Source organism: Nicotiana attenuata, unplaced genomic scaffold (genome assembly GCF_001879085.1).
Source record: "Nicotiana attenuata strain UT unplaced genomic scaffold, NIATTr2, whole genome shotgun sequence".
Lineage (NCBI taxonomy): Eukaryota > Viridiplantae > Streptophyta > Magnoliopsida > Solanales > Solanaceae > Nicotiana > Nicotiana attenuata.
The window spans coordinates 40,239-111,030 of NW_017671129.1; the positions used below are offsets into that span (position 1 = coordinate 40,239).

At 39.2% G+C, this 70,792-nt stretch overlaps 4 protein-coding genes and 1 long non-coding RNA gene across 7 annotated transcripts; 3 read left to right on the plus strand and 2 right to left on the minus strand.

The window, feature by feature from the left end:
- Positions 1-16,363: 16,363 nt before the first annotated feature.
- Positions 16,364-21,815, plus strand: LOC109206121. Its single transcript, XM_019368895.1, has 6 exons — positions 16,364-16,803; positions 17,538-18,322; positions 18,686-18,744; positions 19,196-19,324; positions 19,629-19,764; positions 21,164-21,815. The coding sequence occupies exons 2-6, from the start codon at positions 17,615-17,617 to the stop codon at positions 21,482-21,484; spliced, it is 1,353 nt and encodes a 450-aa protein (XP_019224440.1). The 5' UTR covers positions 16,364-16,803; positions 17,538-17,614; the 3' UTR covers positions 21,485-21,815.
- A 1,077-nt stretch (positions 21,816-22,892) lies between these two features.
- On the plus strand, positions 22,893-25,799 carry LOC109206122 (probable prolyl 4-hydroxylase 12). Of its 2 annotated transcripts, XM_019368896.1 has the most exons (7): positions 22,895-23,067; positions 23,717-23,827; positions 24,194-24,251; positions 24,346-24,435; positions 24,850-24,907; positions 25,032-25,204; positions 25,296-25,799. In XM_019368896.1, exons 1-7 carry the CDS (start codon positions 22,997-22,999, stop codon positions 25,644-25,646), a joined length of 912 nt encoding a protein of 303 aa, XP_019224441.1. In that variant the 5' UTR covers positions 22,895-22,996; the 3' UTR covers positions 25,647-25,799. The 2 variants fall into 2 exon arrangements, with proteins under 2 accessions (XP_019224442.1, XP_019224441.1); XM_019368897.1 differs by lacking the exon at positions 23,717-23,827 and having other exon boundaries at positions 22,893-23,067.
- Positions 25,800-27,579: 1,780 nt separating this feature from the next.
- Positions 27,580-29,243, minus strand: LOC109206120 (gibberellin 2-beta-dioxygenase 7-like). Its single transcript, XM_019368894.1, has 2 exons — positions 28,777-29,243; positions 27,580-28,352 (listed from the first exon to the last, which is right to left on the minus strand). The coding sequence occupies exons 1-2, from the start codon at positions 29,130-29,132 to the stop codon at positions 27,749-27,751; spliced, it is 960 nt and encodes a 319-aa protein (XP_019224439.1). The 5' UTR covers positions 29,133-29,243; the 3' UTR covers positions 27,580-27,748.
- A 1,456-nt stretch (positions 29,244-30,699) lies between these two features.
- LOC109206123 lies at positions 30,700-34,414 on the minus strand. Its single transcript, XR_002064788.1, has 2 exons — positions 34,106-34,414; positions 30,700-31,071 (listed from the first exon to the last, which is right to left on the minus strand). It is a non-coding gene; the product is annotated as an uncharacterized LOC109206123 (long non-coding RNA).
- Positions 34,415-36,035: 1,621 nt separating this feature from the next.
- On the plus strand, positions 36,036-42,401 carry LOC109206124 (kinesin-like protein KIN-10C). Of its 2 annotated transcripts, XR_002064789.1 has the most exons (18): positions 36,036-36,418; positions 37,148-37,313; positions 37,438-37,638; positions 37,735-37,924; positions 38,020-38,225; positions 38,324-38,508; positions 38,598-38,637; positions 38,956-39,033; positions 39,138-39,197; positions 39,294-39,344; positions 39,457-39,547; positions 39,633-39,934; positions 40,025-40,071; positions 40,733-40,754; positions 40,837-40,905; positions 41,004-41,042; positions 41,532-41,925; positions 42,071-42,401. XR_002064789.1 is itself a non-coding variant. In XM_019368898.1 (17 exons), the coding sequence occupies exons 1-17, from the start codon at positions 36,198-36,200 to the stop codon at positions 41,574-41,576; spliced, it is 2,013 nt and encodes a 670-aa protein (XP_019224443.1). In that variant the 5' UTR covers positions 36,036-36,197; the 3' UTR covers positions 41,577-42,013. The 2 variants fall into 2 exon arrangements, 1 of the variants encoding a protein (XP_019224443.1); XM_019368898.1 differs by lacking the exon at positions 42,071-42,401 and having other exon boundaries at positions 41,532-42,013.
- Positions 42,402-70,792: the final 28,391 nt, after the last annotated feature.

Here is a 70,792-nt window from a genome sequence, read left to right on the forward strand (position 1 = left end):
CGCATCGTTCAACAGTCTAAGAACCACGAGCAGCTTCATTTTAGGTATTATGACTTGTACGGTGGCCGGAATTGAATTTCGGGAAGTTCGGAGTTGATTTGGAAAGAGAATTCTCATTTTGGAAGCTTAAAGTTGAAAGAGTTACCTAGGATTGGATTTTTTTGAAGTAAACGACTCCGGAATCGGGATCTGAAGGTTCCAGCAGTTCTCTAATGATAATTTCGGACATGGGCTTATGCCCGGATCGGGTTTTGGATAACCCGAGAGCGTTTTGGCGCATATATTGTGGAAGCTAGTATTTTTGGAAGAAATTTCATAAAGTTTGGCTTGAAGTGCATATCAGTGTTATCGATGTCCGTTTGGGATTCCGAGTCTGGGAATAGCTCCGTATGGTGATTCTGGAGTTGGAAGCGCGATCGGAAGTGAATTCGGAGGTCCGTGGGTCATTTTGGAATCATTTGGCTAAAGATAGAAATTTGAAGGTTTTTGAGGAGTTTGAACCGGAAAGTAAATTTTTGATAACGGGGTCAGGAATCTAATTCCTAAAGTTGGAGTAGGTTCCGTAATGTTTGAATGTGACTTGTGTGCAAAATTTGAGATAAATCGGACGTGTTTTGATAGGTTTTCGACATCTAATGTAAGAAATTTGAAAGTTCTAAAGTTCATTAAGCTTGAATTGGGGTGCAATTCATGATTTTGATGTTGTTTGATGTGATATAAGGCCTCAAGCAGGTCCGTGTTATGTTTATAGGATTGGTTTGTGTGATTGGAACGGGGCCCCGGGGGCCTCGGGTGTGTTTCGGGTGATATTTCGGATCATTTCGGGCTGTTTTTGGAATAGCTTGATGCTGGTATCTGTGTTGTTCTTCGCTGTTCTAAGAGGATCCTCTCGCGTTCGCGAAGAAGGATTTGGCCTCAGGGACTCTGTTCTTCGCGTTGCGAGAAGGTTCTCGCATGTCGCGTAGAAGGAAATCTCTGCTGCACAGGTTTGACTTTGGAGGCTCAGATCTCACAATCTATAAGGAATTTGGAGATGATCCAAAAATGAAAGTTTGTAGCCCCTTTGTGTCTAGTTTTCACCAAAAATGTAAACCGTTTGGAATTTGGATTTGTGTATCAAAGTTATGGCTGGTACACTATAGGCTGTCCGGAAAGATAAAGAGAAGAAATTTGTAATTGCACGGGCTGACTTTGGCAGTTTATATCTCAAAATGGTATAGAGGAATTGGGAGATGACCAAACACTAGTGTTGTAGATCTTTGGTTTCCTAGTTTCAAAACATTAAACTGTTTGGAGTTATGTACAAAATTTATAGCCATTATTACTAGAGGCTGTCTGAGAAAGACTAATGAAAAATGATTTTTGGGAATTTTCTTCTTCGCAAAACGCGGTGGGGTTCTCCGAACGGCGAAGAAGACTTGTCTGGGCAGTGTATAAGTGTGAAGAAATGGTTTGGCTCATTTTATCTCATTTTTCTCCATGGGAGCGACCTAGGAGCGATTTTGGAGCTCTATTTTCATGATCTATGTCAAGGTAAGTGATTCCCACCTATTGCAAGTTAATTACTTGGATTATATCTAGATTTTTAATATGGAAAAATCATGTAAATTTAGTAGTAATTTTGGATTTTTGAAGAAAAACCTAGAAAATTAGTATTCTAAGGATTTTGAAACACGATTTTGGGTAATGGAATTAGGAGAAAATCATATATTTGAGTTCGTGAGTTCATGGGTAAACCTTATCTTCGAGAAATTTCGAATTCCGGGCACGTGGGCCGCCGAGGGTTTTTTTGTCAACTTTTCGATCGGGATAGGAATTGCTATAAATTGGATTGTACTGAGTAATTGAGCATATATTAATGGATTTGTATAATCCTTGGCTAGTTTTTGGAGCATTTGTGCGTCGATTTAAGTCTTCGGAAGGGCGTGGAATGCCAGTTTATGACCTTCAGAGCGAAGGTGAGTCTCCTTTCTAACCTTGTAAGATGTAATTGTCCCCATAGGTGAGTAAATTGGTTATGTGCTCCTATTTGTGGGGGCTACGTACGCCACGAGGTGATGAGAAGTCCGTGCGTAGCTACTATTAAGCTATTGTCCGGGTAAGTCTAGGACCCAAAAGCATGCTATACTTGAATATTGCCATATCTAATTGACAGCTTGTATTGCTTAAATCACATCGAATTAGTAAACGAATTCCTATAAAGATTTAAACTTCATTTTGTTAAACTACTAAAGAGAATTGGCTTTTCCTTGGATAATTGCTCCATGTTGACTTCTTGATTGACTGTCTGTCTGTGTGTGTTTATATTTTGGAACGGGCCGAACGCCTCGGTAGATTAAATAGATGCATCTATAGGCGCGCCGTCGACCCTCGGCAAGTGCACAGTTTACATTTCTATTGGAGCGGGCCGTCGACCTCGGCATAATATGCGCATGCTTGCATTGCTTACCTTGAAACTTATTGAAGTTGATATTGTCTTTTACGGCCGCTATAAAGATAATGAAAAGTGAATCATGGAAGTTTCCTTATTATTTGAGAAGGTGTTACCTGTTTCCCTGCTTTATGAGTTAAAATTGCTAGATAAATCCATGTTTCCTCACATCTTTACCATATTATTATTTCCACTAGCAAGTGTTGAAGTCGACCTCTCGTCTCTACTTCTTCGAGATTAGACGGGATACTTGCTGAGTACACGTTGTTTTCGTACTCATACTACACTTGCTGTGCATTTTTGTTGCACAGGTTTATGTGTGGCTAGTGGCTTAGTGGCATAGCGGCATGGTTGATACGGAGACTTAGGTGAGTTGCATTTATTGAGACGATCGCAGTCAGCAGAGTCTCCTTCAGAGTATTGTATTGTATTTCCATTTATGTCCACTTGTATACCGGACAGTTATTGTACTTTATTCGATTCCTTAGTAATTGCTCATGTACTTGTGACACCGGGTTTTGGGATGTATTTGGGTTTATTCATAAATTTTAAAGGTTGTTAAATGTTTCATTATTTATACGGGGGAACTTACTATGTATTGTTTTAAATGTATAAAAGAAGTGTTTTCGAAAATATTTAAATGAGAATTTGATTAAGTAGTTTGATTGGCTTGCCTGACAGCGATGTCCGGCGCCACCACGACCCTTAGTGGATTTGGGTCGTGACAACATGGTATCAGAGCACTAGATTCCTAGGGTCTCACGAGTCATGAGACCCTAGTCTAGTAGAGTCTCGCGGATCGGTACGGAGACGTCTGTACTTATCCTAGGGAGACTGCAGGACTGTTAAGAGTACTTCCCTTCTTGATTCCTTATCGTGCGACTTGATCCTTGGAGGCGTATGCCATTAATTCATTCCTACTCAATCTTACGCGACGCGAACAGCTTGTTATAAATCAAAAATTGAAGAACCGTAATGGTACTACAGATGTGATACGGGATGTTTCTCACGGTATAGCTGATCGGATTATTATCGTCGTTTTACGGAAGAATATTTTATTGTTTCAGCCCAGTAGCGGTACTTCTGAGGGCTCTGAGGCTAGGCACAAGTTGCCATGATGCCTATGAACTATTGTTCCGCAGTATTGATATGATGGTAGGACATTTGCCTACGTGTCGGGGTGGTGAATGACTTGAAGGGAGCTTGACTCAGTGCATAATCTAGAGATTCAGTATTTTATTCACGGCAAGGGAAAGACAATCGGACTAAGAATGGTCAGATATGGGCTGGTGGAGTAACAAGACTCGGTATTTGCGAGCGTGGCGGAGTTTTCTTCTATAATGAGGTGTCGCTGTCCTTATTGAATGTACTAACTTCGCCGGCGTTATGATCTTCTACAATTGCCCTTGGATCAGGATATTGCGGGTCACTATCAAAGAAGCGACGGTTAGAGATCGCGGGGTGCGGCGGTTCAAGATGGAACCGGTGTTTCTAAGGATGACGGCTCGAGAAAGATGATCTTCAGAAAGGTTTAAAGTTAGTAGCGAGTTGTGGATTCAAGTGCTACAAAGTTAGATTTCATCTAAGGCAACAATTTAGCAGCAAAGAATGAGGAAAGACGTTTGGGAAATGTAAGGCGGTGGCTAAAATTTCTAGAAGGCCAAGTATAAGGAGCAAAGGGCGAGTAGTCGATAAAAGGGATGAGTTCCGCCAAAGTGGGAGAGTGGCGGAGTTGCATATGGGCATTGTGGTAGGATGACTACGCACCTTAAGGAGAGTTTGGATCGATTTGGGAATTTTAGTGATTTGGTGATTGAGGTCTACAGATTTAATTTCGAGCATGGGCTATTATGCGGCAGGAGATTTGATATAACAGGAAGGAACTGCCGGAGAAGAAGAAGGATACAGCATAGCTTTGAATTGGGAGGATGTTGCCGCAAATTTAATTGATGTCCACGAGGGGTGAATGGACTTGTGCAGCTAGAGAGTGAGCTCGGACTCAGGTGGGTTATTCCCGGAGAGCAGGTTAGAGATCGCCTAGTTGGCGAAGCTTCTGCGAAGAATTCTATTGGTTATGCAGCAAAAAGATCGCTTGTGCGAATGTGGTTGATGATTCAGAGTATAAAAATGGGTTTTACAGCAAGATTCCGAGAATTTTGGTGGTTGATTGCACAAGGTTACGTGAATAAGAGATAAAGAGTCCTGGTGAATGCCAGAGTTGTGTATTAATGGCTTCAAGCTAAGTGGGAGAGTCCCACCGCCTATGATTGGGTTGCATGGTTAACTACTTGCGAGGTTTCTGGTTATTAGCATATTGACGGGTTATTACAGCTACGGGAAAAGACCATAAGTGGTAATTTGAGCGAATGAATTATTGAATGCATGTTATGGTTGGCCCTATTGGCTCATGTTCAGACTTGGGGAAGGATTCAGAATTTATGCCTTGTATGGATGCAGGTTTCAAAGGAAGTGATTCTGCTGGGTGCTTCGTTGAGAGGGCATTCTTGTGTTAAAAGATTCAGGTAGTTGGTTATATTCGGGGCCAAGTCGGAGCGGGTGGCTCTCAGTAACGGTCCTAGTGAACTCAAAAGATAAAGTGTGATGCCTAATGATTTCGAGCCTATAGGTACAGTTAAGAATCAAGCTTAATAGCAGTCTATGAGAAGAGGCACAGAATGTTCTATGATGTTTTGACTTGCGATATAAAAATTGGGAGGTACGAAATGGTGCGTGGGATTTGAGACAGCATGGTCTCGTGATTTAGGGTCACTCAGGAAGAGTGCGTATGGAGTGTATTAAGTGTTGAATGGGGTTATCATTGTTACTATGGCAATCAAGGACAAATTAGAAGAAGAGGGATTGGTTAGCCATAGTCGAATTGGCATGTTGCTGGTAATGATCAGTTCTTTCAATGTGATCAAGTTATGCAAGTGAATTGTGACGGTGCGTGCGAGGCTTGTCGGCCGCCGTAGTTAGTGTTATTCAGAAGGTATTCTACCGTTGTGGCCTGTTATGTGGAGGTGGATCCCGGAAGGGTTATGGTGGTTTAGACCACTACTTAGAGATTTGCATATTCTACGATCATAAAAATTCACATGTGTGGTTCTATGGTCCTCTTGAAGTGAGTTACGTGGAAAGTTTTATATGATGAAGTGTTAATCTAACAGTGGTTCCGAAGCTATGATGAAAAACGAGTTCTATCGTATATTGGCATGTTGGGTGCAGTGAGTGGTATGGAATTTGAAGTGAAGATCAAGGTAGCAGTTCGGTGTCGACAAGGATGTCACGAGCTCGGATGAGCAGGAAAGAAGTTTCGATATTTAAGGTAAGTTGGTATTTTCTTCAGCGTCACCTGAGATCGATGTTTTGTAAAAAGGGCCTTGCATCCTGGTTAATGATTCTTGATCGCTTTTCAGCGTTAGTGCGGCTGGTGGTTTGGAGATACGACCCAGTTATTTGTTATGGTAGGTTGTGGGAGTGTGTCCCACAGGAAGATGGTATTAGCATGGCAGGTGGTCACTGGATTGATTAAAGACTTAAACCAAGTATGAAGGTTGTGATGATATCGTTGATTTGAGAATAAATGCCTGGAGGGCACTCAGTTTATTGGGTTGTGGACTGCGGAGGATTTCTCCTGTTGTGACAATTGTTCTTGTGTGTTATAAGAAAAGGGAAGTTAGTATGGACCTTTGAAGGGTCATTTGCCTAGTTTGGTACGATCAGGGTTGAATTGAGGTCGGTGGATGGATTTAAATGTAAATATGGGCTCTATATCAGGCCAGATGTGTTCCTTTCAACACAGCGCTCCTTAATGGAGGAGTAGTCGGGGTGTTATTTTGTCATCAGCTATTTCATGTGATGACGTATTGCGCCGTGCGAGTTGTGAGACGGCTTGGTGAATTCCTTGTGTATTAAGGCTCCCAAGTTTGACTTCGGTCAACATTTTGAGTAAACGACCTTGGAATCGGGATTTGACGGTTCCAATAGGTTTGTATGATGATTTCGGACTTGGGCGCATGTTCGGATTGGATTTTGGACGACCCGAGAGCATTTTAGCGCCTAATAGTGAAAATTGGTTCGTGAAGAACTTTGAAGTTCTTTAAATTTGGTTTAGAGCAGGTTTTGGTGATATCGAGGTCCAAACGGAATTCCAAGACCGGGACTAGTTCCATAATGTCATTTAATACTTGCACACAAAATTTGGTATCATTCTGAGTAGTATAAGTACGTTTCGGCACATTGGAAGTAGATTGAAGAACTTGAAGTTCATAAGTTTGATTCAATTGGTTTTAGGGTGTGATTCTTAGTTTTAATGTTGTTTCGGGTGTTCCGAGGGTTCGAGCGAGTCCATTTTATGATTCCAAACGTGTTGGTATGTTTAGGCGGGGCCCCGGGAGCCCCAAGCGTCAATCGGACGAGGCTCGGACTAAGTTGAAAATTTGAGCAAGAGCTGAAGCTCCAGCTGCTGTCATAACTGCACCTGCGGTTGGTCAGCTGCAGGTGCGAGCTCGCAGGTGCGGTTGGAGCCTCGCAGATGCGGCCCAAGGAGAGGAGCCCAGGTTCCGTAGATACGACTCTTTTTTCGCAGAAACGGGTATCCATCCGCAGGTGCGGCCCCAGCTGGCCCAGCCCAACTCCGCAGAAGCGGACCCTCACCCGCAGAAGCGGGACAGCAGGTGCAGTCCACGCACCGCAGGTGCGAAAATCGCTGGGGTAGTGAGTTCATTTAATACGGGACTTAAGCCTTTTTCACTCATTTTCTCTCACTCTTTGGACGATTATTGGAGCGTTTTTAGAGGGATTTCCACCTAGCTTTTGGAGGTAAGTAATTTCTACATATTGTGAGTTCAATACACAAATGTTGGGTAGATTCCAACATGAAAATTGGTAGAAATCATGGGTTAGATGAAAAACCTAGGGCTTGACAAGAATGAGATTTTTACCACGAAATTGACCATGAAATTTAGTGATAATCATATATTTATGTTCCTTAGGTTATGGGTAACAACTTCCTTCGAAAATTTCTGGAATCCAGGCACGAGGGCCCGGGGGTGAATTTTAGGAATCTTGCCGTTGGGGTTGGGTAATCACTTTTATAGTTAGAATATAAACTTTTAAACCTATAATGATTGGTTTTTACACTATTTGAATAGTTTTGGATTGTTCAGCTCCGATTTGAGGGTGTGAGCGCATTCTTGAGTTTGGAAGTAGGCTTTGAAGCAAGGTAAGTCTCTTTTCTAACCTTGTAAGAGGGAAATTTCCCCATAGGTGAACTTAATTAATATGTGGTTATTTGTGAGGGCTACGTACACACGAAGTGACGAGGGTCCGTACGTAGCTACTATTTCTGTTATGTCCTGGTAGTTTTAGGTTTACACCATGCTTTGTGGACACCATTATTTGATTATATGTGCTAATTGTAATGAAAGGAATTAAGTTGAGGATTTATAAGGATTTAAAGGCTTCAAGTTGGATTGTCTTCATTTTTAAAAAAGAATCAAGAAAGGGTCATGATTTAAATGATAAATTTATGTTTGACTGCATCGCACGTATGATTCGCGAGCATGGATTATGCTTTGACCGCGTCGCATGTATGATTCACAAGCGTGGCGAATAGATGCATCTATGGTTCACGTCGTTCGACCCTCGAAAGTGCCCAGTTTACTTTTATGTTGGAGCGGGCCGAACGTCCTCGGTGGTATTTGTGTGTGATAATAGAGCTAGAACTCTTTATAGTTTGTATGATTTGTTCTTGAAAGGTCACTTGTTTTAAATAAAGAAAGTGCCTTACTTTCTTAAATATGATGGAAGGATTTTCTAGTTATTATTCTTGTTTGAGCTTGTTGTTATCTACATACATTATGATTTAAGAATTGGAATTTCATATTATTATATTGTTGGCCCTAGTAAGTGTCGGAGTCGACCCCTCGTCACTACTTCTTCGAGGTTAGATGAGATACTTACTGGAACATATTTTATGTACTAAAGTACTCATGCTACACTTCTGTACTTGATTGTACAGGATTTGAGGCAGGTGCATCTGGCCATCAGTCCGGCGCATAGACTTGACTCCCCAACTTGAGACTTCCCGGTGAGCTGCCCTTTTGAGCCGTTCTGCAGCAGCTGGAATCTCTCTTATGTCTTTATTTTCCTGTCTATTCCTTTCCAGACAGTAGGATAGTATGGTTTTGTATATTCTACTAGATTGCCCACATACTTGTGACACCAGGTCTTGGCACACACACTAGTAGACTTATGATTTTAGTTTACTTACATGATTATGATTCGTATTTATTGCTTCCATTTATTTATGCTTAAAGTTTAACTCCTAAATTTTTATCAAATAAGGAGAAGTCATCACTTACTAATTATTTAAACGGGAATTCACTAGTTGATTAGTGTTGGCTTGCCTAACAACGGTATTGGGTGCCATCACGGCCTAATATGGAATTTGGGTCGTGACACTAAGAACTAATAATTCTTATTATAAGTCAGAGATTTTGTCAATCACATTTTGACCCCGGTAATTTTGTTGTTCAATGCGATTTTGCGCCAAATAGGCCATGCGCGTGCCTGGTTATTCATGAGAGCTCTAGAGACTAGGTCAAAATCTCATAGGAACGGCCCACTCCACTCTTATATAGGTGAATTCATCAAGTGTATATTGCTTTTAAATACACCATCCATAAGGACTATGAATTTCATTAAGAGTTATAACTCATCCTCTCAATTGGTAGTAGTCAAGCACTCTCTTATAGTGCTTCAGTGCCAATATCGACCTGTTATTACCCATATGAACCTACTTCATGGGATCTCCAATTACATAGGTTGGGTTACCATCTCTATTGACAACATGTCGGCTGTAACCTCATCTCTTTTGAGGTTTGAAGAATTAATTTTCTTCCCACAGTTTTAGTCAGAGGATCGGCCAAAATTATCTCTGACTTCACATAGTTAATGGAAATTATTCCATCTCTCAACAGTTGTTTTATGACACCATGTCTCAATTTCACATGTCTACTTTTATAATTATAAGATTTATTCTTTTCTATAGCTATTGCCGCTTGACAATCATAGTGTATAGACACAGGAAGCAATACGTCCTTTGTTAAAGGGATATTAGCTAAGAAGTTTCTTAGTCACTCAACCTCAGAACCTGCTAACTCCAGAGCTACAAACTCTGATTCCATAGTCGATCTAGCAATGATCGTCTGTTTAGTTGATTTCCACGATATTGCACCAACCACTAGTGAATTTTGTCTCATTTGAAGCAGAGATCCAGTTTGCATCACAGTACCCTTCTAAGGTAGAAGAAAATCCACTATATAGGATACCATAATTCATGGTTCCTCTCAAATATTTTATTAGTCTATCTAATGCAGGCCAATGCTCTCTGTTGGGATTATGAGTATATCTACTCAGTCTACACACAACATAGGCTATATCAGGCCTTGTAAAATTCATTAAATGCATCAGACTCCCAATAATCTGCGCATATTTAGACTGAGTAACTGGGTCACCATTATTCTTTTTCAACTGAGAGTTAGCATCAAAAGGAGTGCTCACAGATGTGACATTAAAATATTCAAACTTCTTAAGAAGGCTCTCAACATAACGTTCTTGTGACAACATTATTCCATCTTCACTCTTTATAACTTTGACTCCTAATATTGTATATACTTCACCCAGATCTTTCATATCAAAATTAAGACAAAAATAATTTAGTACTTTGCAATATTTAAACTTGTACCAAATATAAATATGTCATCAACATATAGACATATTATTACATAATCATTGTCTACCACTTTGGTATAAACACATTTATCCACTTCAACTGAAGAAAAATACTCTCTCAGTAAGACTTGTTCAAATTTCTCATACCACAACTTAGGAGCTTGTTTAAGGCCATAAAGGAGATTTATTAATTTACAAATTTTCTTTTCCAGGAATGACACAACCTTCAGTTTGAATCATATAAATTTCTTCTTCTGAATCACTATTTAGAAAAACAGTTTTGACATCCATTTGGTGGATACAAAGCTTACGGATTGAAGCTAAGACAATTAAAACTCGAATAGAAGAAATTCTAGTCACTGGTGCAAATGTATCAAAATAATCTATATTTTGTTTTTGAGAAAATCCTTTTGCTACTAACCGAGCTTTATATTTATCTAAAGATCCATCAAGATTAAATTCCTTTTTGAAAATCCATTTACAACCAATAGGCTTTGCACCAGGAGGTAGATCTGTTAAAATCCATGTATTATTTTTCATGATAGAATCAATTTCAACTTTTATTGCCTCTTTCCAATAATTAGCTTCTGAAGAAGACATAGCTTCAAAATAATTTGATGGTTCATTATCGACAAGAAAAGTTTGAAAATTATTTTCATAAGAAAAATATTCTTTCCTAGGCCTTTTGCTCCTCCTCAGTTCCTCGTTAGAGGTATTTTTATTTATTTCAACAGGTGGATGAAATTTTTTATCAGATAGTGGATAGATATATTCAAAGAACTCAACATTCTTTGTCTCAATTATAGTATTGCAATCAAGCACATCACTTTTTAAAATAAGAAATCTATATGCAGCACTGTGTTCAACATATCCAATAAGCATGCAATCAATTTAGAACCTATTTTTCTCTTTTTAGGTTCAGGCAAAAGAACTTTAGCAAGACACCCCCCCCCCCCACATTTTTAAATATTTCAAGTTAGGTTTATAACCCTTCGACAATTCATAAGGAGTTCTGCCAGTTCTTCTATATGGTATTCTATTTTGTAAGTGACAAGCAGATAAAATAGCTTCACCACACAAATTATCATGAGCATTAGAACTAACTAAAATAGAGTTCATTATCTCTTTCAATGTTCTATTTTTCCTTTCAGCTTCTCCATTTGACTCAGGTGAATAAGGCGGAGTTACTTCATGAATTATTCCATTCTTTTCACAAAATTCATTCAAAGATAAATATTCTCCACCTATATCAGATCTAATTCTCTTGATTTTTCTACTAAGTTGATTTTGAACCTCAGTTTTATAAGAAATATAAGCTTTAAAAGCATCATCTTTATTTCTAAGCAAATACAACTTAGTATATCTAGAAAAATCATCAATAAAAGTCACATAATATCTTTTACCACCTCTAGTCATAGTCTGCTTTAAATCGCCTAAATTAGTGTGAATCAAGGATAACAATTCAGTTTCTCTATTTACAGAAAAACAAGTCTTTCTAGTACTTTTAGCTTCAACACATATTTCACACTTGTTAATATTATTTGAGTCTAAACTAGATATTAAGCCTAGTGACTGCATTTTCTTTATATACACGACATTAACATGTCCTAGTCTAGCATGCCACAAAGAAATTGACTCAACCATTGTCACGACCCAAAACTAACCCTATCGTGATGGCGCCTACCGTGGTACTAGGCAAGCCGAAACATTACCAAAACAAATCGATATTTTCATTTCAAAGATAATTCCGAAGCTATTTAATATAAAACCTTCATAAAAGAGTTCAAATCAAAACAAAAGTGCGAAAAGGAAAGCCCGACATCGGGGTGTCACTAGTCATGAGCATCCGCTATAACCGTTTGACAATATCAAGACCATCATAGTCTGGAAATAACTGAATACAACTAAGGGGAGATAAAGAGGGAGGAAAGCAGAGCTGCGATCGTCGGGCAGCTACCTTGCTAACTCTTATGGATCTGCAACAGAATAATCGACACCCGCTATCGTGTCCAGAAATGCCTGGATCTGCACATAAGGTGCAGGGAGTAACGTGAGTACGCCAACTCAGTAAGTAAGAACAGTAAATAAAGACTGAGAAGTAGTGACGAGAAATAACCCAAGTAAAGTTCATATCCCAGAAACTCAATAAAATACGACACGCTTTTGAAACCATAGTTTGAATCAAGTCACCTTGTTTAAATCTAGTTCCGGTAAAATCATTTGAAAACATTTTTCAACAGTTTACGATCAAAGGTTCAATGCAAAAGTGAGCAAAATGATAAAATCATAAACAGCCCCTCGGGCAAACATCACTCATATACAGCCCCTCGGGCAAACCTCACTATCACTCATATACCGCCCCTCGGGCAAACCTCACCATCACTCATATACAGCCCCTCGGGCAATCCTCACCATCACTCAACACTCGGCACTCGACACTCGCACTCAGTAGGTACCTGCTCTCACTGGGTGTGCAGACTCCAGAGGGGCTCCTTCAGCCCAAACGCTATAACAAACCAAATCATGGCATAAATCAATCAGGCCCTCGGCCTCACTCAGTCATAAATCAATAAAACATACTGCGACGTGTAGTCCGATCCTATAAATATCTTCACAATCAGTCCCTCGGCCTCACTCAGACATCAATCTCTCCAGCCTCTCGGGCTCTCAGAAAGAAAACAAAGTACTCAGCCCAAACAACATTTATATGATGCATCAAAATAGAGTAATAGAGACAGAGTTATGCAGTAAATAAGTATAAACATGACTGAGTATAGATTTCCAATCGAAAACAATGAGAGGATAGCAAGAAAAAACCTCTAAGGGTCCAAACAACACTAGCATAAGGCCTAAACATGGCATCCAGCCTGATTTACAGAAATTCTTTCTAAAACACGTAAGAAGCATGTGGTTTCAACAAAATATTCAACTTTACAATAGATACGGGACGGACCAAGTCACAATCCCCAATGGTGCACGCCCGCACGCCCGTCACCTAGCATGTGCGTCACCTCAAGATAGTCACATGATACAAAATTCGGGGTTTTATACCCTTAGGACTAGATATACAATCGGTACTTACCTCAAACCGCTCAAGTCTCTACTCCGCGATGCTCTTGCCCCTCGACTCGACCTCCAAATGCTCCGAATCTATTCACAACCAGTACAATACCATCAATATACGCTAATGGAATGAATTCCACAAGAAAAACTATCAAATTAGACCCCAAACACGAAATCGACTCAAACTCGGCCCCCGATACCACGTCTCGAAATCTGACAAAAATTACAAAACTTGAAAGCCCATTCACTCACAAGTCCATACATACGAAATTTATCAAAATCCGACTCCATTTGGTCCCTCAAATCCTCAAATCAAACACTCCAAAATCCTAAGCCCTAACCCCTCATTTTCACCCCTAATTTCCACTATTAATTGATAAAACAATGGGAAAACACCGTAGATATGAGTATTGGAGCTCAAGCAACTTACCTCACCGAAAACCCCTTGAATCACCCCTCAAAATCACTCCAAAAGCTCCAAAAACCGACTTGAAAATGGTGGAAATGAACCAAAAATCGCAAAGTGTTCTATTTATACTTTCTACCCAGGCCTTTCGCACCTGCGGCTAAATATGCGCACCTGCGGTGCCGTATCTGCGCAAGAAACTCCGCACCTGCGAAAAATCATTAAATCCCTCAACTTTGCACCCGCGCTCCATATTTGCATCTGCGACTACGCAGGTGCAGAAAAGACCTCGCACATGCGGCCACTGCCTGACCTCCTCACTTCTGCTTCTGCGAGCACCTATCCGTATCTGCGGACTCGCAGGTGAGGCCTCTCCTACGCACCTGCGGACCCAGCCTATCTTAACTCCGTTCGCACCTGCGAACGCGCGCCTGCGGCCTCACACCAGCAACTCCCCTTCCGCAGGTGCGGAAAACACCAGCAACTTCAGAAACTAGCAAATCATCTATCTCCCAACACCAACAATTGATCCGTTAACCACCCGAAACTCACCCGAGGCCCCCGGGACCTCAACCAATCATACCAACAAGTCATATATCAATATACGAACTTAGTCGAACCTTTGAATCACTCAAAAAAATATCAAAACACCAAATTACACTCGGATTCAAGCCTAAGAACTGCTAAACTTCCAAATTCCACGAACGATGCCAGAACCTATCAAATCACACCCGAATGACCTCAAATTTTGCACATAAGTCAAAAATGACACCATGAACCTACTTCAACTTCTGAAATTCCATTCCAATCCCGATATCAAAATTTCCACTGCCGACCAAAATCGCCAAAATTCTAACTTTCGCCAATTCACGCCTAATTCTACCATGGGCCTCCAAATCACATTTCAGACGTGCTCCTACGTCTAAAATCACCTAACGGAGCTAACGGAACCATAAAAATTCAAATCCGAGGTTGTTTACACATAAGTCAACATCCGGTCAACTTTTCCAATTTAAACCTTCTAGTTGGGAATCATTCTTCTAAATAAATTTCGAATATCCTGAAAAACCAAAACCGACGATTCACATAAGTCATAATATATACGGATCTACTCACGCCCTCAACAACCGAGCGAAGTGCAAATGCTTAAAATGATCGGTCGGGTCGTTACAACCATATAAGCAGAAGAAGATGCATTTTTACTGCCGGTACCGGAAATATTAAGCACAAATAAACCATGGTTACAATATCCATTGCCCATAAAATTATTATTTTTGGTCAGTACGATCTCATCATTCTCAAAAGAAACCTTCACTCCAATTTTTCCTAATAATCTCACAGAAACCAAATTGGTTTGGATACTAGGAACATGCAATATATCACTCAATGCTAGAGTTTTACCAGATGTGAGTTTGAGAAGAATTTTTCCTTTCCCAAGAACGTGAATTGTTCTTGAGTCACCAAGATAAATAGTTTCTTCTCCTTCCTCAATTTGGGTGTAAGCACAAATGTGCCTAGTAGCACCAGAGTCTATCACCTAATTTCTCACATTGACAATATTATTTATTTGGAAAATAACCGCAACAATTATATTATCCGCTTTAGTCAAATTTAATTTTGACTTAGCGAGATTGTCATTTATCCCAACTTCTCTTGCATTGAAGTGTATTTTTCTGAAGGTTTTAGTATTAGCATTGGATATGTAACCATGTCTATTTACATACCTGTATTTTGATATCATTGTCTGTCAATGTTGTGGATGCAATAATGCATTTGCAACACCATGGATATCTGGCGGAATAACTGGAACAGTAGCAGCGGGAACAACACCAAAATTGGTAGCATCATCAAAAATTCCATAGTAGTATTACTTGCAATAGTTTCTTAGATTGTAGGAAATGACACCGGAAAATAACGATGATAATACTGCAATAATATTATTTGTAAGCAGATACATGAATTGGCTTGAGTCGTGCTGGGCACTGTCCTAAGAAACTATTTCAGCAATGTAAAATATTTCCCCAGGATTAAACAAGCTCATCTCTATTTATTTAGAGGATACATGAATCAGCAAAATTAAATAATAAATCCAGGTTCAGAAAATTGGAGAGAAGAAATAATAATAATAATAATAATAATAATATTAATAATAATAATAATATATTATAATAGGTAATGATTGTTGGAAGAAAGTGATGATTAGCTAAAGAAGATTCTTGGTTAAGAATTGAGTGAATATGATGGCTAATGACCATCCTATTTATAACATGAAAATGAGTTTAGTTTCATGACAAGTGTCTTACTTACTTGTCAATTTTCTTTCATGCAAGATGACAACACATCTCATGCAAAATGACACTTGGCTTAGCAAGGCCATTAATTTGTCAAACAATCTTTTTAAAACAATGCCACAGGTAAAAACTCTTGCCATGTAATAATTATCTAAGAGTATTTGGCCACAAGGCTTTATGGAAGAAGACACTTAGAAATAGATAGAACACGTGTAAAATAAAAAGACCGATTGCTATTTAAAATATTGAAAATACTCCCACATATTTTTCTTTTCCTATTTGTTTTCATCTCCTTTTAAATTGGAATTAAATCGAAAAGGAGAAGCGGACACTATAAAAATTCTACACTATATATTAGAGTTTTTTCTTTTTCTCCTTTTCCCTTTTCAATCTTTTTCCAGTTTCCCTTTTTCCCACTTCCGGAGAACAGGGAAAAAACACAGGAGTGAAAAAGGACAATGAAAACACCGAACACGTGATAAACGATTATAACTAGGGTTGGTGAAGGAGCAAAAGTACAGATTAATTTAAGAAGACAACATCTGGGCCTTAAAAATACTCTCTACTTTATTAGCCGAGTCCAAATTTTGACTTTCAGCTAGCTCAACGGCCAGTACCATACTACAACTCGGCAATGATTGGTACACGTATGTCCTGATAACAAGGTTATGTTTGTGCAATTTCATTGATTATTATTCTGGCCAAAAAAAAAAAAAAAAGAAGCAGGGGAGGGTGCTGAATGCTGAGAACTGAGAATTCACGGCGTTGACTCCAGAATTCTCCCTCCTTTGATTCTCAGTTTGTTCGTTTTCTTGATCATTACCTGAATCTGCTACTTGGGCGTGTCAATTCTATGCCAATTCTGCGTTCTTTAGGTATTGCAACTTTTTCAATTGCCCACTAGCCCTAAGGTAGATGGACTAATTCAGCTAATGTTTAATGTTGCAGAGCTAAATCTGTTGATCTTTTTACTGTTCTTTCCGTATTCTCCTCTCCCTTTTCCCCTAATCATAGTTCATGTTACTGGGTACCAATGAAATGTGAAAAAGGCTCTATATAGAATCAAATTCTTTTATTTTCAACATTTTTGGGCTTGGTGTAACTGTTAAAGTTGCTGCAGCGTGGGAGGTCATGGGTTCGAGCCGGGGAAACAGTCTCTTGCAGAAATGCAGCGTAATGCTGCATACAATAGACCTTTATGGTCCGGCCTTCCCCGGTTTATTCTTGATGCATGTAGGACTTGCATAGTTTTAAATTTGTTTAGTTTGAGATAATTGTAAGATTCTCTAGTTTTAGCACCAATTTACCTCTAAATAAGATACAAGGCATCTCTAGTTTTAGCAAACTCCCAATTTAACTCTAAAGACAATTTGGTAATGCTGGAATGAAATGAGCTTGTAATTGGAGTGGATATAAAAACTTCATATAGCCAACCCTAACTAGCTTTCTCAGTTTTTCTTTTAAAAAAGAAAAAAGGACCCAACTTTTAACCAAGTTGATTGATTGATATTTGTTTATATGATTGTGAACTACTCATCTAAGTTGTGGGCCTTGTGGCATTTATGCCAAGACATCTTTGAACTGATAATCTGCTATCTTGACATTGCAGATTTTTCCTTGCCTATGCTGGTTATATACTCAAGGACATTCTTTCTCAATGGTCTGATGCATAGGCTCTAAGCAATAATGTCGGTTCTCTGTGGTTTACCCCCTCTCCTTGAATGTGTATACTGTGTAGGATGTGCCCGCTGGGCATGGAAGCGATGCCTCCACAGTGCAGGATATGACAGCGAAACTTGGGGCCTTGCCACAGCTGAAGAATTTGAACCTGTCCCTAGGCTCTGCCGATACATATTGGCCGTATACGAAGATGATCTTAGACAACCTCAGTGGGAACCACCTGAAGGATATGGTATTAATCCAGATTGCTTAATTGTGAAGAAAAACTATTCAGATACCGGTGGCCGATTACCACCATATCTCTTATATCTGGATCATGAACATGCTGACATAGTTCTCGCTATTAGAGGTCTTGATTTGGCAAAGCACAGTGATTATGCAGTCTTGTTGGACAATAAGCTGGGTAAAAGGAAATTTGATGGTGGGTATGTTCACAATGGGTTATTAAAAGCGGCTGGATTGGTGTTAAATACAGAATGTGAGATCTTGAGGCAATTGCTGGAGAAACATCCAAACTATACCTTGACTTTTACTGGACATTCACTAGGGTCAGGTGTAGCAGCATTATTGACCTTGGTAGTAGCACAAAATCGTGACAGGCTGGGCAATATTGACAGGAAAAGAATCAGATGCTTTGCTATTGCACCAGCTAGATGTATGTCATTGAATCTGGCTGTGAGATATGCAGATGTCATCAACTCCATTGTGCTTCAGGCAAGTTCCTGGATATTGTTCTCTTAATCATCACTTTGAACATTCTTAATATGTAGTTTCAAGGCATTGTTAATTTCATCCTCTCTGCATAAATAAGCAGATCATGTCCTTTCTTCTGCCTGTGTACTCTCCATCCTTCTTAGAAGGGGAAGTTGATTTATTGGCTTTGGAATCCGCACCTAGAAAGCAAGGAGCTTGATTTGTTATAGATAATTGTTGCAGATGTTTGCATTATTTCCCTTTCTCTATTTTGATGTCAATCATCGATATGTCGCCTGGCCTTTTGGACTTCCTTTGATGTTTTCTCCAATCGTGCTGGTTGCAATTCTCTCAATCTAACTCCATCTTCTTTTTCTTAAATAGGATGATTTCTTGCCACGAACAGCAACCCCCTTGGAAGACATATTCAAGTCACTGTTCTGGTAAAAGATTGTTGAATTTGATCTTGTACTTGCTTTCAAGAGTCCATTCCCTCATTTAGAAAAAGAACGTCTGGTTCCTCACTTAGCAACTCCTGTAAGAGGCATTTGATGGGTGGTGTCCCATCAACTAGGAAGCTTGAGTTCTTCTCTTTTTGTTTCTGCTTTCAGGTCTTGTCCATCTCCTCTTCATTGTGTTTAACCCCAATGATATTAGTAAAACTTTCTGTTTGTGTGAAAATCCAATTTACTATTAAAAAGAGACAGAATCATGTTTTTGTAATAGATAGGAAGGCACTACATAGTAGGGATGTGATTGTTCCTACATTAAGATGAAATTCGTACGGGAGTCATTAAGTGGAGGGTCCAATAATATAAATCCTCTTTTAGATGGTGATGTTTACTATTCATGAGTAACCACATTTATTTTCTTTTGCTTATTTATTTTTTGCAGTTTGCCATGCCTATTATGTCTGAGGTGCATGAGAGATACGTGCATCTCAGAAGAGAAGATGCTCAAAGATCCACGCAGACTTTACGCCCCAGGTCGCCTTTACCACATTGTTGAGAGGAAACCTTTTAGGTATTTTCAGACTTAAGGATGTGCTACATGAAATTGTCTTAAGTCGTTTAAACACAACTCCATCAATTAAACAAGTTCTATGATGGTGGTTCTGTATAATAAGCCAATATTGTTATGTTTCTGTTTTGAGTAAAAGCATCTAGTGCGGCAGGTTTGCCATAAAACCCACAATACCGGTTTACATACTGCATAGTACATGCAATCTATAAGGATACCATTTAGTCTGCAGTATTTTTCTAGTCTACTATTAGGCACATGATTTGAACTCTGATTCCTATACTACCATGATTCTGTGTTAAAACAGATGTGGACGATTTCCCCCTATTGTGAGGACTGCAGTTCCAGTGGATGGGAGATTTGAGCACATCGTTCTCTCTTGTAATGCTACTTCTGATCATGCAATTATCTGGATAGAGAGAGAAGCACGGAGGGCCCTCGAAGTAAGTTGTGTGCACTTTTGTCTATGACGATTGATGGATTCTGATATAATACCAAACAAATTGTCTTTGCACTTTACATCGTTGTAGCCGTAGCTTTACTTCTAATGTGCCTCCTATCTGGAATGAATTTTCAATAAATTCATGTTTTTTTTTGCGTATGCCGGCTGCTCTATGCAGTAGACACAATCACAGAAATAGAAATTTTACTGCTGCACTTACTTTGAATGGTGATGGTTCAAAGTTAAAACTAGCACGAACATGTTTTCACTCATGGGCTCTCCACCTTATTTCATTGATGGCGTTGTCTGTATCCAGTCCACCCTTGTGAGGCACTTATGATCTACTTTCATTGTCAGTTAAGATAGTTTCAGTGGTAATCCTTCTCGTCACAAGTTCATCACTCTTAAGGGTGGTTGAATACGAATTTCAGCTCTATTGATAAAGAGTGGGTAAACTTTTTTATTGCACAAGTCGTCCATGCCTTTCACTTTATTAGTTGTTTCAGCATCAAATAGAGAAACTTAAAGCAGAAAAGTGTGGTTGTGTCCATTGGTTCCTGTAGTCTGTGGATTGATGCATTCTTACAAGAAAAAGGTTCAAATGTGTCCCTGCAGTATCCGTAATTGCTCAACTTTTTCTGCGGCTAAAGTTTTGGTCCATACATACCCTTGCTTTGCTGTTAGCAAGTATTTGCCCTTGCCATTAGTAGAGCTCCAGTGTGAAATGGGTGGACTCCATGTGTACAAATTCTTCGAGCAAAAATGTCCAAATTTACCCCTCAACTTTTGACTATGGTTTAATGCCCTCAGGTTGGAGCTTTCTTAGGGGGTTAAGGCAAAAACGAGACTTTGACTTAACACCGGGAAAGTCTAGTGGAGGGCAAAGCTGCTCAATTCGGACAATATAGGGGCAAATTTGACCCTTATCCCTTCTATAATATGTATTGTTAATGTAGGTGCATTGAAGAATTTTTGCAACTTATATGCCCTTTGGAAATGTATAGAGGATTCATATTGTCAAACCGAGTAGCTTGGCATTGATGCATAGCTTATTGATTGATTTATAACATATTTAAATATTTATGGGGAGCTTTGCCTTTGGTAGTCATTCATTTAGCTTATGCAAATATTGTTGAATTCACTTATGGCTAGTTGTTCGGGCTTGAAATATGAGGGTAATTTGGCTTGAACATACTTTAAATGAATGACCTGTATCTTTTGATGCCCCTATTTGTCAGTTGGGAATTGGGATTCAATTTAATTGTAAAATGGATCTGCAACTCTATTCTATTGATGTCGTCCAAAAGAGTTCTTCTATGTATCCTCGTTACATACTTACATTGTAAGTATTTAAGCTTAAATTGGTTCTGACAACATTCATATTTATTTTATGCATCCAGTTGATGGAAGAGAGAGATCATGTGATGGAAATTCCAGCTAAGCAAAAGATGGAGCGTCAACAGACGTTAACTAGAGAGCACGGCGAGGAGCATAAAGCTGCTCTACAGAGAGCTGTCACCTTGGCTGTTCCACATGCATTTTCACCTTCTCATTATGGAACTTTTGATGAAAAAGCGGATGAACAGTCTGATAAATCAGTTGGTGATTCATCCACAGGGTCGTCGACCAAAAGCAAGAACAAAGATAACTGGGAAGAACTTATTGAGCGTCTATTTGAGAAGGATGAGTCAGGTCATATGATTCTGAAGAAACCACAGTGATAAGCAAGAAATGTTGTAACTTAAGCATCTTATATGAGTAGTGATACCTGGATCATCATTCTTTAACTAAACCTACAATTCTTTTTCCTCAACTTACACTCTTTTTTTTGTGTGTGCGTCAGCCAGTGGCTTGTATCAATGTATTTAGAGAAACTTCGAGAATATATGCTAAAATGGATGTATTTATTGGTCCTTTTTTATGTAAGATTAATGTGTTAAAGATTCTTTTCAGGGGTCTGCTAAGTAGGAGTAATAGAGAGCATAAGGTGTTAGATTGTTTGTCATCCAGTGTTACACCAGCTTCAAACAAAAGATACATCATTTCAGGGTTTTTGAGATGCATCCTTTTTCTTTAAGAGAGGATATATAAGTTCTGCAAAGAAATTCTCCAGACTATATTGGCCATTTATTATATTATAAAAAATAATATTAAGAAAAGTATTTCGTAATGTTACTGAAATTCTCTCGTAAAAGTAAGTTATAAAGAAGCTAAATGAAATTATATGTAGCTTAGAAGAAGAAAAAATCCGTTTGCAAAGGTGATGATATTATGCAATGACCCCATGTGACGTTAGTGGTTGTGAACTGAATTGAGAATTACGAAGTCTTAAAGTTCAAATTTCAGCAAAGGCAAAAACATTAGTTAACTTGTTCTTATATGTTTGAGTCTAGGTAGACAAGTTACTCGGTATTGGTGCTAGTGAAAGGTAACAAATACATCATGAAATTAGCTGAGATAGGGCATACGTTTGCAACAAAACGCTCTACCAACAACAACAACAAAAAACCCAACATAATTTTACAAGTGGGGTTTGGAGAGGGTAGTAAGTATGCAAACCTTACCCCTACAGTGAATGTAGAGGGGCTAGCAACACTCTACCAGCTCCAATAATTCAGATCAAAGCCTATTTGCGGTGCGGTGTGTATCTTAAACTAAAGTATTTAGGGCAAATAAAAAATTAGCCGAAATTAATTGCATTCGTTAGCCAAAGAGCATATAAAATATGAATATTTTTTTTGTATATATGTGTATTATATTAAAACTATATATTTCATCGGCTATTATATTTAGGAGCTGTTAAAAATATACATTTCTCAAGTATATTATTTACATTCATTAATCATAACATTATGACATGCGTTATTTTTATGAAATTGCAATTTGTTTTAAACTATTTGAGAAAATTACAAACCAAAACAAAACAGAGGAGACATTATAGTTTCTCCCAAGAAATAAGCGAAAAGAATTTAAATCCTATACACTGATAATTTAAATTAATCTGTAATTTTAATAGGTATTAATCAGTTATTTACGTACATATGCTTATAATTATTTTTTAAAAGTTGACGCTGTTAATTGCATACCATTTTGCCACGTATGGAAGCAGCACGGAGTTTCATGGCCCTCAAGAAAGAGAGTGAGTTGAAACTTCTCTCGAATAACGCTGTTAGCGAACTCTGCATTTCCCCAAAAAAGGAAGCCCTCACTTTCCCATTTTCTCAGGTTCAACAATGGCGAGCTTTTTTTGGGTTTTTACCTTCTTGGCTTTGGGGATCAGTTCCGAGGTTCTTTTCGCCCAAAAGTCAGTATTAAATTATCCTACTTTTCCTGCTTTTTTAGCTCATTATATTTGATTTCTCTTCTTCTTCAATAATTGCTTCCCTGATATACTCATTAATAATTGCTACTTTCATTGTTTTGAACACAAACCTCCTGATCTTTTCAATTCATGATACTACATTATCTTTTTTTTTCTCTCTTCCTTTGGGTATTCATAGTTTTTCATTGTAGTTGGTTTTTAGAATTTAAGCAATTGCTTAGCATGTTGTACATGTAATAAGTATAAGGTGGTGACACTTGAATCCAAGCCCAGATTCATATCGGGTTCTGAACAATATGTATAACTTGCCCTTTTTCTATTCCTTCCCCCGCCCCCCCCCCCCCCGGCGCGACCCTTAAGTTTCGGTCTTTTGAGCTAAAAGTTTGGCAGCTTCTATGAATCTGTCAAAAATACTGATTTTTATTATAGGGTGTCTGGAAAAGAACCTGATTTATCATATTATCCTGTACTTGTGGTTTTGCGAGAGAGAAAACAATTTTCGACTGTACTGTAGAAGGTGTATTGCTCAATTAGTTGTAAGCTGCAAATGCTTAAATCAATTATAATAAGCACGAGATTTGAAGTGATTTTCGTAAATGGTGCTTTACATGATTACGATAATTTGTTTCAGAAGCCGAAAAGAATTGAGGGGCAAGGAGGTGAATGGGGATGACATTGTAAAGTTGGGCCATTCTAATAGATTTGATCCCTCACAAGTCGTTCAGTTCTCGTGGCGACCAAGGTCAGGTAGTCCATTCAATCATTAACCTTGTTGCTTCTTCAACTTGTTGTGGCACGTAACAAATTTCACAAGCGAAAATTCTGGGGTATAAGTGCTTACACCCAAAAAAAAAAAAAAAGAGTTAATCCTTGTTATGTTGAAGAGTCCCACATTGGCTCTATATGGGATGGGTGGTCTCTTTACATGACTTGGGCAATCCTCACCTCTTGAGCTAGCTTTTGGGGTTGAGTTAGGCCCAAGGTCCATTTTTTTCAAAGTTATGTTGGTGTATCGAAGGCGTGTTTGTTTTTCGTCCTGGTTTTCTTGATGATATTACTTGAATAATTCTCTGTATGGAGGAATAATGAACATTTTTTCTTGAAATAGGGTCTTCTTGTATAGAGACTTTCTCTCAGCAGAAGAGACTGATCGCTTAATTTCCTTGGTAAATCAGTGCCTCGCAACTTGTAGTGCAATTCTTTTTTGGCTTAGAAAGTTTTTTTTCTAAAATGTATGTTAATACGGCTGCATTTGTGTAGGTGCATGTCAAGAGAAATAGCTCCACAAGTGATAATGCTTCATTTGATGCAGAGAAGTTCCCAACCATGGGTATCCCTTTAGATGCGGAGGTAAGTTCTTTGTTATCTACACGGTGTTGTATATGAACAAATGTTTCTTCGGAGCATACATGTGACATTTGTATTTTAGAGCATCTCTCTACACCTAAATAAACTACTTTGTGTAGAAAGCTTTTAACCTTGTAAACTGAAGATATTAGTAATAATGCATTAGTGTTCTATAAATTCTGCTTACCGTGATAGTGGACGGCACGCTCACCAGCTTTGCTGGCAGAGAAAGCAACTCATGTTGATTTAAACTCCGTACTCAGTACTCATAACATGTAAAAATGCAAGGTGAGGCTGCCTGCATAAGACCCAATGTGGTCCGGCTCTTCCCCCGACCCCGCACGTAGAGGGAGCTTATTACATCAGGCTGCCCTTGAACTTAGTACTTATAACATGTTTCTTGACACCATTCTGTAGGATCCTACTTCCTCAAGGATTGAAGAAAGGATCTCGGCTTGGACCTTTCTGCCTAAAGGTATTTTCTATTACCAGACAAATTAAGTTCCACTTTTTTTCTTTCTAGGTACCCCTCCCTATTAAAGGTTTTTGAGTCTACCTTCTCTGTGTTCTGTGACTGACGCAATCATCCTTGCCTTTAGGAAATAGCAGGCCGTTGCATGTTCAGCGTTCTGGGCGTGAGAATTTAAAGGGGAATTATGGTTATTTTGACGGGGACTCCGCACTTAAATCCAAAGAACCATTAATGGCAACTGTCATTTTGTACCTATCAAACGTGACGCAAGGTGGTCAGATCCTCTTCCCTGAGTCAGAGGTAAAAGAGAGTGCTTTCTTGTTCTTATTTTCATAATGTCATCTTTGCTGTTTGTGCTTTTAATCTGATTTATTAAAACTCATTGGTGCAGAATAAGATTTTCTCTGACTGTATGAAGAGTAGTGACATCTTGAAACCAACGAAAGGAAATGCAATCCTTTTCTTCAATGCGCACCTTGATGCATCTCCTGACAGGAGTAGTTCCCATGCAAGATGCCCTGTTATTGAGGGTGAAATGTGGTATGCAATCAAATTCTTTTATCTCAGAAGTATTACTGTACAAAGGGATCCTCTACAATTGGGTGATGACACCAATTGTACAGATGAGGATGAGAACTGTGCTCAATGGGCTGCTACTGGAGAGTGTGAAAGAAATGCTGTTTTTATGGTTGGTTCTCCTGATTATTATGGTACATGTAGGAAAAGTTGTAATGCATGCTAATTCTTCGTGTAATGTTGTATGTACCTTTACTGGTTTTGTTTTTGACAAAAAACTTCTGATTATATTGTCAGGACTTCCTCTTTTCTGTTTTCTTTTTGCCAACTATTGTGTAAACATGGCATACAAATAAACTATTGGCGCTTAGCTGCTGAATCTTAAACCTTAAATTACAGAAAATTTGGCGGCGATAATCTTGCTCCTTTCCCCTGCAATGATCATTGACATTCTCTCATTTCTAATAACAAGTCCCTTAACTCGGGGCGGCAATTTGAGCCCAAACCTATTTGAACCGCTCAACTCACCCAAGATTTGGCCGGTCATTGACTTACTCATTTGTTGAATTTTAGTCAATTTTGGCGCAACCCATCTAAGCTCATCTAAAGCTGGACTGAATTTTAGCCCAAATTGATCCATAAGTAACTTTGACAAAATATTTTTAAAATAATTTTTTTTTGTTTGATATGTAATATACGATGATAACAAAAGAAAAAGAAGTCTTATTTGATTATTAAACAATTCATAAGAAAACAACACACGCTTGATAATAGTTGGACAGGTTGGGTTATGACCCAAAGTTTATCATGGTATAGCCAGTTTTTACACTGGTCAATGAAAAATAGCCTGCGTTTATCAAGTCAATGGAAATAGCCACTATTTTGCTGCAACAGGGACCGGTCCAGTATAATATACGGGAGTTCTGGTGCATTTGTGTACGAATTCCAGCATATTATGCTGGACCGGTATACTTTGCTAACTCCTGTAAAATTTGCGGGAGACTGGAGCACCAGTGCTCCAAACTCCAGTATACTATACTGGACAATTATACTTGCTGGAACTCCCGTAAAATTTGCGGGAGTTCCAGCATAATTATGCTTGAACTCCTGTAAAATTTGCGGGAGTTCCAGCATAGTTATCCTGGAACTCCCGTAAAGTTTACGGGAGTTCAAGCATACTTATGCTGGAACTCCCGTAAAACTTTGCGGGTCGTATTTTTTCGGATTTTGAACAGTGTTTTTGCTCAGATTTAAAGTGGCTACATTTCGATGACTTTTGAAACTTGGCTATTTTTCAACGACCAGTGGTAAATCTGGCTATTTTTGAATTTCTCCCCATTTAGACCCAGCTCATCTTAGCCCAAGTAACTTTTGACCCACCCGAAATTAGCCCAACCCGTCAATTTGACACCCTTACCCGTAGAAAATAAAAAGTCCCTTAGCTGCCAACGAACTAATAAAAAAAGTACCCTTGCTGCCAATGAACTTATTAAATAAAATAAAAAAGTCTGTTATCTGAATGAGGAGACAATTTTGCCTAAATCCTTTGGTTGACTAATTATATACCCAATCATTGGTTCTTTTTTCTTTTTCTCTTACAGGTTTAGATGTTTCATTTCCAGCTAAGTTGATAAAACCTTTTTCCTTTTAAATAACCTCCATTAGAATATGCATTCAGGATTGTCTTTGGTGACCTCTAGATGGTGCAAAAGGTCAAACTTAAACGAGTTGTCACCAGGCAGAGTGGAAGTAAACTCATATGCCGCAAAATTGGGGAAAGAAAAAAGAAGAAGAGTACCGTACAACAACAACAAACTAGCGTAATCCCACAAGTGGGATTTGGGAAGGGTAGTATGTACGCAGACCTTACTCCTACCTTCAAGAAGACAGAGAAGCGGTTTCCGATAAACCCTTGGCTTAGAAAGAGAATATAAATTCGCCGTTGCCAGGGAACGAATCCCCGGGTCACCCGCGTGACAAGCGAGAATACTCATCATTGATTCCAACCACCACAACTTTTTTGGTGAGGTCCAATGATCTAATTTCATACAAGATAGAATTCAAAATTTAGATTTTTGTGACAGAGTTATCAGTACCTATGCTAGGAAGTAGTAAGTGTGCAGTAAAAATTTAAGATACACGCAAGTTACACCGAACAGTACTGGAAAAAAAAAAGTAAATAATAATTTAAGACTTTGAAAAGAAGAACGGCAAATTCAGCTTCAAGTATACTAAAAATGTTTTTAACCTCACTTATCAAAATAAAATATTGTTATCACCTGGAGACACATCAATGGGAAGAAGAGAATGCTATAATAAAGATAGTAATTATTTACCTGCGAAATGTTTTACTGTGAAACCAACTTTCTCAAACTTACCTTTCTCATTGCTTTCTCTAAACCTCAAATAATCAGCACAAACAAAAGGCTTATAGACTCTCAAATTTTCACTACGAACAATCTCTTTCGGGGCAACAATCAGTTTCTCATCTTCAAAACACCAAAAGAAAGCAATCGAAAATCGACTTATAGGCTCTTTTAGGACAACTCTGTGCTCAGATGACCTCAATTTCCCATTACTCCAAGCCTGCAAAAGATCACCAACATTCACAACAAGAGTGTCTTGACAAGGATCAATATCCATCCACTTGCCTTCTTTGGATCTAACTTGAAGACCACCAACTTCATCTTGATACACTATTGTTATACAGCTCATATCAGTGTGCATGCCTAGCCCTTCAACTTCTTCTTCCTCTTGTACATTTGTCGTGAATTCGGGTGGAGTGTAGTTGTTTACTCTTAGATAGCCATGACAGTTCTTGAATTCAGATGCAAATTTCTGCTCAAATTCAGGGCCTAAGCTCATCAGTATGACCTCAACAATGCTTTTGGACAGTTCTTCCATTTTCCTCCCATACACCTCCATTGCATGACTAGGGGACATAAGAAATTGAAACAATAAATAGCTAAATTCTTGCCAGAGAGACAACTCATGTGACAAATGATATTAAACTAGTTTGTGATGTATGCAAGAAAAGAAAAAGATTCTTCTGGACCATAAAGCACAATAACAAAAACTTAAAATAAAAATGTAGCGTTAAGTGCATCCAACGAGGTGGCCTAGCGGTCAATAAAGCAAGGGAAAACCATGGAAAACCAAGGGTCAAATGCAAGCAGAGACAAACCCATCTGCCAAAGCTTTAATGGACAAAATTACCCAGTACCTATGCTAGTGGAAGGTAGCAGGTATTGGATGAATAGTCGAGATACATGTCAGCTAGCTAGCCTGGCACCACCGTTATAAACACAATAAAGTAAAAATAAATGATGTAGTATTAAGTACTTTTTTTGTTTTACCTGAACTCAAGAATTGGCTGGTTGATGAGGGCATGGCAAGTGCTTTGTGCAGAGGCAAAGAAGTCAGGTCCAGACACCCTCAGGCTCTCAAAGAAAGGGGAAGCAATGAAGTGGGGAGTGTAGGTTCTTATATTTGATAATGGTCCAGCTTTCAGCTTTACATCAGAAGGAAGACTGAAAGTCTGGTTAGAAAGGAAATGAAGTTGTCTGCATAAATCTTTTGGAATTCCATGGTTGCGGATGTGAAAGAAACCCCATTCTTTACAAGCTAAAGAAAGGGACTTAAGGGAAGATGAACTAAAAGGCCTCGAGATGTCGAAAATGGGAAGTTTTACAGAAGTCTGAGATTCAGACATGCTCAACAAGTAATGATCAGCAGATAGATAAGTTAGTTTCTTCAGTTTTGTTTCTGTACTTAATAGAAGGGCTGGTATATCTTGGAAAGAGTACCAGTACTAAGGTTAACCTTGTAGGTTCTATTATATTTATAAAGTTATGGGTTCAGACCCACTATGTATTGCAATTTTAGTGAATTTTATACTAAATTTATGTTCCGCCTGTGCATTTAGGGATGAGGACAAAATAGATGTGAAAACCAGTAATCCTCCAGAGAAATGGAAATAAACAATTGTGCAGGATATAAAGAATGTTCACTTGAACTTAAAATAATATTTTGCAAGCTACTAAGCATAAAATAAGGACATCCACCAATTTATTAAGGTTTGAAAATTTCTGTTTAGAGTTTGCCGACTCTTCTTTCCACTCTCTATAGCTCTCCTTTATTTTAAGGTGGTCAATGAAAGTAGAGAATGAATTTAAGACGCTGTAAGCAATTAGGCAGCAGCGGGCACAAATGATGGAGGTGTGCTGGTCAAAACGGTTGTGCTGCTGGTTCTCAAGCTTAGATTCTTCGGTATTTGATATAAATAGTGGCACTCTATATTTATATCAAATCAACTAATTTAATCTAAAGAGTTATAAATTAAAATAAGAATATTTTATCGTTTAACCATGGTTACGAGACAAAGCAAGACACTTGTTATTTATTAGTTTGGTGCAAACAAGTTAGTTTTTTTCGTGCTTTTAGAAACCCTATTTATAGATGTGAAGACTTGAGCAGCTGCAGGGGACTCAAATGTTATAGACGGCCTCTCTCTATTTGTCGCTACTGCTTTTGACCTTGTTAATTTTTATATGGAGCGGACTCTCGCCTTATTTTGCAGTAAATCTTTTGAATGGGAGAGGGGCGCAAGTCTAATTCTACTGATTTGGCTTATTCTCTTACATTCATTACTCTGACAATTAAGCAAAGCATAATTTATATGCAACCGAGGACATTGTGCCTATTATTAAATTTAAAACCTAAAAGACTTGAAAGAGAAATAGGAAAAAACAAAAAGAGCTGGTCCCCGTAGCTCCCTTACCCTTGAAAGTTGGGGATTGGTCATGCATGATGACACATTCTATATTTCTTCCTTTACTCCAGCAAGGAAACATGATTGACTTCGGTGATCGGCATAATTTTTCGGGAAAGGATACTATATCCGCTCTCAAAACAATAACCAAATAATGTATATTTTTTGTGTATAATATACATTATCTATGTTATATACAAAAAATATATAAATTTTATACGTTTTTACGGCTATCGGATGTAAATAGTTTCTGCCGCGAGCTAAAGTGATCTTTGATCAAATCCAAAGTTTCTGCATCTTCAGAGGAAAATAGAGACCATTTTTTGTGGCAACTTATCAAGGAACTAAGGCACTTAATAGTAGGGCCGGAGCTAGAGTGCCGCCAGCGGGTTCGGCCGAACCAGTAGCTTTGGTTCAAACCCGGTACTTGTCTTAAAAAATCCATTGAATATGTATAAATTACTAATTTAAAACCCAATAACTTAAAACGATTAAAATCCCGAACCCATAAGCTTGAAATCCTAACTCCGCCTCTGCTTAATAGACAAATATGCTTTTGTAAATGACACTTCACATATGACAAGTAAGACAATAACATGCTAACGGCATGCAAAATCTGTAACTGCCCATCCAACACCACTTGCTTTCCTCATTATTTTCTTCTCTTTCTACATACCAAAAACCACATATTTCTGGAATCAGGTTAAAGCCGAAGAAATTACATAGAATAGAAGACTATAGACTAGTTGTGCAATGTTACAAAAAATGCAGTGACTTGAACTTGAATCTTCTTTTTGGCTTTATTACTGCTAACAGCAGAAGATAGGGGGCTTCGGTCTTCCAATCTTCATTCAAGTTGCTTATCTGAGGTCCTCTACAACTGCAAAGGGAAGGTAAAATGATTATATGCATTTGAATACTCTATTACATGAAAGCATTTTTCTTAAATATAGATCACTCGTCAATTTTATATTGCCTTTCTGCATGCGCATCTTTTTAACAAGTAAATAATCATTTTTCTAGATAAAGGGGATAAAGTGAAATCAGTTGCAATGTCAAGTGAAATTTAAAGTGTAAATTACACTCTCATTTTGAGAAATTAACATGCAAGTATATAGTTTTGTCATATACACAAATGCTCCTAGATCATAGTTTTAACGTCACTGGTGGCAGCTATCCAAACGGAAATAAAGAAAACCACTAGAACGTGGCAGCTGAACCCAGAAAGATTCCAATCTGCTTAGGGGAGGGAACAAGAAAAATACTGGACATAGGAAAGCTAGCTAAAAAATTAACTTTTGGCAGTAAGTGAGCTGAAGTAGCAAACAAATCCAAGCCAATTGGGGTTTTGTGATACTTTATGTTTCTCATTTTTGCTCCATGCATCGTCACTTTCCATGACCTATTGAGAAATTTAATCAACACCAGTGGTGATTCAGATATGGAACTTCAACAAGCTCCAACTGTCGACCAGATCTATGCTTTATGGACTTCCCGGTTGAAGACAAAGTTACTATGTGATACATGCAACACTTACAGCTATGGACAATTCCCATCTGGTATACACATGGCAATTAGTGTATTATATTACTGGATATGGGACTACATCGAGTCGAGTGAATCACCTCATCTAAAAGTTTAAAATATTAGAAAGAGAATTGAAAAACGAATATCTTTCGTCACTTCCATTCAATAGGCTTTTCCTTTTTATACCTTACTTACCTCAACACTTTTATTTATTTGTTTATTTAGGTCAACAACGTGCCCGGCCTTCACAAGGCCTGTTTTTTAAATTTATGTGGACCAACCATGTGAAGTATTTAGTCGATGGGTGGTGGTAAGACTCGAACTCTTGACCTACTCTGATCTGATATCATATTTGCCTGAACCACCATCTAAAAGCCCAAAGTGTTGTGAAGGCATATATCATTTATTCAGGTCCTCAATAATGTCCCCACTTGAAAGTTAAGAGTAAGCAGCATTTTCTGTCCCCAAATTGCCATTAAATATCCATAAATCCAACAAAGATGCATGCATCTTACACCCAAGTCCATGTTACAATATACAGGATAGTAACTACAAATTATAAGGAACAGCATTGAGAAGCATCAAGGACTAAACCTGCAGCATTTATTGAACCTATCTGACAGTCATAAACTCCCCACCCGAGTTGGAAAGTTACTAGTGCATCTACCTAGTGATCCATTTCTGAAGTCACTATTCTAAGCAGCAGCTTCTGTGAAAGTTCCTTCACAAAAAATTTAGCATACATATTACATTATACAGGATAGTGACTATAATTTATAAGGAACAGCATTGACAAGCATCAAGCAATTATTGAACTTATCTGACAGTCATCAGAAACTCCCCACCCAAGTTGGAAAGTTACTGGTGCATCTTACTAGTAATCCAATTTTGAAGTCACTATTCTAAGCAGCAGCTTCTGTGAAAGTTCCCTTCACAAAAAGTTGAGCATACATATTACATTGATCGAATTACGTATCGCGGTCAAGGATCGAGCAAGCATTACTCAGTAAACCAGACACCCTTCCACATCAAACCTCCCAAGCACGTCCTTTTACTTGATTTTCGTTCACAATAACGACCATAATTTAGCTTTATAAACAGGGAATCTAGGTACTCGGAAAGCAATAACTCTTGGATAAGCCAATAAAACACCATGGAAATATAACACCTAACCCTTGACAATATCTATGAGCAAACAAAACAATTGCACCCCTCCACTTTTGTTTCATTAAGATTGCGAATTTCTGAATGGGTTAATATTTTTGAATCGTAAATGACTAATCAGCAATTGAGAAGATTTTGCCGGACCTACCACTTTTGGAGTAACAATGTTATTTTACACCATGAGCAAGATTTATCAACCCTCTGAAAATCTTGTTCCGTTCTTTCCAAAAGGTAAATCTTGCAGGAAACTTGTATTAGAGCCTTATAAAAGCGTTCAAGTCATTGACCAACATGTGTTGCCAGACAGTGGTGTAGCCAAGTGTATTGAAGGGGGTTCAGCTGAATCCCCTTCATCGAAAAAGTTATACTGTGCAAATAGGCAAAGACAATTTTTTTGTATATATACAAAATTTGTTGAATCCCCTTGATAGCTAAGTGTCACACTGTGCAAGTTTTTGCATTTTTTTAATCCCCTTGTCTTCTAACAGTTCGGTCCAGTCATTATTTGAACTTTGGTGTATTTTAGGTAAAAGTATTCTAATGCTTCTGACATTACCAAGTGAGATCGTGGCTCAAACATGAACTATTTGTCGAGATAGAGGACTCGGTAAAAAAGTTATCTACTGTTCCACGCTACTTTAAATTTTTTTTGGTTCAGATTAAAGAAAAAATGTCTGTTTTCCCACTTAAGCTGTCTATCAGACGACGGCAATTCCCCTCTCGAAGTTTAGAGTCTTTTTTTAACTAAACTTGTATGGTTGTTTTTCAAGAAACATAGCTTGCTTTAGAGCAACTTTGATGACCAGAAACTAGCACGAGCAGACCTCCAATAAAGTACCGATAAAAGTCTCTCTTTCCCTAGCAAAAACCTGAGGCATTTATGAATTAAAGTGACCATTATGTCTATTAAGAACAGATGCTTTCATGTAAGCTCCATCCATGGGTACAAACACTTATCAAAGCAGCAATTGGAATTGAAAGACAGTAAACCAAACCTTCACTATTAGCCCAACACAGTAAAAAAAAGCTCAAATTTCATGGAAAACAAATATTTATGCAATCAAGATCGCAACTTGACCAACGACAAAGAATAACCTTTTCAATAGTGCATAGCTAATAATTACCAAAAAAAAAAAAACTAAAATTATAATGAAACAAGACGTTAACAAAAGCTGTCAGTATCAAATTTCAAGAAGTTGCAATCATAGGATCAGAATTCGAACCGGAGCTGAGCTTTGGGGGGTATTCCGAAGAAGAATTAGGGTTGTTGATAGAACAAGATGACTTAAAAGCTTCAATATGAGACTGGCATTTCAAATAGTCGCCTTTATTTTCTTCCAAACATTTCTTCAGAGCCTCCACATCGCATGCTTTCTTCTTCACACTCTTGTTTTCCTTCTCCGTTTTCCCCTCCATTTTTCTTTGTATTTCCACAAAATGATTTGGAATAAAAAGAAAAAATTGGACAATTGGACTCGACTCCTCTTTGGAATGTCCTGGACTGGACCTTTGACGTAACCCGGAACCAGCGCTAAATATTTAGAGCAAATACAAAATTGACCGGTCGTCGAAATTAATTGCATCCAAATATATATATATATATATATATATATATATATATATATATATATATATATATATATATTTCGACCGATTCAATGAGATTATACTGTGAGAAATACTTACTGATCATTGTACCAAATTAAGTAATTTAACTATTTAAGTTACATATTAAAATAAAAATATATACAATATCATTTAATTATGTTTAATCGATATAAAAAGTGCATATCTTATTTTCATTAGTTTGATGCAAATATAAATTTCGTCAATTTTTTGTGGTTTTACCCTCTCAATACGAAAATGCACTTGTGTTTACCCTGGAATCCGGATAACAATTGAATTTATATGGGGTTTTAAGGATCCGTGAACTAAAAGATACAAAAGGTTTGGATTGAGGAAAATAAAGGATAAAGACTCAACAATTGCTGTTAAAGTAAATAATCGCAGAATATAATATTGCTTAGAACAATTGTGCTTGATAGCGTACAAGAATAGAGAGAGATGGTACTCTAGTGTAATGGTTTCCGATCCCCTCTTTATGGGGTCTTCTCCCCTTTTATACATTTTGATTAAGGGTAAAAATAAGGTAGGTAAATTAATTACATCGTGGATCCCTGTAATTACGCCTTAATGGCCTGAAGTGGTTGAGAAAATCACGTTTGGGCGAGATATCCGGCGACGCTTGGTTATCCGTTACGAGTCCGGCTTCCGACCTTGTGTGTTTCTCCATCCGGTGGTGACTCATATCGAGCTCTGCAACGGTCTCGAAATGACTCGACCTCGGTTGTTGACGTGGCCGTCGTTCTACCTTGCATCCAGGTCGGGTTCAATGGCCCCGACTTGCCCCGGACCGGACCCAACCCGGTCGGGCTCAAGCAAAAAGGGTATCACCCAATACAACTTGAAAGTTCAATATTCCATAACTAATGAAATGGATTAGATCCATGATTCCATTCTACTCATTTTTCAAGATATTTAAGTCAACCATATATGAAAAAATTGGAAAATATTTTTTCCTTCGTATACATCCTTAGTAATTATCTCAAATATATTACTCCATCCGTTTCAATTTAACATGGGGTTTAAGAAAAGAGAGAAGCCTTTTGAATTTGTGGTGTAAAATGAGGCACAATATTTTGTGTGGCTATAAATCATTGCATAAAAGTAATTGTTTCCAAATAAGAAAAAAAGTCATTTCTTTTTGCACGAACTAAAAAAAAATATATTCATATAAATTGAAACGGAGAAAATAATTTAAAATAATTATTGGCAGTAGTAGTTGTTTAAATAAAGTGAATACATGTATTATGCAGCATAGAATAATGTCCCTCGTGATACTTTAGAATTACTAAATACAAATTACTAATATTACTTTTGTTCGGTGCTAAAAAAATATTATCCTTATATAAAATGAAATGGAGGGAATATTACTTTCGTAAACAAATATTACGTCTTAAGATTTAAAAAAAAAAAAAAAAAAACTACTAAATATAGCGGTATATATTTTTTTTTTAATTTTACATTATGGCTTTATTTAGCGGGATTTATGATGAAAGATAAAGTCTTCATAAGGAGCGTGGAAGAGCGCCAGGTAGGACAGACGAAGAATTTGAAAATTGAACCCTAACAACGGCTACTTCTCTACACCATAATACATCACTAGTTCACTACCACTAACCAGACAATCCACTCTCTCACTCTAATTCATCCAAATTCTCCATAATTGTAAAATTTCAAGCTCTGATTTCTTCCATGGCTTTGTCAACGCCCGATTCAAATCGCTTCAAACTACCCATCGCTGGCCCAAGAATCTCGCGCAGAGTACGAATTGTTGGAAAAATCCGAGGATTTATAGACCAAGAGTCTGAAATATCGGGTCGAGATTTGAAACCGTGGGTCACTGTGTGCCGGCACATAGAGAGCGATTCGGATCCCGGAAAAGTTACAATCTCATTCGGAGATGAAGGGAGTAGGTAATTTTAAATTGTGTCCATATGTTGATTATGTGCAATTGCTTTGATTTAACATACCCTTTTTCGTTCCGGATATAAATTTACTGAAGTAGACCCAATATTAGTTTGTTTTAGTTACAGGCGCGGGTTGAGGTTAAGCCCGCTGCATTAGGCCCCCAAGATATCATAAGCCCCAATTCTTACTACTATTAGATATAAGAATATATCATTTACACAATTATTGTTTCAAATTTTACGTTTTGTTTTTGGAATTTGATTGAAGTAGTTCAAAATGTGTAAATTATGTAAGTTTTTCTCTCTCACTAATTAATACATTTATCTCCCTTTTGTTTTTTATTATTCCTCCTCCACATAGATTCATTTTTTTTCTGTTTAAGACTGATGTCATTTTTCAATTTTAACACGATTTGCCTGAATAAGCTATATAAGAATGAGTAGATAAAAATGCCTTTGAATGTTTAATACATACGATTTGTCGCCATTTCATTTTGCACCTCAAAAAGCTAGAAGAATGAACTGTAAATAAAAATCTGTATTCATCACATAAGTTTTAGGCCTCTTATCGAAATTTTGATTTAGGGCATCAATTTTGTTATGCTGAAGATTCCCATTTGTAAATGTGTTTTCTACATGATTTTGTTTCTTTTGACATTGATTGGTGCTAGGCTTCCTTCTTTTTTTTTTTTTTTTTTTTTGTGAAATTTTTTGAGATTCTCTAGTATTTTGCAGTCGCAAAGATAGATATGAATTAGATAATTGCTATGAACAAGACGAGGATAATGCTGTAGTATTCTCGAGAGAGGTAAAGCCACTGATAGCAGAAGTTCTCAACGGTCGAAATGCATCCATTATTGCATATGGGGCAAGAGGCAGTGGAAAAACCCACACAATCCAGGTATGTCTTCTGTGTATTTTGCCAATAAGTGGGTTCTTTTTCCATGCATCTCAGTTTCTCCTCTGTTTCTCTAATAATAACCTTCTGTTACTTTGAAACTGAGGATATTGTTTCTCTATTTTAGGGTTCTGTGGACAAAGAAGGTTTGGCAGCAATGGCAATAGCTGAGATCCTTTCGCAAACAAAGGATGCCCAGAAAGCAGTCCTCGTTTCTTTTTATGAGGTGTTCCAGGATCATGTCTATGATCTTTTGGATCCTAATCATCCCGAAGTTCAAGTGCTTGAAGATTCTCAAGGAAAAATAAAGCTTAAAGGACTTTCTAAGGCAAGTGAAAGTAATCCAATTCAATTCGAGGAGTAAAATATTGAGATATTGCACATTGTTATGGTTAAGATTGCTCTCTTCTTATCTTTTACGTAGGCCGCTGTGGATTCCATTTCACACTTTCATGATCTAAGTGCTTGTTTGGCTGCACCATGCTATCCAGTACAAAAGACACCACTCCAAATACCCAAAAGGAGTCACAAAGGGTTAATGATACATATAGCATCTGCTGATGACATCCAGGGTAGTAAATGTCTCAATGTGATGAACTTTGTGGATTTGGCAGGTTAGCTAGTCCTAAACCTCCAAAAGTTGCAGAGATTTTCTCTTTTGCCGAATAATTGCTTTTTGGTTATCTTCACTGTATAATTATGCTCTCAGGCTATGAGGATTCCAGAAGAAGCAGCAAAGATGGAGTTACGCTTACTGAAAGTGCTAGAATAAACAAGTCTTTATATGGCATTATGAACGTGGTGTACGCTCTGAACACAAATGAGAAGCGTGTTCCTTATCGAGAAAGCAAACTCACTCGGATGCTGCAGGAATCTCTTGGTGGCTCCAGTCATGTTTTGCTGCTAACCTGCTTGGTAATGACTTTTCTCATTCTAACATGGTTAGATATTTTCTGTAGATTCCAAGTCGCTTTGAAAGATTCCTTTTCTCACCCTTCCGTTTTTTGTTCTAGAATCCAAGTCTTTGCCAAGATACTCTTTATGTAGCAAGTTTGGCTTCACGATCATGTCAAAGTGCCGGTCAGATATTGACAAGCTCTACAATGAAAAGTAAAAAGCACACCAATCAGCAAGCACGACTAGTGGGTACCCCGTTGTCTGGGAAAAAGAACAACTCTGCCTCCAATTTGATAGGAAGGTATCACTACATGGCATATCATATTATGAACTAGAATATATGGTTGACGGTTGTGTACTGAAATATTTGCTTCTTTGTTTTCATTGAAGGAAACTATTCAGTGACAGAAAAGCTATCATCTCTAAGCAGGTACCAGTGCATTGCTTTTTGGTTCTGATTCCAATATAATTGGTTGCATTAACTGTTAAAAAGAATAGTTTACTTACAAGTCCGCTACTTTAGTTGTCAACTCGTCAGGTTTGTACCTCTATGTTTTAGGGTGTGACATTTTGAGTTTCTTCACTCCACAAATTCTTTCTCTTTTGCTTTTGGAATGTTGCTTTTATCACTCCACATTGGTTTAATAAAATGACGGAAATTACCTGGTCTAGTTGAAATCAATCAGTAATGTCTACAGCATTTTTACATGTCATTGATTCATACCTATAACTTGTCATTGATTCATAGGATGATGTCACCTCAGCCACAAAGTTTAAGCCTCTTTCAGAGAATGTTTCAACTATCATATCTTCCTTCCATAAAAAGGTATATGACTTTATCTGTTGAAAGCATTGGTTTACTAAAGAAGTTAACATCTTATTCATTGTTTAGTTTATGCCTCATGGAACTTAAATGTTATGTATTGCTAGACTTCTCAAGACAAGTCCAATTCAGATAGCTCTAGAGCCTTGATATCATCAGCAGAAAATGTTAGTACACTTTCATTTTTTGAATGCATTTCTGTTCCTTTTATATTTTTCTGTTTTAATGGCTATGCGTGGGCTTGATCAACTTATTGGTTGCAGGAAATCCCAAGTGCTTTCAAGGAAACAATCTCTATTCATAAAATGGAAAAGGTGAGGCAACTTAAATTTGGTTATACAGTAGTCATTTAATTAAACATTTTTGACTGATGCACATTAATTAATTGGTGTTATCTGCGTAATGATATTAACCTTTGCATCTCAGGATGCCTCTCCACCAAATAAAGCAAAGGATTTAAAAGTTACTCCCGAAGTTCATTGTGATGTCAAAGAAATTCTTTCTTTTGCACATGATGGTAGGTTGTGTTACAAGTTGGTTATTGTGTAAAATTTGAACTTTCTCTCTTTTTTTTTCTTTCTCACAGTGCTATGAACTCGTAGGTGTTGTGGATACGGAGAAGAAAAGTGGAGATATGAACATAGACAAAGTAGCATCACCACCACTAAGTGAAAGACTTAGAGAAATAACGAATAATTTACGGTTGTTGGAGTCTTCAACTTCTTTGCATATGTTGATGCCAAAGCAGTTGGACACATCTCAAGGAAGCCTTGAAAGTTCTGGTGACATTATAGAACCCAAAACCCCAACAGCTGAAACTGATATGAGAACCGGTGACAAATTGGAGATTGCCATGTATACTAGTCCTTGGGAAAGATTTCATACGCGCAGTTCTGGAGTAAAGGTTTAATTGATTTACTTTTGTGAGTAGTTCTTTAGCATTTTTTTGTCTGATGCTACTTCAACTTATTCACTCTCCTTTTTCATTGTGCAGAATTGTCTTGTCCAAGAATATCTGAATTTGTTAAACACTGCAAGCAAGTAAGTGAATGATTCCCCTATATAACCGGTTCTCCTCTTTTTCATATAGTTCTTTTCCTTCTGATATTAATTGTCAATTTATCGGTGACTAAGATTTTCCTTCTCATCATATTTTTATTCCCTTCCAAAATCCAAGACAACTAACTTGATGATATTACTTCTCAAGCTATTTTCCCTGTCCCTTTTTTCCAGTTGTAAAGCATTAGCTAAGTGGTGAAAATTGCAAGTTTGTAAAAGAAGCAACCCTCATATTATGTGATCTTAAGTTAGCACAACACAATTGAAGAAGCAACCGTGATATTTGCTTCTCAACCTATGTTACACCGTCCATCTTGCACCTTTATTGCAACATCGTATTTTTTAGCTGTAAAGCATTAGCTAAGTGGTGAAAACTGCAAGGTCTAAAGTAGCAACCTTAATGTTATGTTATCTTAAGCAGCAAACTGCAAGGTTTCACAGTTCCTTCTTTTGGATTATGAGGGAATGACTCTGGCCAGAACTGGTCTTGTAAACCGCGCTTTGATGCTGAGACTGAGGCCCCCAAGAGTAAAAAGGGGTGGTTGTTATTTAAATGGGTTTCAGTATATTTGTTTATTCTTGTGGTGTGTGCATTGGCTAATATTTCTTATAACATTCTTCTTTCTCTCATTTGTGATTACAGAGAAGAGTTAACAAGGATCCAGGTAAGATCACATGTCAATACTATTCTTTTTCAAGCCTATCATTGGTATAATAGTTTATAAGTCAATATAATATTTCGCGTAGGGCATCGGAGAAAAGAGAGCAACTTACATTCTTGAACTACGTGAAGAATCTTCAGAACCCTTTAAGAGTGTAAGGACCTTGGACATAATGTTTTTGCAACTGGAAAAAAGAAAAAGATATAGTGATTGTACTTAAATTTGTTGATCATTTTGTTTACTTTTGTTCAGCTTGAAGATTTGAAAGAAGTTGGTCTCTCGAAAAAGGAGGTACTTTTACTAATCTTTCAATTTTTCTTGATTCCAATGTGTTATAGCTAATTATGTAAGCTTTAACGGTCATTACTGCCATATACTTTAATTTTCTTGAGCGCCATAGCCCATAGCCTAAGAAGAAAAAGTCGAATGTATGTGGGAAAAAGATAGTGTTTTTGTATGGTTGTTTTGGTCTAGTATACGCGTGTTCTGCATTTGACATTAATTTTCTCCATGCACTTTGCCCCTGTCAGAAAAGGAAAATAATAAAAAGAAAAAGCAAACAAGAAAGACATCTTGAGTTGAGGAAAACAAGTTAAAGGAACACGAAGAAGTATAAATTTTCACTTGATTTTTCAAGAACTTATTAAGTATGTTGGGATGAGTTCTAGGACCTTCAAGTATTCACTTGATATTACTAGTAACTTTGTCTATGGGAGATGAACTATTATTCAAGTAATTTATGCCCTTATTCTCTTGTTTTCTGCTTATGTGTCTTTACAGATAAATGGCTTGATGAGGAGAATGGCTGGACAACTTTTCTGCTAGAATGGCCTTATAAGAATTGTTTGATGGCAACTAGAAGTTGCCAGCAGTTATATTATGATGATTTTGAATGTAACATGTTTCTTTGCAATTGTTCCAACCAATGGAAAAACATACTACTTTGTGATATGCTATGCTTTTGTGGAAATATACATAATTAGTCTCATGAGACTACTATCCAAGAACAAGAATTATCCAACTGAAGCTGTTACCTTCACTACTGTTTTGTGTGAAAGTTATCCCAAAAAGGCATCGATAAATCAGCCCATAGAGCATCTGGCTCAGTCGTGATCATTTCTGTACAATGGGCCAAAACAAGGGAAGAGAGAAGAATTAACAAGCAGAAATTCATGTACGACCTTCAAGTATTCACTTGATATTTCTAGCCATTTTAACTTAAAATATATTAGTAAATGACATAATTGCCCTTGAACTTTTTAACATACTGTTTAGTTACTTTTCATATTTTATCGCCCTTCTCTTTGTTTTTACAGCAGTGTACGGATTTCGCTTTCGTGAGAGCACTTTTCTTCGAATCTTGTCTGGGTTAGGTCCAATTTTCTTCAAAATTATCTGGGTGAGTTTTGTTTTTACAATAATGTGTTTGAATTTTCGTTGTTATTGTTTTTTCGTTAGGTTTAAGTTTGATTTCCGTACCGTTAGCGTTTAAATATTTGTGGTATATTAACTTTTACGAATTTTTTTCTGTTCATTAGTTCGTCTTATTTCTGATAATTTTGTCACTCTGTTATTAGTTTTATGTTGTAATGTTGTAATCGTTGTGTAATTTGTTTTGATAAGTTTTTCAAATATTTTTCTAGTCTCTGTATATTAGGGTTAATTTTCAATTATTTTTTTTGCTTCAACTGCATTATAGATTTCTCCAGTTCTTGTTAAAACTTGAAATCCAGAACAATGTGGTGGACTTGATATTTAAATTTGATGTAGTATATTATACGGGAAATCTGTCTTCTAAAGGCTTGTTTCCCAATTTTTTACACTGTGTGATTTTTTATTTTGTTTTTTGTTTATAGAGTTCGGTAAAATTTTGTTCAGTACATTATACTTGAAGTCTGTCCTCTAAATGTTTGTCTTCCAGTATGTTATACTAGATGATTATTATAATATAGTTGAATTTTGTTTGGTTCCAGTATATTTTAAGGAAGTCTGCCATGTGTAAGCTTGTTGTCCAGTATGTTATACTGGATGAGTTCTGTTTAGACTAGAATTTTATTTTATTTCTCATTACTTTTTCTGAATGATTATCTGTCTTTTTTTTATTATGCTCTTTGATCTAGTATATAACACTTGAGTTTTGTTTGATTTCAGTATCTTTTAAGGGAAGTGTGCCGTCTTTAAGCTTGTTGCCCAGTATGTTAAGGCTTGTGATTATATTTATAATGTGTGATTTTTGATTATGTTTTTTGTTTATAGAGTTTAGTAATAAAATTTTGTCCAGTATATTATACTGGAAGTCTGTCCTCTGAATGTTTGTCTTCCAGTATGTTATACTGGATATTATATGTTTCTTCTGCATACCCCAGTATTTGTTTCTGGAGTTTCATATCTTCTAATTTATTTTTATCCAGTATATTATAATGTAAGACTGTAATCTGTAGACTTTGTTGTCCAATTCATTTTACTGGATGAGTTCTGTTTATAATTTGTTTCTTTTATATATACTGGATTCTGATTGTGTTTACTTATCTAATTTGTAATATGTTTTATTTTTATGATTTTATGGAAATGGAATCTTCAAGTAGGATATTGAAGGTACGTATTTCTGAAATGTTAGTTTTTATCTTAAAATTATATGAAATGTTGCTTATATGTGTTGTATTTTGATTTTAGGAGGGAGATAGATTTTATGAATTTAACCAGTGGTTTCCTGCTGATTGTTATTGGAAAGGCGATCGAAATTTTGAGCAAACTATTTCGTCCTTTTTGTGCGGAACTCAAATGGATATATTAAAGAACGGTGTATTTGGGGAAGTTTTTAGAGTTGAATGAAGTGGGTCACTCTAGGAAGTTGACTCATTGTATGTTGCTCTCTCAAGTTTTTTACAAGGATAAAAGCAAAATGGTTTTTAAAGTTTTTGGGAACGACGTAACATTTACAGAAGATGATTTTCATACTATTACCGGGCTTAAGATTGAGGCATCCGATTATAGTTTCGTTGATGCTAGAGAAAACCGTTTGAAGGAACGGTATTTCTCTAATGTGAAAAAAGGTTTGAAGGTAGATAATTTCTATAAATTATGCAAAAGTGTTCTCAACTCCGTGTTGGTGCAGCAGATGATATGTGTGTTGATGTCGAGGTCTACGATGAAGATGCAGTAAAGTTTGCTGAGATTTATCTATTAGAAGGTGTTCTTTTGGGTAAAGAGCATAGTAGAAATATAAGTGATCGTTCTATGAAAATCATAGACGATGCAGAACTTTGTGCTTCTTTTCCATGGGGCAGTTTCTGTTTTGATGAGCTTATTGATAATTTATCTCATCTTCTAACAACTGAGTCAGTGAAAAAGAAACCAATTGGTAGGATCGCATCTTATACGGCGCTTGGATTCCCATTTTTGTTTAATATGGATAATGGAAGTGTTTAATGATTTTCGTCAATTTTCAAAATATGAGGATCGGGGGCCAATTAGGATTGTCTTACTCAAGCATTGAATGTCCAAAATATGACACACTTTGCAATGATTTCTTTACTAAAGCAAGTGTAAGTTAATAGTATGTGACTTTTTATTATATATTTGTGCTCATATATTTTGTTTTAATCTAATTGTTTATCTTTCTGTTTATTTAATAGAACTTTAAGGTTTACAAGGTGAATCCATCATATCTTCTCCAACCTTCACCAAAAGTTAATGTTAGCGACATTGTGAATGTAAGTTGTTGTTTCTCCAATTTTATTTAGTCTTGCTTTTCATTAACTTCTACTATCGTATACTAGATTTTTGTTCTAATAACTTGCATTTCTTGTGCGGGTGGTTGGTTTGGAGCCCCCCGGGCTCGGGTGAGTTTCGGAGTAGCTTCGGAGCATTTTCCCAAGAAATGGGATTGCTGGTACTGGTATGATCGCAATTGCGATGTTCTGGTCGCAAATGCGGCCGCAAATGCGGTCATCGCATTTGCGAGGTGTTGTTCGCATTTGCGAACCTAGGCGGCTAAGGGGATGGTTCGCATTTGCGACAAATGGGTCGCTTTTGCGAGGCCTGAAGGGTTCGCATTTGCGAAACTCTTATCGCATTTGCGAAATGGGCCAGTCCAATCGGGGGTCGCATTTGCGATGGAATCTTCGCATTTGCGACCTTCTTGTCGCAAATGCGACGATATCAGGGGGGGGGGGGGTAGGGAGTAGGCTTCTCATTTGCGAGGCTTTTATCGCATTTGCGACCCTCACATTTGCGAACCTGGTGTCGCAAATGCGACATCAGAGGCTTGTGTCCAGCTTTTAAAAACGGGACTTAGGCCATTTATTCCATTTCACTTCTACACTTGGTGTGATTTGGGAGCTTTCAAAAAGGGGATTTCAACCTACCACTGTGAGGTAAGTTATTTCTACTCAAATGAGTTTAATACTTGGTGTTTTGGGTAGATTAACACACAAAAATTAGTAAAAATCATGGGAATTGAGTAAAACCTAGGGTTTTGATAAAAGCAAGATTTAACCACAAAATTTGTTATGGAATGAAGTAGAAATTATATATTATTGATCCTTAGGTTATGGATAACAACTTTCTTCAAAAATTTTCGAAATCCGGTGTGATGACCCAAAAGGTCATCACTTGTTTTAGAAATAAATTCTGTGTTCCGAGGCCTTATAACCTCCTTTTTATCTCACCTCGATCTGCGTGCGCAGCCCGGACGAGTATCCGGAAAGCCCATTATGTGAAAATCTGTGAAAAATAATAAATTTTGCTTTTAAGATGAATTTAGGTTGACTTCGGTCAACATTTTGGGTAAACGGACCCGGAATCATAATTTGACGGTCCCGGAGGGTCCGTAGGAAAATATAGGACTTGGACTTATGCCCGGAATCAAATTCCGAGGTCCCAAGACCGAGAAATGAATTTTTGAAGAAAATTGTTTAACTGAAATTGTAGAGTTTTTGGAAAATTTGAATGTAATTGAATTTGATGGTATCGGGCCCGTATTTTGGTTCTGGAGCCTGGTGCAGGTCTTATATGGTATTTAAGTTGAGCCTGTAAAATTTGGTAAGAAACGGACTTGAAATGACGTGAATCGGACCTTCGGTTGTTAAAATTTGAACTTAAGAATTCATGAGATTTTTCTTTGATTTTGATGCTAAATTCATAGTTATTGACGTTATTTTGATGATTTGATCGTACGAGCAAGTCCGTATGATGTTTTTGGACTTGCATGCATGTTTGGTTTGGAGCCCCGAGGGCTCGGGTGAGTTTTGGATAGGCCACAGAGTGAAATTTGGACTTAGGAAATTGCTGGTGTGTTGCAGGTCTGCAGGCTTCGCAATTGCGAAGCGTGGCTCGCAAATGCGAAGATTGATCGCAAATGCGAAGATGGCCTGGGCAGGCCTTGATCTCAAATGCGCCCATTTGATCGCAAATACGGAGGGCCGGAGTCGCAAATGCGACATATGCCTCGCAAATATGACTCATTTCTTTCAATCTAATCCATCTTTTTACATGATTTCAACTCAAAATCAAGGGTTTTCATGGGGGAAATTGGGTGTTTTGGGTATAACTTAGGATTTTCGAATTTTGGGAATTTGGACCTCGATTTGAGGTCCGATTTCAAAAGAAATTATATATTTGAGTTCGTGGGTGAATGGGTAATCGGGTTTTGGTTCGAACCTCGGTTTTGACCATGTGGGTCCGGGGTCGATTTTTGACTTTTTGGGAAAAACTTTAGAAAATCTATTTTCATGCATTAGAATTGATTTATTTAGCATTTATCGATATAGTTAAGTAACTTGTGTCTAGATACAAGCGAATTGGTTGTGGAATCAAGAGGTAAAGCGATAGTTAAGGCTTGAATTGTGTTCGTGGCATCGAGGTAAGTGTTTGGTCTAACCTTAGATTGAGGGATTAGGAGTCGTGTCCTATTTGCTATGTGTTAGATGTTGAGTACGACGTATGGGCATGATGACGAGTATCTATACGTTGGTGTCAAGCATGCCCGTGAGTCTTATACTATGATTAATGTGACTCCGTTTTGTATTGTTCATGCCTTATGTGATGATTTCTATTGTTGAACGAGGCTTGTGGAAGTAATATTGGTAATTGAATATTGAAGAGCGTTGGCTCAAGTTGTAAAATGATTTGTGGAAGTATTATTGGCAATTTAATTGGCTCAAGTTGTGAATTGAATTGTGAGGTAAATGTGGAAAAGAGAAGAGGTTTATGATATTGTCTCCCTTGCCGGGATGTTGTTGCTTTTAATGTTATCTCCCTTGCCGGGATGTCATTGCTTTTGATATTGTTTCCCTTGTCGGGATATGATTGTTGTACTATTGTTTCCTTGTCGGGATTTTATTGTGATTCTATTGATTCCCTTGCCCTTATTGCTTTGTGATTGACGTTTGGGTGAGGAAGAGTGTTAAAGCACGAAGGGTGATGCCGTGCATGATATTCGTGAGAGAGTGTTAAAGCTCAAAGGGTGATGCCGTGCCACACGATATACAATTCGTGCCTTTATATGAGTGATAATGCACGAAGGATCATTCCGTGCCATGATTATATGAGGTAAAAGCACGAAGGGTGATGCCGTGCCGACTATATTGATTCTTATGGTGAGGACGAGAGTAAAAGCACGAAGGGTGATGCCGTGCACTTGTCCTTGATTTTCCTGATTCTTGCTGATAATTGAGTTATGGTGTTCTTTACGTTTATTTACTGATTTTCTGTTGTTACTTGATTTTATTGTGATTTTATTAATTCCCTTGCCCTTATTGCCTTGTGATTGTTGCTTGCGTGAGGAAGAGTGTAAAGCAGGAAGCGGGGAGCGAGATTTCCATTCAGGATGCGGCCAATGTGGCCAAGAGAGTTGAGATGGTTTTATCACAAGGGGGGTGGTTAGGGGTCTGACAAGAGGCCTCGTCATTCAGGCAGATTTAGTGGTGCCTCGTCTGGAGGCAGGGATTCTTTTGGTAGAGGCCATCCTCCTAGGCCTTTTCAGTCAGCACATCAAGTCTCACGGTGCTTTAGGTGGCCGTGGTTCTCATATGCAGTATTCTGATCAGCAGTCCTACAGTGCATCACCAGCTCCTATTAGTGCACCGCCGCTCCAGAGTTTTCGAGGTGATCATTCAGGTCGTCAGGGTTAGCAGTCTCAGCAGCCGAGGGCTTGTTATACTTGTGGCAATACGGGGCATATTGCTAGATTTTGCCCTCGAGCATCGAGCAACTCTTAGCATCAGGGTTCCCGTGCCATGGTTTAGGCACCGAGTGTTCCACAGCCCGCTCAGCCAGCTAGAAGTGGAGGTAGATGTGCTAGAGGTGGAGGTAGAGGTATTAGAGGTGGAGGTCAGACCGCTAGAGGTGGAGGACAGCCAGCAGCAGGCCGTCCTAGAGATGTAGTTCAGAGTGGTGGGGCCCAGCCCCGATGTTATGCTCTTCCAGCCAGGCTTGAGGCTGAGGCTTCCGATGCAGTTATCACAGGTACTGTTCTGGTTTGTAGTAGAGATGCTTCAGTTCTATTTGATCCTGGATCTATATACTCTTATGTGTCATCTTATTTTGCACCGTATCTGGTCATGCCTAGTGATTCCTTGAGTGCTCCTGTATATGTGTCTACACCCGTGGGTGATTCGGTTGTGGTAGATCGTGTCCATCGTTCCTGTATAGTTGTGATTGGGGGTCTTGAGACTCGAGTAGATTTGCTACTTTTGGATATGGTTGATTTGCTATCTTGGACTGTTATGCCAAGACTGTGACCTTAGCCTTGCCGGGGTTGTCTCGTTTAGAGTGGAGAGAGACTCTCGATCATTCTACCTGTCGTGTTATATCATATATGAAGGCTCGGCATATGGTCGGGAAGGGCTGTTTGGCCTATTTGGCATATGTTCGTGATTCTAGTGTTGAGGTTCCTTCTATAGATTCTGTGCCTGTTGTTCGTGAGTTTCCTGAAGTTTTCCCTTCAGACCTGCCGGGTATGCCACCCTTTTCAGGGATATTGACTTCTGCATTGATTTGGCTCTGGGCACTCAGCCCATTTCTATTCCGCCATATCGTTTGGCCCCGGCGGAGTTGAAAGAATTGAAGGAGTAGTTGCAAGACTTGCTTGATAAGGGCTTTATTAGGCCTAGTGTCTCGCTTTGGGGTGCGCCGGTGTTGTTTGTTAAGAAGAAGGACCGATCGATGAGGATGTGTATAGATTACCGACAGTTGAACAAGGTTACAATCAGGAATAAGTATCCATTGCTGAGGATTGATGATTTGTTTGATCAGCTTCAGGGTGCCAAAGTATTATCAAAAATTGACTAGAGATCTGGCTACCATCAGTTGAGGATTAGGGCGTCCGATGTCCCTAAGACAACTTTCTGCACTCGGCACAGGCACTATGAGTTCTTGGTGATGTTATTCGGGTTGACAAATGCCCAGCAACTTTCATGGATTTGATGAACTGAGTGTTCATGCCTTATTTAGATTACTTCGTGATTGTCTTCATTGACGATATTTTGATCTATTCCTGCAGCCAGGAGGAGCACGGGCAGTATCTTCGAGTCATTCTTCAGACTCTGAAAGATAGTCAGTTGTATGCTAAGTTTTCGAAGTGTGAGTTCTGGTTGAGTTCACTTGCATTCTTGGGTCACGTTGTTTCAGCAGAGGGTATTCATGGGGATCCGAAGAAGATAGAGGCTGTCAAAAACTGGCCTCGACCCACATCAGCTACAGAGATACGGAGTTTCTTGGGTTTGGCAGGCTTCTATTGCAGCCCCGATGACCAGGTTGACCTAGAAGGGTGCCCTGTTTAGGTGGTCGGACGAATGTGAGGCGAGCTTTCAGAAGCTCAAGACAGCTTTGACTACGACTCCAGTGTTGGTTTTGACCACAGGTTTAGGGCCATATATAGTTTATTGTGACGCATCTCGTATTGGACTTGGTGCGGTGTTGATGCAGGATGGTAAGCTCATTGCTTATGCTTCGCGACAGTTGAAGATTCACCAGAAGAATTACCTAGTTCATGATTTTGAGTTAGCAGCCATTGTTCATGCGTTAAAGATTTGGAGGCATTATCTGTATGGCGTGTCATGTGAGGTGTTCACGGATCGCAAGAGTCTGCAGTATTTGTTCAAGCAGAAGGAACTAAATTCAAGGCAGAGGAGGTGGTTGGAGCTATTGAAAGACTATGATATCACCATCTTATATCATCCGGGGAAGTCCAATGTGGTGGCCGATGCTTTGAGTGGAAAATCAGCCAGTATGGGCAGTCGCGCATATTTTGGTTGGTGAGAGACCGCCTGCTTTGGATGTTCAGGCTTTGGCCAATCAGTTCGTGAGGTTGGATGTCTCTGAGCCCAGCCGTGTGTTAGCTTGCACAGTCCCTCGTTCTTCATTATTGGAGCGTATTCGAGATCGACAGTATGATGATCCCCATTTGTGTGTCCTTAGGGACACAGTGCGGCACGGAGGTGCCAAACAGGTTACTGTTGGAGATGATGGAGTTTTGAGGTTGCAGGGTCGAGTTTGTGTGCCTAATGTGGATGGACTTCGAGAGTTGATTTTAGAGGAGGCCCATAGTTCCTGGTACTCTATTCATCCGGGCGCCGCCAAGATGTATCAGGATTTGTGGCAGCATTATTGGTGGAGGGGGATGAAGAAGGATATTGTTGCGTATGTGGCTCGGGTTTGAACTGTCAGCAGGTAAAGTACGAGCATCAGAGACCTGGTGGTTTGTTCCAGAAGATTGAGATTCCTGAGTGGAAGTGGGAGCGTATCACTATGGACTTTGTTGTTGGGCTCCGACAGACTCAGAGGAAGTTCGACGCAGTATGGGTTATTATTGATAGGCTGACCAAGTCAGCGCATTTCATTCATGTGGCGGTTTCTTATTCTTCTGAGAGGTTAGTTGAGATCTATATCCGGAAGATTGTTCGCCTTCATGGTGTGCCCGTGTCTATCATTTCTGACCGAGGTACGCAGTTTACCTCGCATTTTTGGAGGGCAGTTCAGCGTGAGTTGGGCACACAGGTCGAGTTGAGCACAACATTTCATCCTCAGACGGACGGGCAGTCCGAGTGTAGTATTCAGATTTGGGAGGATATGCTTCGAGCTTGTGTTATTGATTTTGGAGGCTCGTGGGATCAGTTTTTTCCTTTAGCGGAGTTTGCCTACAACAACAGTTACCAGTCGAGCATTCAGATGGCTCCTTATGAGGCTTTATATGGTAGGCGGTGTCGGTCGCCGGTTGGATGGTTTGAGCCGGGAGAGGCTCGGTTGTTGGGTACGGATCTAATATATGATGCCTTGGACAAGGTCAGGATCATTTTGGATAGGCTTCGTACGGCTCAGTCCAGGCAAAAGAGTTATGCCGACGGTAAGGTTCGTGATGTGGCATTCATGGTCGACGAGCGGGTGTTGCTTCAGGTGTCGCCTATGAAGGGCATGATGAGATTTGGAAAGAAGGGTAAGCTTAGCCCTAGGTTCATTGGCTCGTTTGAGATTCTTGATCGAGTGTGAGAGGTGGCTTACAGACTTGCGTTGCCGCCGAGCTTATCAGCCGTGCATCCAGTGTTTCATGTCTCCATGCTTCGGAAGTATCACGGCGATCCATCCCACGTGTTAGACTTTAGCACTGTCCAGTTGTACAAGGACTTGTCCTATGAGGAGGAGCCGGTAGCTATTTTAGACCGGCAGGTTCGTCAGTTGAGAGTGAAGAATTTCCCTTGTGTTCGTGTTCAGTGGAGAGGTCAGTCTGTTGAGGCATCGACCTGGGAGTCCGAGTCCGATATGCGGAGCCGTTATCCCCATCTTTTCTCGGACTCGGGTACTTCCTTCTTATGTCTGTTCGAGGATGAACGGTTGTTTTAGAGGTGGAGAATGTGATGACCCAAAAGGTCATCACTTGTTTTAGAAATAAATTCTGTGTTCCGAGGCCTTACAACCTCCTTTTGTTTCACCTCGATCTGTGTGCGCAGCCCGGACGAGTATCCGGAAAGCCATTATGTGGAAATTTGTGAAAAATGATAAATTTTGCTTTTAAAATGAATTTAGGTTGACTTCGATCAATATTTTGGGTAAGCAGACCCGAACCCGTGATTTGACGGTCCCGGAGGGTCTGTAGGAAAATATGGGACTTGGGCGTATGCCCGGAAACGAATTCCGAGATACCAAGCCCGAGAAATGAATTTTTGAAGAAAATTGTTTAACTAAAATTGTAGAGTTTTTGGAAAATTTGAATGTAATTGAATTTGATGGTATCGGGCCAGTATTTTGGTTCTAGAGCCCGGTACAGGTCTTATATGGTACTTAAGTTGAGCTTGTAAAATTTGGTAAGAAACGGACTTGAAATGACGTGAATCGAACCTTCGGTTGTTCAAATTTGAACTTAAGAGTTCATGAGATTTTTCTTTGATTTTGATGCTAAATTCATAGTTATTGATGTTATTTTGATGATTTGATCGCACGAGCAAGTCCGTATGATATTTTTGGACTTGCGTGCATGTTTGGTTTGGAGCCCCAAGGGTTCGGTTGAGTTTGGATAGGCCACGGAGTGAAGTTTGGACTTAGGAAATTGCTGGTGTGTTGTAGGTCTGCAGGCTTCGCGAAGATTGATCGCAAATGCGAATATGGCCTGGGCAGGCCTTGATCGCAAATGCGCCCATTTTGATCGCAAATGCGGAGGGCCGGAGTCGCAAATGCGACATATGCCTCGCAAATGCGAAGCCCTCAGGAATTTTGAGTGGTCGCAAATGCGACAATTTCTTCGCAAATGCAAAGAAAGCAGACTTCTAAAGGATTCACAATTGCGAACCCTGGTCGCAATTGCGACATCAGAGACCAGTTAATTGAGACTTAGACGCATTTTCAACCATTTTTACAACCTTTTCAAAACCTAAACACCTTTGGGCGATTTTTCAAAGACAACTACTCTTCCAAATAATTTGTACGTCAATTCTAACTCATTTCTTTCAATCTAATCCATCTTTTTACATGATTTCAACTCAAAATCAAGGGTTTTCATGGGGGAAATTGGGTGTTTTGGGTAGAACTTAGGATTTCCGAATTTTGGGGATTTGGACCTCGATTTGAGGTCCAAAATTATATATTTGAGTTCGTGAGTGAATGGGTAATCGGGTTTGGTTCGAACCTCGGGTTTTGACCATGTGGGTCCGGGGTCGATTTTTGACTTTTTGGGAAAAACTTTAGAAAATCTATTTTCATGCATTAGAATTGATTCATTTAGCATTTATTGATATAGTTAAGTAGCTTGTGGCTAGATACAAGCAAATTAGTATTGGAATCAAGAGGTAAAGCGATAATTGAGGCTTGAATTGTGTTCGTGGCATCGAGATAGGTATTTGCTCTAACCTTAGCTTGAAGGATTAGGAGCCATGTCCTATATTCTATGTGTTAGATGTTGAGTACGACGTATAGGCATGGTGATGAGTATCTATACGTTGGTGTCAAGCATGCCCGTGAGTCTTATATTATGATTAATGTGACTCCGTTCTGTATTGTCATGCCTTATGTGATGATTTCTATATTTGAACGAGGCTTGTGGAAGTAATATTGGTAATTGAACATTGAAGAGCATTGGCTCAAGTTGTAAAATTATTTATGGAAGTATTATTAGCAATCGAACGTTATAGAGCATTGACTCAAGTTGTGAATTGAGTTGTGAGGTAAATATGGAAAAGTGAAGAGGTTTATGATATTGTCTCCCTTGCTAGGATGTTGATGCTTTTAATGTTATCTCCCTTGCCGGGATGTCATTGCTTTTGATATTTTTTCCCTAGCGGGGATATGATTGTCGTACTATTGTTCCCTTGCCGGGATTTTATTGTGATTCAATCGCTTCCCTTGCCCTCTTATTGCTTTGTGATTGTCGTTTGGGTGAGGAAGAGTGTTAAAGCACGAAGGGTGATGCCGTGCATGATATTTGTGAGAGAGTGTTAAAGCACGAAGGTTGATGCCGTGCCGTACGATGTACAATTTCGTGCCTTTATATGAGTGATAATGCACGAAGGATCATTCCGTGCCATGATTATGTGAGGTAACATCACGAAGGGTGATGCCGCACCGAATATATTGATTCTTATGGTCAGGACGAGAGTAAAAGCACGAAGGGTGATGCCGTGCACTTGTCCTTGATTTTCCTGATTCTTGGTGATAATTGAGTTATGGTGTTCTTACGTTTATTTACTGATTTTCTGTTGGTACTTGATTTCTTTTTGATTTTATTGATTCCCTTGCCCTTATTGCCTTGTGATTGTTGCTTGGGTGAGGAAGAGTGTAAAGTACGAAGGGTGATGTCGTGTATGATATTTGTGAGAGAGTGTCAAAGCACAAAGGGTGATGCCGTGCATGCTATTTGTGAGAGAGTGTTAAAGCATGAACGGTGATGCCGTGCACTTGTCTTTGATCTCCTGATTTATATTGATAACTGAGTTATGGTTTCTCTACATTTTATAGTTGGTTTTCTGTTGATCCTAGTTGTTCCCCCGAGCTTGTTTCCCCTTCCTATCTTTAATTGTAAAGTTTTGCCTTTATTTTCTGCGGTACATGATTTAACTGCACAGGTTTAATTGGGTAGTCTGGTCCTAGCCTTGTCACTACATCGCCGAGGTTAGGCTAGGCACTTACCAGCACATGGGGTCGGTTGTGCTGATACTACACTCTGCACTCTTTTGTGCAGATCCTGGTACTGGAGCATACGGACCTTAGCTTTGGATTGCTGTCTTCAGTCCATTCGGAGAACCGAGGTAGTCCTGCAGGCGTCCACTGGCCTTGGCGTCTCCTTCTGTCCTTTCATTCTGTTTCTTTTATGTATTTCAGAGACAACGTTGTATTTATCTTTCGGAACCTTATTTGTAGTATCCTAGACTGTCTGTGAAATTGTGACACCAGTTCTGGGTAGTTTATGTTATGGATTGGTATTGGTATCATTATAAAAATATTACATTTCAGTCTTCCGCTTATTAAATTTCGCTGTTTATATGATGTTGGTTCTTAATTGTTAAAGGATTAAAATGGAAGAAGGTGAATAATACAAATGGTTGGCTTGCCTAGCTTTCAATAGTAGGCGCTATCACGACTCCCGAGGGTTGGAAATCCGGGTCATGACAAGTTGGTATCAGAGCTCTAGGTTGCTTAGGTCTCACAATTCAAGTACAAGCTTAGTAGAGTCTGAGGGATCGGTACGGAGACGTCTGTATTTATCTCCAGAGGCTACAGAGTTAGGAAAAACTTCACATCTATTCTTTCTTGTCGTGCGACTCGATTTCTCAATGATAATTGAACTTCCACTCTTGTTCTTTCGCGAATGGCAAGGTCACGTACCGCTTTTTCAGCCGAGCAGCGGCACATACCGGTGTTAGATCAGCTACGTCTTCGGAGGCTTTGTGGAGGTTGGATAGGTTTCACCAAGCTCTTCATTACTACCTTTGGTGGTACATCTTCTGAGGATCCCCAGGATTATTTGGACAGCTGTCATGAGGTTCTTCGGAACATGGGGATAGTGGANGGAAGAGTGTTAAAGCACGAAAGGTGATGCCGTGCATGATATTCGTGAGAGAGTGTTAAAGCTCAAAGGGTGATGCCGTGCCACACGATATACAATTCGTGCCTTTATATGAGTGATAATGCACGAAGGATCATTCCGTGCCATGATTATATGAGGTAAAAGCACGAAGGGTGATGCCGTGCCGACTATATTGATTCTTATGGTGAGGACGAGAGTAAAAGCACGAAGGGTGATGCCGTGCACTTGTCCTTGATTTTCCTGATTCTTGCTGATAATTGAGTTATGGTGTTCTTTACGTTTATTTACTGATTTTCTGTTGTTACTTGATTTTATTGTGATTTTATTAATTCCCTTGCCCTTATTGCCTTGTGATTGTTGCTTGCGTGAGGAAGAGTGTAAAGCAGGAAGCGGGGAGCGAGATTTCCATTCAGGATGCGGCCAATGTGGCCAAGAGAGTTGAGATGGTTTTATCACAAGGGGGGTGGTTAGGGGTCTCACAAGAGGCCTCGTCATTCAGGTAGATTCAGTGGTCCCTCATCTGGAGGCATGGATTCTTTTGGTAGAGGCCATCTTCCTATGCCTTTTTAGTCAGCATATCAAGTTTCTCACGGTGCTTCAGGTGGCCGTGGTTCTCATATGCAGTATTCTGATCGGCAGTCTTATAGTGCACCACCAGCTCCTATCAGTGCACCGCCGCTCCAGAGTTTTCGGGGTGATCATTCAGGTCGTCAGGGTCAACAGTCTCAGCAGCCGAGGGCTTGTTATTCTTGTGGCGATACGGGGCATATTGCTAGATTTCTCGAGCATCGAGCAGCTCTTAGCATCAGGGTTCCCGTGCCATGGTTCAAGCACCGAGTGTTCCACAGCGTGCTCAGCCAGCTAGAGGTGGAGGTAGAGGTGCTAGAGGTGGAGGTAGAGGTATTAGAGGTGGAGGTCAGACCGCTAGAGGTGGAGGCCAGCCAGTAGCAGGTCGTCCCAGAGATGTAGTTCAGAGTGGTGGGGCCCAGCCCCGATGTTATGCTCTTCCAGCCAGGCCTGAGGCTGAGGCTTCTGATGCAGTTATCACAGGTACTGTTCTGGTTTGTAGTAGAGATGCTTCAGTTCTATTTGATCCCGGATCTACATACTCCTATGTGTCTATTTTGCACCGTATCTGGTCATGCCTAGTGATTCCTTGAGTGCTCCTGTATATATGTCAACACCGTTGGGTGATTCTACGGTGGTAGATCGTGTCCATCATTCCAGGATAGTTGTGATTGGGGGTCTTGAGACACAAGTAGATTTGTTACTTTTGGATATGGTTGATTTTGATGTCATATTGGGGATGGACTGGTTATCACCTTACCACGCTATCTTGGAATGTCATGCCAAGACTGTGACCTTGGCCTTGCCGAGGTTGCCTCATTTAGAGTGGAGAGGAACTCTTGGTCATTCTACCCGTCGTGTTATCTCATATATGAAGGCTCGGCGTATGGTCGAGAAGGGGTGTTTGGCCTATTTGGCATATGTTCGTGATTCTAGTGCTGAGGTTCCTTCTATAGATTCTGTGCCTGTTGTCCGTGAGTTTCCTGAGGTTTTCCCTTCAGACATGCCGGGTATGCCACCCGATAGGGATATTGACTTCTGCATTGATTTGGCTCTGGGCACTCAGCCCATTTCTATTCCGCTGTATCCTATGGCCCCGCCTGAGTTGAACGAATTGAAGGAGTAGTTGCAAGACTTGCTTGATAAGGGCTTTATTAGGCCTAGTGTCTCGCCTTGGGGTGCGCCGGTGTTGTTTGATAAGAAGAAGGACGGATCGATGAGGATGTGTATAGATTACCGGCAGTTGAACAAGGTTACAATCAAGAATAAGTATCCATTGTTGAGGATTGATGATTTGTTTGATCAGCTTCAGGGTGCCAAAGTATTTTCGAAAATTGACTAGAGATTTGGCTACCATCAGTTGAGGATTAGGGCATCCGATGTCCCTAAGACAACTTTCTGCACTCGGTACATGCACTATGAGTTCTTGGTGATGTCATTCGGGTTGACTAATGCCCAGTAGCTTTCATGGATTTGATGAACTGAGTGTTCAGGCCTTATTTAGATTCCTTCGTGATTGTCTTCATTGACGATATTTTGATCTATTCCCGCAGCCAGGAGGAGCACGGGCAGCATCTTCGAGTCTTTCTTCAGACTCTGAAAGATAGTCAGTTGTATGCTAAGTTTTCGAAGTGTGAGTTCTGGTTGAGTTCACTTGCATTCTTGGGTCACGTTGTTTCAGTAGAGGGTATTCATGGGGCCGAAGAAGATAGAGGCAGTCAAAAGCTGGCCTCGACCCACATCAGCTACAGAGATCCGGAGTTTCTTGGGTTTGGCTGGCTATTACCGTCGGTTTGTGGAGGGGTTTTCATCTATTGCAGCCCCGATGACCAGGTTGACCCAGAAGGGTGCCCAGTTCAGGTGGCTGGACAAATGTGAGGCGAGCTTTTAGAAGCTCAAGACAGCTTTGACTACGGCGCCAGTGTTGGTTTTTCCCACAGGTTCAGGGCCATATACAGTTTATTGTGACGCATCTCGTATTGGACTTGGTGCGGGTTGATGCAGGATGGTAAGGTCATTGCCTATGCTTTGCGACAGTTGAAGATTCATGAGAAGAATACCCAGTTCATGATTTGGAGTTAGCAGCCATTGTTCACGCGTTGAAGATTTGGAGGCGTTATCTGTATGGCGTGTCATGTGAGGTGTTCATGGATCACAAGAGTCTGCAGTATTTGTTCAAGCAGAAGGAACTAAATTCGAGGCAGTGGAGGTGGTTGGAGCTGTTTAAAGACTATGATATCACCATCTTATATCATCCGGGGAAGGCCAATGTGGTGGCCGATGCTTTGAGTGGAAAGTCAGCCAGTGTGGGGAGTCTTGCGTATATTCCGATCGGTGAGAGACCGCTTGCTTTGGATGTTCAGGCTTTGGCGAATCAGTTCATGAGGTTGGATGTCTTTGAGCCCAGCCGTGTGTTAGCTTGCACTGTCGCTCGTTCTTCATTATTGGAGCGCATACGAGATCGGCAGTATGATGATCCCCATTTGTGTGTCCTTAGGGATACAGTGCGGCACGGAGGTGCCAAACAGGTTACAGTTGGAGATGATGGAGTTTTGAAGCTGTAGGGTCGAGTTTGTGCGCCTAATGTGGATGGACTTCGAGAGTTGATGTTAGAGGAGGCCCATAGTTGCCGGTACTCTATTCATCCGGGCGCCGCTAAGATGTATCAGGATTTGCGGCAACATTATTGGTGGAGGGGGATGAAGAAGGATATTGTTGCGTATGTGGCTTGGTGTTTGAATTGTCTGCAGGTAAAGTACGAGCATAAGAGACCTGGTGGTTTGTTCCAGAAGATTGAGATTCCTGAGTGGAAGTGGGAGCATATCACTATCGACTTTGTTGTTGGGCTCCCACGGACTCAAAGGAAGTTCGACGCAGTATGGGTTATTGTTGATAGGCTGACCAAGTCAGCGCATTTCATTCCTATGGTGGTTTCTTATTCTTCTGAGAGGTTAGCTGAGATCTATATCCGGGAGATTGTTCGTCTTCATGGTGTGACCGTGTCTATCATTTCTGACCGAGGTACGCAGTTTACCTCGCATTTCTGGAGGGCAATTCAGCGTGAGTTGGGCACACGGGTCGAGTTGAGCACAACATTCATCCTCAGACGGACGGGTAGTCCGAGCGTACTTTTCAGATTTTGGAGGATATTCTTCGAGCTTGTGTTATTAATTTTGGAGGCTCGAAGGATCAGTTTTTGCCTTTGGCGGAGTTTGCCTACAACAACAGTTACCAGTCGAGCATTCAGATGGCTCCTTATGAGGCTTTATATGGTAGGCGGTGTCGGCCTCCAATTGGATGGTTTGAGCCGGGAGAGGCTCGGTTGTTGGGCGGATCTAATACAGGATGCCTTGTACAAGGTCAGGATCATTCAGGATAGGCTTCGTACAGCTCAGTCCAGGCAAAAGAGTCATGCCGACCGTAAGGTTCGTGATGTGGCATTTATGGTCGACGAGCGGGTGTTGCTTCGGGTGTCGCCTATGAAGGGCGTGATAAGATTTCGAAAGAAGGGCAAGCTTAGCCCTAGGTTCATTGGCCCATTTGAGATTCTTGATCGAGTAGGAGAGGTGGCTTACAGACTCGCGTTGCCGCCGAGCTTATCAGCCGTGCATCCAGTGTTTCATGTGTCCATGCTTCGGAAGAATCACAGCGATCCATCCTACGTGTTAGACTTTAGCACTGTCCTATTGGACAAGGACTTGTCCTGTGAGGAGGAGTCCGTAGCTATTCTAGACCGGCAGGTTCGTCAGTTGAGAGCGAAGAGTTTCCCTTCTGTTCGTGTTCAGTGGACAGGTCAGTCTGTTGAGGTATCGACCTGGGAGTCTGAGTCTGATATGCGGAGCCGTTATCCCCATCTTTTCTCCGACTCAGGTACTTCATTCTTATGTCCGTTCGAGGATGAACGGTTGTTAAAGAGGTGGAGAATGTGATGACCCAAAAGGTCATCACTTGTTTTAGAAATAAATTTTGTGTTCCGAGGCCTTACAACCTCTTTTTTTGTCTCACCCGATCTGCGTGCGCTGCCCGGACGAGTATCCGGAAAGCCATTATGTGAAAATCTGTGAAAAATGATGAATTTTGCTTTTAAAATGAATTTAGGTTGACTTCGGTCAATATTTTTGGTAAACTGACCCGAACCCGTGATTTGACTCATTATTAATTCATTGTTAAAACTATTTGAATATAAGAATTTTTGTCAATAATTAGAATTCTTGTTGTATAGGTTTACGACGTGTAATTAAATTAAATAAAAAAGGGCAAAACGATTTCCCTTTCAGTTGATTTTATTCAACGGGTCCCGGGGGGTCCGTAGGAAAATATGGGACTTGGGCGTATGCTCGGAATCAAATTTCGAGGTCCCAAGCCCGAGAAATGAATTTTTGAAGAAAATTGTTTAACTGAAATTGTAGAGTTTTTGGAAAATTTGAATGTAATTGAATTTGATGGTAGCGGGCCCGTATATTGGTTCCGGAGCCCGGTACAGGTCTTATATGTTATTTAAGCTGAGCTTGTAAAATTTGATAAGAAACGGACTTGAAATGTCGTGAATCGGACCTTCGGTTGTTAAAATTTGAACTTAAGAGTTCATGAGATTTTTCTTTGGTTTTGATGCTAAATTGATAGTTATTGATGTTATTTTGATGATTTGATCGCACGAGCAATTCCGTATGATGTTTTTGGACTTGCGTGCATGTTTGGTTTGGAGCCCCGAGGGCTCGGGTGAGTTTTGGATAGGGCACGGAGTGAAATTTGGACTTAGGAAAATGCTGGTGTGTTGCAGGTCTACAGGCTTCGCGAAGATTGATCGCAAATGCAAAGATGACCTGGGCAGGCCTTGATCGAAATGCGCCCATTTGATCGTAAATGCGGAGGGCCGGAGTCGCAAATGCGACATATGCCTCGCAAATGCGAAGCCCTCAGGAGTTTTGAGTGGTCGCAAATGCGACATCAGAGACCAGTTAATTGAGACTTAGACGCATTTTCAACCATTTTTACAACCTTTTCAAAACCTAAACACCTTTGGGCGATTTTTCAAAGACAACTACTCTTCGAAATCATTTGTAAGTCAATTCTCACTCATTTCTTTCAATCTAATCCATCTTTTTATATGATTTCAACTCAAAATCAAGGGTTTTCATGGGGGAAATTTGGTGTTTTGGGTAGAACTTAGGATTCTCAAATTTTGGGATTTGGACCTCGATTTGTGGTCCGATTTCAAAAGAAATTATATATATGAGTTCGTGGGTGAATGGGTAATCGGGTTTTGGTTCGAACCTCGGGTTTTGACCATGTGGGTCTGGGGTCAATTTTTGACATTTTGGGAAAAACTTTAGAAAATCTTTTTTCATGCATTAGAATTGATTCATTTAGCATTTATTGATATAGTTAAGTAACTTGTGGCTAGATACAAGCGAATTGGTGGTGGAATCAAGAGGTAAAGCGATAGTTTAGGCTTGAATTGTGTTCGTGGCATCGAGGTAAGTGTTTGGTATAACCTTAGCTTGAGGGATTAGGAGTCGTGTCCTATTTGCTATGTGTTAGATGTTGAGTAGGTCGTATAGGCATGGTGACGAGTATCTATACATTGATGTCAAGCATGCCCGTGAGTCTTATACTATGATTAATGTGACGCTGTTTTGTATTGTTCATGCCTTATGTGATGATTTCTATTGTTGAACGAGGCCTGTGGAAGTAATATTGGTAACTGAACATTGAAGAGCGTTGGCTCAAGTTGTAAAATGATTTGTGGAAGTATTATTGGCAATTGAACGTTATAAGCATTGGCTCAAGTAGTGAATTGAGTTGTGAGGTAAATGTGGAACAGAGAAGAGGTTTATGATATTGTCTCCCTTGCCAGGATGTTGTTGCTTTTAATGTTATCTCCCTTGCCGGGATGTCATTGCTTTTGATATTTTTTCCCTTGCCGGGATATGATTGTCGTACTATTGTTCCCTTGCCAGGATTTTATTGTGATTCTATTGATTCCCTTGCCCTTATTGCTTTGTGATTGTCGTTTGGGTGAGGAAGAGTGTTAAAGCACGAAGGGTGATGCCGTGCATGATATTTGTGAGAGAGTGTTAAAGCACGAAGGGTGATGCCGTGTATGATATTTGTGAGAGAGTGTTAAAGCACGAAGGGTGATGCCGTGCCGCGCGATGTACAATTCCGTGCCTTTATATGAGTGATAATGCAGGAAGGATCATTCCGTGCCATGATTATGTGAGGTAAAAGCACGAAGGGTGATGCCGTGCCGACTATATTGATTCTTATGGTGAGCACGAGAGTAAAAGCACGAAGGGTGATGCCGAGCATTTTTCCTTGATTTTCCTGATTCTTGCTGATAATTGAGTTATGGTGTTCTTTATGTTTATTTACTAATTTTCTGTTGTTACTTGATTTTTTTGTGATTTTATTGATTCCCTTGCCCTTATTGCCTTGTGATTGTTGCTTGGGTGAGGAAGAGTGTAAAGTACGAAGGGTGATGCCGTGCATGATATTTGTGAGAGAGTGTTAAAGCACGAAGGGTGATGCCGTGCATGCTATTTGTGAGAGAGTGTTAAAGCACGAAGGGTGATGCCGTGCACTTGTCTTTGATCTCCTAATTTATATTGATAACTGAGTTATGGTTTCTCTACATTTAACTGTTGGTTTTCTGTTGATCCTAGTTGTTCCCCCCAACATGTTTCCCCATTCCTATCTTTAATTGTAAAGTTTTGCCTTTATTTTCCGCGGTACATAATTTAACTGCACAGGTTTATTTGGTAGTCTGGTCCTAGCCTCGTCACTAGTTCGCCCAGGTTACGCTAGGCACTTACCAGCACATGGGGTTGGTTGTGCTGATACTACACTCTGCACTCTTTTGTGCAGATCCCGGTACTGGAACATACGGACCTTAGCTTTGGGTTGCTGTCTTCAGTCCATTCGGAGACCCGAGGTAGTCCTGCAGGCGTCTGCAGGCCTTGGCGTCTCCTTCTATCCTTTCATTCTGTTTCTTTTATGTATTTCAGAGACAACGTTGTATTTATCTTTCGGACCCTTATTTGTAGTATTTCTAGACAGTCTGTGAAATTGTGACACCAGTTCTGGGTAGTTTTTGTTATGGATTGGTTCATTATTAAAATATTACATTTCAGTCTTTCGCTTATTAAATTCCGCTGTATATATGATGTTGGTTCTTAATTGTTAAAGGATTAAAATGGAAAAAAGGTGAATAATAGAAATGGTTGGCTTGCCTAGCTTTCACTAGTAGGCGCCATCATGACTCCCGAGGGTGGGAAATTCGGGTCGTGACATCCGGACACATGGGCCCGGGGATGAATTTTAGGAACCTTGCATTTAGGGTTGGGAAATTGGTTTAATAAGTAGAATGTGAAATTTTGAGCATGTATTGATTAGTTCTTACCCCATTTGAATAGTTTTGGATCGTACGACTCCAATTTGGAGGTTTGAGCACGTTCTTGAATTGGGATATAGGCTTCGGAGCGAGGTGAGTCTCCTTTCTAACCTTGTAAGAGGGAATTGTCCCCATAGGTGAATTAATTGAATATGTGCTGCTATTTGTGGGGGGCTACGTACGCACGAGGTGACGAGAGTCCGTGTGTAGCTACTATTATGCTCAAGTTCGGGTAGTCTAGGACCCAAAAGAATGCTTTACTTGCAATATTTGAAATCTCGTTGTCAATTTAAAAATGCTTAAAACATATTGAAAGTGTAAATGAATTTCTAAAAGGCTAGATATCAATTCTTGATTTTTTTAAAAGAGAAACTCGCCTCTCCTGGATAATTGCTCCTTGATGAGTTATTGATTTGACTGTTTGAATGTAATTATATATTGTGGAGCGGGCCAAACGCCTCAGTAGATTAAATAGATGCATCTATGGTTTGCGCCATTTGACCTTGTGGTAGTGCACAGTTAAATATTGGTGGATCGGGCCGTACGACCTCGACATGATTTGGGCATGCTTGTACTGCTTGCCTTGAAATTTATTGTAGTTGATATTGTTTCTTCCCGGCTTGAGAATATATGTATAAATGATGACAAGGAATTTGGGAATTTTCTATATAAGAAAGAATTGTTTACTTGCTTCATTCTATTGAATTACAATCATGCATATAAAAATCCCCGATTTATTATATCACTGACGTATCATTATTGGACCCCTAGTAAGTGTCGAAGTCGACCTCTCATCTCTACTTCTTCGTGATTAGACGGGATACTTACTGAGTACACGTTGTTTTCGTACTCATGCTACACTTGTTGTGCATTTTTGTTGCACAGGCACATGTATTTCTAATGGCCTACTGGGCGTAGCAGCATAGATGATACGGAAACTAGATTAGCTGCATTTCTCGAGGCGACCCGCAGCTAGTATAGTCTCTTTTAGCGTACTGTATTTACTTCTGCCCAATTTGTATTCTGGACAGTTATTTTACTTTATTCGATTCTTTTAGTAATTGCTCATGCACTTGTGACACCGGGTTCTGGGATGTCTATGGGATTATTCAGTGTATTGACATTGTTAAGTATGTTATTATTTATTCAGTGGAACTTATTCTTTATTGTTTAAATATATAAAAGAAGTAAATTCAGAATTATCTAAAAACAAGAAGTTACTAGTTATTTAGTGTTGGCTTGCCTGACAATGGTGTCCGGTGCCATCACGACCCTTAGTGGATTTTGGGTCGTGACACGATCAGTATAATTTACTAGAGTAGTATAATGACTGGATGATTATAACACTCAATCATTTTAATATACTTTATGAGTTTAATATATTCATACAGTATACTTTTATAGGATAATATACTTGATTAGTTTATACTGGATACGCCTAATATACTCTTCAGTATATGATACTGGATAAGTTTAATATATTTCATCTCACTATGTTTTTCAGTTCTGATTTTAATTAGTCATGCGTTTAACTAACGTATACTAGATTTTGGTTATGATAACTTGCATTTCAAATTTTGGTTGCTGTATATTATTCTAGGAGTATGTTCTCAGAAGCTTTATTTTCCAGTTTTTTCTACTGGAAGTGGAATATACTCGATCAGTATAATTTGCTAGACCAGTATAATATTTATACTGACTGGATGATTATAACACTCAATCATTTTAATATATTTTAAGAGTGTACTATATTCATACAGTATACTTCAATAGTATAATATACTGGATTAATGTAATATATTGGATTAATATAACACTTGAGTTTTGTTTGATTCCAGTATATTTTTATTGGAATTCTGGCGTCTGTAAGCTTGTTGTCCAGTATGTTATACCAGATGAGTTCTGTTTAGACTAGAATTTTGTTTTATTTGTCATTACCTTTTTTGAATGATTATTTGTTTTTTTATTATGATCTTTGATCCAGTATATATGTGACGACCCGGCCGGTTGTCTCATGAGTTACCGGTCCCTTTCGCCCATTTTTGCTCCTATTTGCTTTGTTCATCTGTGTTTTGAGGTATCGGGTTGGTCGGATTGAATCCGGATTAGTTTTGGTGAGGTTTGACACACTTAGTCTCTTTTAAGAAAGCTTAGATTGGAAAAGTCAACCGGATGTTGACTTATGTGTTAGAGGGCTCGGATGTGAGTTCCGATGGTTTGGTTAGCTTCGGGAGGTGATTTGTGACTTGGGAGTGTGATCGGAATGGGTTTTGGAGATCCGGAGTAGAATTAGGCTTGAATTGGCGAAGTTGATATTTTGGCGTTTTCCGATTGGTAGGTGAGATTTTGATCCGGGGGTCGGAATGGAATCTGAGAGTTGCAATACCTTCGTTGTGTCATTTGGGATGTGTGTGTAAGATTTCAGGTCATTCGGACGTGGTTTGGTTGGGTTTTTGATTAAAAGCGTATTTCGGAATATGTTAGAAACTTCGGCTTGAATTCAATGTGTTTTGGGTGATTTGATGTTGTTTGAGGTGTTTTGAGGATTGGAACAAGTTTGAATAAGGTTTTAGGATGTGTTAGTACTTTTGGATGAGGTCCCGGGGGCCTCGGGGTGATTTCGGGTGGTTAACGGAGAAATTGGATTTGTATTGCAGCTGCTGAAGTTGCTGCTTCTGATATTTTCGCACCTGCGGTTTGGGCACCACAGGTGCGGCATCGCACGTGCGGAAGAAGAACTGCAGAAGCGGTTTAGAAGGGGATGTCAGGAAACCGCAGATGCGGTATGGGAACCGCACCTGCGGAGTCGCAGATGCGACACAAGAACCGCAGATGCGGTTGAGGCTGGTTTAATGAGTTTATGCAGAGGCGGATGGATCGACCGCAAAAGCGGTACCGTAGAAGTGGGTATTTTGGCCGCAGCTGCGGTTAGGCCTGGGCAGAATGTATTAAGTTATTTCATCCGCGATTTTTGGTCTATTTCCACCCATAGTTGATCATTTTGAGAGCTTCTTGGTGGAGATTAAAGAGGGATTCAAAGAGAAACGTTTAGAGGTAAGAATTTCGGACCTAAAACTTGATTCTATTGTGAAATCTACCTGGAAATTCATGGAAACTTGAACTAAAAATGGAAGAACTAGGGCTTGGAATTTTGGAATTTTGATTTGGGATTTTAAGGGGTAATTTGGACTCCGATTTTGGTGTTCTTTATATGCATAGACTCGTGGGGAGATAAGGAATCCGTTGATGTAAAAATTTATGAGTTTCGAGAAGTGGGCCCGAGGCTCGGGTTTTGCTAATTTCGAGATTTTTGGTATTTTTCGATTGTCTTCGCTTGGGCTTTGTTCCCTTAGCATAGTGTGACGTATTCATTCTCATTTTGGCTAGATTCGACGCGAGTAGAGGCCGATTTGAGAGGCAAAGGCATCGCGGATTAGTATTTTCCCCGGTTTGAGGTAAGTAACCATTGTAAATTTGGAACTGAGGGTACAAACCCCGGTATTTGACTTGATTTGATAAATGTGGTGACACACATGCTAGGTGACGAGCGTGTGGGTGTGCACTGGTAGGGGATTGTGACTTGGTCCGTCCCGTAGCGACTATTAAGCCGCGTATTTTATTTAGAAATGATATATTATTCTGGAACTTGGATACTTATACTGTATTATGGGCTTTATGCCATGTTTGGGGCCTTGTGCCGATCTGTAGCGACCCTTAGGGGGCATTTTTAACTATTTTCCTCACTTTACTTGTTAAAAGCAGAGGCTAATGACTGAGAGAGGTTGAGGACCTAATCGTGAGGATTATATATATATATATACACTATGGATCGGGCTACACGCTGTAGCGATATTATATGTATAGGTTATGGATCGGGCTGCACGCCGCAACGATACTTACTTGGATTGGGCTGCACGCCACAGCGATATATATATTGGATCGGGCAGCCAGCCGCAGCGATATGACGCTTCGGCTGTAGGAGCCCCTCTGGAGTCTGCACACCCCTAGTGGGCGTAGTCGACTATAAACACATGGATCAGGCTGCGCGCCGCAGTGGTTATTATGATTTCTATTGTTATGAGTTAATACTGAGCCGAGTGTTGATAGTGAATATTGTGTGACTAAAGTTGAGTCACGAGTGACTGAGAGGCTGCCCGAGGGGCTATGTTTTGAGTGATTTTTCTTGCCCAAGGGGCCCGGTTATGTTGTTTCTACTGTTTTCACTCTTCTTATAAATAAGCCTCTGTTGAATATATTGTCAAGTAACTAATTTCAAAGTTTTAAACTGAAAACGAGGAATTCATGACAGAAGTGATTTTAAAGCTATATGTTTTGAACTTCACGTCACTGTTTTCAGTCCATTATTTACTTTAGTTACTTACTGAGTTGGCGTACTCATGTTACTCCCTGCACCTTGTGTGCAGATCTAGGTGCCCTAGAGGCCGAGTGAGAGCTTTCACCTGTTTTCCAGCATTCAACGGGGATTTCGAGGTAGCTGCATGGCGTCCGCAGCCCTGATTTCTCCCTTCTATCTTATTATTTTCCGCATTTCTAAACTATCTGTGTAGTAGACTGTTCAGACTTGTATTAGAGGCTCTAGACTCGTGACACCAGATCAGTGTGGGCTGTGTAGTTTCTATGTCTTGTTGACTTCTGCATATCTATCTTGCTGTTTTTAACACTTATTATGATAATTGGTAATTAAGCCGTGTCAGCAAATGACTTATTAAATGAAAATGGGTTATGGTTTGATAGTTGGTCTGGCTTAAGGTGATAGGCGCCATCACGACCGGTATTTGGGGTCGTGACAATATAATACTTGAGTTCTGTTTGATTTAAGTATCTTTTAAGGGAAGTCTGCCGTCTTTAAGTTTGTTGTCCGGTATGTTATTAGGGATAATTTTCAACTATTTTTGTTTCTTCAACTGCATTATAGATTTCTTCAGTTCTTGTTAAAACTTGAAATCCACAACAATGTGCTGGACTTCATATTTAAATTTGGTGTAGTATATTATATGGGAAATCTGACTTTTGAAGGCTTGTTTCCCTGTATTTTATACTGTGTGGTTTTTTATTATGTTTTTTGTTTATCAAGTTTAGTAATAAATTTTGCCCAGTATATTATACTGAAATTCTGTCCTGTGAATGATTGTCTTCCAGTATGTTATATTGGATGATTATTATAATATTGTTGAGTTTTGTTTGATTCCAGTCTATTTTACGGTTAGTCTACTGTGTGTAAGCTTGTTGTCCAGTATATTATACTGGATGAATTCTGTTTATACTATAATTTTGTTTTATTTATGATTAATTTTTTTGAATGATTATTTGTCTTTTTCTTTTATAATATGCTCTTTGATTATCTTTCTTCTTTGTACCCCAGTATTTGTTTCTGGAGTTTCATTCCTTCTAATTCATTTCATCCAATATATTATACTGGAAGACTGCCATCTGTAGGCTTTGTTGTCCAGTTCACTATACTGGATAAGTATAATATATTTCATTTCATTATGTTTTTTAGTTCTAATAATTTACTATATAAAATTATATACTAGCTTTCTTGAATTGTGTTTACACTCGATAAGAATATTTCTATGTCATGATGCTGAAATTCTTACCATTTTTCTTTTCTTTTTAGAGGGTATCTGCCAACGTTGAAGACATTATACGTGCAGATCAGGTTAATTTTAAGATAAACATGAAGAAAAATATTAAAGCTAGTCGAAAAAAGATGAAAAAACATGTTAATAACTCTGTTAAGGTAATTAACTAGTTTGGTACTTTATTTTAGTGTTGATTTTGTTCGTACAATAATATATTATATGTTAATATTATTTATTCATTGTTGCAGTTTATTAATCAGAAGCTTGATATTGTTGTAGAGTTCATTCAAAATGTTAAAGAAGGAAGTAAAAAGAAATATCATCATGGCTTGTTGAATGATGAAGATGGAAGCAATGAATTAAGAGATTGTTCCAGATTTTCAAATGAAAAATATGACAAAAGTAGTGAGCATCGAAATAGTGAAAGTAATGAACTAGGAGATTATATTGATGGAGACAAATATTCTGATAGAGATTTTGCTCATTTCTCGGGTGACAAACTGGATGAACAAGAGGAAGATGTTGATTTACCAAAACCAGATGAACAGTGCAATAAGGAGTTTGAGGAGACATGACCTTTTATTTCAATGCCAGCAATCATGGATACTGAGTCAGTCCGTGAAGAACCAAATAAAAAAGCTGATAATGAAGGTCGAGCACATTTTGATTCAATACCATTAGCCATGGATATTGATTCATTTCATGAAGAAGTTGTAGCAACTAGTGGAATTTTATTGAAAGGTCCTTGTAATGAAATGAGACCAGAATATAATGCAGTTGAACCAGTTCTCACAGCTGGTACAAATGTTGAAGCTATGATGGTTAAAATAGCTAATGGGAAACAAGAGCTTTCTACAGCACAGTCCAGTGAAAAGATTTTGCAAATACCGCAGTTGGATCGTTAATTCCATCAGTCATGGATATTGAATCAGTGATAGATGAAGCTGCATTAGTTGTTGGAGGTTTAGTAAAAGGTTGTTGTGATGAAGATACTACTAATGAACATGCAGCAGGTGATGGAAATTCAGTCAAAAGTTCCTGTGAGAAAGAAAGAGTAGAATGTAGTGCACCTGATCAAGTTCTTTCAACTGGTACAAGTGTTGATGTTATCATGGAGAAAATAGTTGACGGGACATAAAATCTTTCTACACCACAGAGCAGTGAATATATTTTGCAAAATACCGCAGCTGCATCATTAATTCCATCAGTCATGGATATTGAATCAGACCAAGGAGGGCAAAATAATAAAGATACTGATGAAGCTGCAGCAGTTGTTGGAGGTTTAGCGAAAGATTGTTGTAATGAAGATACTACTAATGAACATACAACAGGTGATGGAATTCAGTGAAAAGTCCTTGTGATGAAGAAAGAGTTGAATGTAGTACAATTGATCAAGTTCAGTCAACTGGTGCGGATGTTGCTGCTATCATGGAAAAAATAGCTGATGGGACATATCGAATTTCAACACCACAGTGCAGTCAAGATAATAAGGTAAATAGCGGAGCTGTGTCATCAATGCTACCAGTCATGGATATTGAATCAGTCCACGATGCACAAAATAAGGAATGTAGTGATCAAGCTGGACAAAGTGGTGCATATGTAGTGAAAGGTCCTTTTTGTAATGAAGAAAGAGCAGACTGTAGTCCAGATGAAACCGATCTTATAGCTGGTACTGATATTGATGCAATTATTAGAAAAATAAATGATAGGACAAATGTGTCACGATCCCAAAACCGACCCGGTCATGATGGCGCCTATCGTGAAACTAGGCCAGCCAACTTATTTCCCGAATACTCCATATTTCATTTAAAACATAAGTAAAACCATGTTTTTAACAGAAATCTGATAGAAGACATAAAGTAAAGATCAAAACAAAGCGGAAAATACAAGCCCGAGCTCGGGTGTCACTAGTCATGAGCAAAATACTATAATGGTTCGAAATAAGACAAGACTAACATAGTCTGAG

Excerpts from the sequence above, each read along its gene's own strand:
- LOC109206121 (XM_019368895.1), top strand. The coding sequence starts at position 17,615 with ATGTCGGTTCTCTGTGGTTTACCCCCTCTCCTTGAATGTGTATACTGT. Across the intron at positions 18,745-19,195 it reads ATATTCAAGTCACTGTTCTG|TTTGCCATGCCTATTATGTC; the intron begins GTAAAAGATTGT and ends TATTTTTTGCAG. Across the intron at positions 19,325-19,628 it reads GTTGAGAGGAAACCTTTTAG|ATGTGGACGATTTCCCCCTA; the intron begins GTATTTTCAGAC and ends GTGTTAAAACAG.
- LOC109206122 (XM_019368896.1), top strand. The coding sequence starts at position 22,997 with ATGGCGAGCTTTTTTTGGGTTTTTACCTTCTTGGCTTTGGGGATCAGT. Across the intron at positions 23,068-23,716 it reads GAGGTTCTTTTCGCCCAAAA|AAGCCGAAAAGAATTGAGGG; the intron begins GTCAGTATTAAA and ends AATTTGTTTCAG. Across the intron at positions 25,205-25,295 it reads TCCTCTTCCCTGAGTCAGAG|AATAAGATTTTCTCTGACTG; the intron begins GTAAAAGAGAGT and ends TCATTGGTGCAG.
- LOC109206120 (XM_019368894.1), bottom strand. The coding sequence starts at position 29,132 with ATGTCTGAATCTCAGACTTCTGTAAAACTTCCCATTTTCGACATCTCG. Across the intron at positions 28,353-28,776 it reads CAGCCAATTCTTGAGTTCAG|TCATGCAATGGAGGTGTATG; the intron begins GTAAAACAAAAA and ends TATGTCCCCTAG.
- LOC109206124 (XM_019368898.1), top strand. The coding sequence starts at position 36,198 with ATGGCTTTGTCAACGCCCGATTCAAATCGCTTCAAACTACCCATCGCT. Across the intron at positions 36,419-37,147 it reads TTCGGAGATGAAGGGAGTAG|TCGCAAAGATAGATATGAAT; the intron begins GTAATTTTAAAT and ends AGTATTTTGCAG. Across the intron at positions 38,226-38,323 it reads TTTTGCTGCTAACCTGCTTG|AATCCAAGTCTTTGCCAAGA; the intron begins GTAATGACTTTT and ends TTTTTGTTCTAG.